The 72,089-nt window shown below is 43.0% G+C and overlaps 1 protein-coding gene across 1 annotated transcript; it reads left to right on the top strand.

Annotated features, from left to right (window-relative positions):
- Positions 1-12,703: 12,703 nt before the first annotated feature.
- Positions 12,704-68,685, top strand: scgn (secretagogin, EF-hand calcium binding protein). The gene is made up of 14 exons (XM_067997387.1): positions 12,704-12,789; positions 13,029-13,174; positions 13,902-13,952; positions 14,575-14,651; positions 17,345-17,415; positions 29,398-29,490; positions 34,223-34,312; positions 38,269-38,325; positions 46,560-46,637; positions 48,975-49,030; positions 57,335-57,380; positions 59,953-60,012; positions 63,448-63,516; positions 68,436-68,685. The coding sequence occupies exons 4-14, from the start codon at positions 14,579-14,581 to the stop codon at positions 68,562-68,564; spliced, it is 822 nt and encodes a 273-aa protein (XP_067853488.1). The 5' UTR covers positions 12,704-12,789; positions 13,029-13,174; positions 13,902-13,952; positions 14,575-14,578; the 3' UTR covers positions 68,565-68,685.
- Positions 68,686-72,089: the final 3,404 nt, after the last annotated feature.

Genomic DNA, 72,089 nt, shown 5'->3' with positions numbered 1-72,089 from the left:
TGAAAGGCACGGGAAAGTTTTAAGTGCTTTTAGTTTAATCCCTGCAGGGGTTGTAGAGCAAAGTATATAGTTACAGTTTAATATAGTATAGATTAAAAGAAAACAAATCTGAAACAAAACTAGCTATTTAACTTTGCACCATGAGCCCAGGACTAGAAGACACAAGTACAAAATTCACAAGCCTTGACTAGGGAAAGGGGGTAAGTGGAGTGAGGGCCCAGATCTCAAAATTTGAGTTCCCGAGAACAAGATTTAGTTGAGAAATTTGTAATAGGGCATTTAAATTTACAGTATTTTGAATTTTACTTCTGAGTAGACCACTTAAATATGAAGTTTAAAACATAACAGGAATATCATGCAAACATGTATATATTGCCAACATTAATTTCTAGTCTATGTTGCAATAGTCATCGATAGAGCTTCAGACTTGTTCAATACTTCTATTGGTGCATTTATCCATCATTCAAAATAGCAAAGTTTGCCTGAGGTCAGACCTAAACAACTGATGGAATTTACTGAACATACATTTTGAATGTTAAAATATAGATGCATACTGTTTGCTCCTGAGCTTTTGAAAGACGGAAAAACACCACACACAAAGTGTCAACCTTCGCTCAGTAATAGCACTCTCACCTCTGAGTCAGAAGGTTGTGCGTTCAAGCCCCACTCCAGGACTTGAGCAGATAGTCCAGGCTGATACTTACAGGTACTGAGGGAGCGTTGCGCTGCTGGAGGTGCTGTCTTTCGGATGAGAGGTTAAACTGAAGCCCCATCTGTCTTCAGGTGGACATAAACGATCCCATGGCACTATTCAAACGGTGTCTTGTCAACATGACTAAAACAGATTATCCATTCATTTATCTCTTTGGTGTTTGTGGGATCTCGCTGTGTGCAAATTATATTACAACAGTGACTACACTTCAAAAGTACTTCATTGGCTGTTGAACACTTTGGGATGTCCTGAGAATGTGAAAAGCACTATATAAATGCAAGTTATTTCTTTCACACCGTTGTGCCTTAGAGCTCAGGCTAAAATTACAAATCAGAGTTATCAAAATAAAAAATTACACAAAAGCAAAAAAGGAAAAATAGGAATAAAATATTTCCACCAATATTTAAAAATCACAATAACAAACTCTTACGAGTCCTTTACCTGAGTCAGATCATTGTTTTACCAAAAATGTGAAGTGAGGTAGAAAGTCACCAATGCCATGTCTGTGCAAATGTAAGTGGACACCCAACTCTACCTCACCACCACCTCTCTCAACCGCTCCATTGCCTCTGATTTGTCACGTTGCTTGTCCGTTATCCAGTATTGGATAAGCAAAAATTTCTTCCAATTAAATATTGGGAAGATGGAAACCATTGGCTTCAGTCCCCGCCACAAACTCCATTCCCGAGCCACCGACTCCATCCCTCTCCCTGGCCGCTATGAGATTGAATCGGACTGTTTGCAACCTTGACCCTGAGCTGAGCTTCCAACCCCATGTCCTCTCCATCACCAAGACTGCCTACTGCCACCTCCGTAACGCCGCCTGTCTCGCCTCTGCCTCAGCTCATCTGCTGCTGAAACCCTCATCCATGCTTTTGTTACCTCCAGACTCGACTTTTCCAGTGCTGTATCAAAAGCAAAATACTGCGGATGCTGGAAATCTGAAATAAAAACAGAAAATACTGGAAAAGCTCAGCAAGTGAGGCAGCATCTGTGAGGAAAGAAACCGAGTTAACGTTTCAGCTGGAAGACCTATCGTCAGAACTGTCCTTTTGGAAACATTTGAAGATCTGCTAATTTTGGGAAGTCATTTTGAATACTTTTAGAGAGCAAACATATAACGAGACCTTACATTTACATGATGCCTTTTGTGTAACACAATGACCCATGATGCTTTTTGGGGAATGATGGTGGAAGTAGGAAATTAGTTAGGGAGTTTACTGAAAGCACAGTGAAGAAAGTAAGTTATGAAGGTGGAGAGGCATGTTGTAATGTCTCAGGAGCCACTTTACTCTTGCACTTCTTGCGTACTGTTTCTCGTGGAAATGATAAATGGGGGGGCGAGAGGGGATTTTCAACTGCTGGCCACCCGCTTCCTGGAAAACGAGTGATCAGCGAAGGAAAAGCTGGTGGGGACCTTGGACATCTATTTGCCCACCCGATTTAATTTTCAGGCAGGCCTTTAAATGGGCGCCCAGCACTCCCACCAAAACAGGCAGGCGGCTGTTTAAATATGCAAGGGCCCGAGAATGGTTCTAGCCTCCCGATTACGGCCTTCGCTGGGCGCACTGCTGATATCGACCCGTTTTGGGCCCGACTTGAAAATCTCCCCCATCATTGTCTTACATAGTCAATAGCAATACAAATCGAACAGATTTGTGCTGCCTGTGAGGTGCTTTCTTGGGTATGACTTCGCAGATACTTTGCATTTGGCAGGTATATGCTTTGGTTTGATAATTATTCAAACTACTTTATTCTGTCATTTTGCAATTAAAAGGATAATTTAGCTTGAATTCATCAATAAAGTACTCATGGTGTTCCATTGACTAAACAGCTGCCTATTGGATCTATTCCCAAAGGGTGATGTGAGTAAGTGGAGAATTAGCCATTTCTTCAAATGTTCTGGTGCAATATGGCCACAAGATGGTGCTGTAGTCGTGTGAACTGTGTTGTCGTTACAGCTGACAACACTTGCACTAATTATGAAGTTCGCATGATCCTGAACGGTGTATGGGTGTGTGCATATACAATATATATTATTTCAGTTCTAGTTTATAGGTACAAAACTTAAATTGATTTATTATTACTAATAGGCAAGTACATAAATAGTAAATTTCAAATGAAGGCAATCAAATTGCTTATAGTTTTAAGTAGATCACAGTCACATTACGTTAGTAACTTGATTTCTATTCCATTCTTGAAAAAATGAACTTGCTTTTATGTAACACATTCCAAAGTGCTTTGCATCCAATGGATTATTATGTAGGCAAATGTAGCACACAGCAACATCTCACAAAACAGCAAATGAGATAAACGATGAGTTAATCTCTTTTTGGAAGTGTTGGTTGAGGAATGAATGTTGGCCAGGTCACTGGGCGTGCTCCTTGCTCTTTAAATGGTGCCATGGGATCTTTCATGTCCAGACAGGGCCTCCGTTTAATGTCTTATCTAAAAAATGTCACTTCCAACAGTGCAGCACTCCGTTAATACTGGATTGGAGTGTCAGCCTAGATTATGTACTCAAGTCCTGGAGTGGGCTTGATAACAATGGCCTTCTGACTCTGAGGCAAGAGTGCTACCAACTGAGGCTAGCTGATGCTTTATTTATGGAGTTTACAGAGAAGATTTGTTTATATGTACTGGATATTGTGCTTCAAGAAACATTTGGTCACTGACTTTATTTCTTCAAGAAGAGCTGAATTCAAATATGTTCTTGAAAGGATCCAACATAGTCTTTCTCCTTGACTTTCTTATTCAACCCGATTAGAATTGACAATCGAAGTTTGTCGAGCACAATGACAGTTGTGATAAGTGAGTATTGTGCCTTCTGTGCACCAGCAGCATTGTCCAGTACCTTTAGCTCACATCCCAGTCAGGCTGCTTGATGTAGGTACCTGTTCACCTGGATGCTTGCGTGACTGTCCAATGCTATGGGAGACAGCTGGATGCTGTAATAGCCTCCCCTAGTTCCATCTCTCTTGTCCTGTCATGTTTTGTTGTTCAGTTATCTGGTTCAGGTCCTGCAGGAAAGCAGTTCAGTATCGTAAATCAACAAGGTTATTATTATCATATCCATAATGTCCCAAAATATACTTTCCATGTTCATGAGGTTGATCCTGGGGGATCTTTTCCCTTGGGCATTATGTGAGCTTCCTGTGAGCGGGCAGTATAGAAAGTAACTGGCATTTTTGTTAACAGCAGATCGATGTGTAAATTATTCCTTTTAAGAAATCAAAATGGTTTATTACTTAGCAATGGGATTTAATGTTCTGGCAGTGGGAGAGATCACAATAGTGACACTTACTTTGATAGCATCATCTTCCAGTATTGACGTTTCTAGGCTGGTTTGATGCATATGTAAATGAAAACGAGAATTGTTATTTCCACTTTCCTCACTTTGCTCTTTTGATCCTCTGCAAATCGCCTGTATTTTTTGAGTCAAGAGGAGTGAAACCTTTCAGGTTATTAACTTCTGTGTCTGAACTACTGCTCCCTGATTAGCCAGCAAAAAACAGGCTTACAGTATTACTGATCCAGTGAGCAGTGTAGGTGTTCAGCCTTCTTGAAGTGGCATTCTCTCCATTCAGAGGGCACTTGCTCTTTTTGATCTATATTAATGACCTGGATTTGGGTATATAGGGAATAATTTTAAAGTTGCAGATAACACGAAACTCAGAAATGTAGTAGACAACGAGGAAGATAGTAACAGACTTCAGGAGGACATAGACAGAGTGGTGAAATGGGCAGACACATGGTAGATGAAATTTAACGTAAAGAAATATGAAGTGATTCATTTTGGTAGGAAGAATGAGGAGTGGAAATATAAACTAAATGGTACAATTTTAAAGTGGTGCTGGAACAGAGACCTGGGGGTGTATGTAAACAAGTCTTTGAATGTGGCAGAACAAGTTGAGAAGGCTGTTTAAAAAAACAAAAAAAAGGCTGCTGAAAAGCATACAGGATCCTGGGCTTTATTAATAGAGGCATAGAGTACAAAAGCAAGGAAGTTATGCTAAACCTTTATAAAATATTGGTTAGGCCCCAGCTGGAGTATTGTGGCTAATTCTGGGCACCAAACTTTAGGAAGGTTGTCAAGGTCTTAGCAAGGGCGCAGAGGAGATTTACTAGAATGGTACCAGCAATGAAAGACTTCAGTTACGTGGAGAGACTGAAGAAGCTGGGATTGTTCTCCTTAGAACGGAGAAGGTTAAGGGGAGATTTAATGGAGGTGCTCAAAATCATGAAGGGTTTTGATGGAGTAAGTAAGGAGAAACTGTTTTCAATGGCAGAAGGGTCGGTAACCAGAGGACACAGATTTAAGGTAATTGGCAAAAGAACCAGAGGTGACATGAGGAAAAAAGTTATGATGTGAGTTATGATGATCTGGAATGCACTGCCTGAAAGGGTGGTGGAAGCAGATTCAATAATAACTTTCAAAAGGGAATTGGATAAATATCTGAAGGGGAAAATTTTGCAGGGCTATAGGTTAGTGGGTCTAATTGGATAGCTTTTTCAAAGAGTCGGCGGCACAGGTGCAACGGGCTGAATGGCCTCCTCCTTTGCTGTATCATTCTATGATTCAATGAACATTGTTCCCATATTTTCCTGAACAGAGAAAAACAAATCCTTTTCAGTTTCAGAACATGCCATTGATTTAATCATAGGCCGGCACTCCAAAACGGAAGCCATCTGCCTGTCCCTTTCAAGTATTTTGCATTGGAACATCCAGAGGCCACTCTTGTGTTATTGCACAGGGCTTCCTCTCACATTGTATGTATTACCTGTTCTATTCTTACCACCGGTCTGACTCTGACATGCTGTGACACCTCATTGGAACCCACAAGTGAGTTTATAGCACAGGACATTGTATGATTTTATAACTGGGGGTAATGGCCTGCATTGGCATGGTGTCATCTATAATATTCGGGGGAGGAGTCCAAACTTTGATGGCCCATAAATTCAATCACGCCTGAAAACAGGTGTGTAGGGGACATGGTCCCAGGGATTGGTGCTGGGACCTCATGATATAATCGTAGAATGATTACAGCACAGAAGGAGGCCATTTGGACCATCGAGCCCGCACCGGCTCTTTGTAAGAGCAATGATAATGATTCAGACATGCAGCCAGCGCTACCCGCGATATTCATTGGCTGCACACCAGTGTTTGAGGGGGTAGGAAAGTGGGTTTCTCTGATGCTACTTAAAGGCAGCCAGCACCTCTTAAAGCGGAGGTACGCTCTGGCTGCATATCACAGGGAAACTTCCCAGATTGGAAAAATGGGCTGGAAGAGGTCCAGAAAGGGCACCCAGATTCTCCGATGCAACGTTGGAGACCCTGGTCCAAGCGGTGGACAAGAGGCGGGATATCCTGCTCACTCCAGGGGGAAGAAAGCAACACCGCCGCCGCCAGTGGGAAGAGGTTACTGAGGAGGTCAATGCCAGGAGCTTAGCTCCCAGGACATGGTTGCAATGCCGAAAGAAGTTCAATGACCTCACCAGAGTTGTCAAGGTAAGAATACTGCTCTCTTACTCTCTGCTCACACCTCTACCACCTCCCGTCTTACTACTCACAACTCACAATACTGCCCTCCCGCTTCCCTTCACTCTCCTGCAATCACTGCACCGCAGTTCACTCCACCTCCACTCATACTCGAACTCACCAACATGTCAACCTTCCCTTCCCCACACCTCACGTCTATACACACACCACAAAATATTCGACAATGACAGGCACATTCTCTAAACACCTCACAAGGATGTTACTAACACAGTCTCTTCTAGAGGAGGCCGAGCCTGCCTAAACACTCTCTTGTGGAAGAAAATGTGATGGCCATCACAACAACAGCAATTTGCATTTAAATAGTGCCTTTAACGTAGTAAAATATCCCACAGCATTTCACAGGAGGGTTATGAGGCAAAATTTGACACCAAGCCACATGAGATATTAGGACAGGTCACCAAAAACTTGATCAAAGAGGTAGGTTTTCAGGAGTGTCTTAAAGGAGGAGAGAGAGGTTTAGGGAGGGAATTCCAGAGCTTGGGGCCCAGGCAGCTGAAGGCACGGCCACATATGGTGGGGCAAAGGAAATCAGGGATGCACAAGAGACCAGAATTGGAGGTAAATGCAGAGATCGTAATGGGTTGTAGGGCTGGAGAAGGTTACAGAGATAGGGAGGGGCGAGGCCATGGAGGGATTTGAAAACAAGGATGCAAAGAATCATCTACTTGGCACTTTTGGTGGAAGATGGTTGCAAATGCTTCAGCCTTGTCTTTTGTACTCACCTGCTGGGCTCAGTGAAGGATATTGAAGTCCCCTAGCCAGAGTACGTTCTGTACCCTTGCTGCCCTTAGTTCTTCCTCCATATGATGTTCGATATAGAGTACTGCTTCATCAGCTAAGAGAGGGCGGTAGGTGGTAATCAGCAGGAGGTTTCCTTGCCCATGTTTGGCCTGAAGCCATAAGACTTCATGGGGGCCAGAGTCAATGTCGAGGACTCCTGGGGCCACTTCCCCCTGACTGTATACCACTGTGCTCTGGTGGGTCTGTCCTGCCAGTGGGACAGGACATACCCAGGGATGGTGATGAAGGAACCTGGGACGTTGGCTAATGGGTATGATTCTGTGAGCATGACTATGACGGTCTGTTGCTTGATTAGTCTGTGAGACAGCTCTTCCAATTTTGGCACCAGTCCCCAGATGTTAGTGAGGAGGATTTTTCAGGGTCGACTGGGCTGGGTGTGCCTTTGTCGTGTCCTGATCCGATGCCTAGGTCGCAGCCGAATGGTCTGTCCAGTTTTATTCTTGTTTTCTTTTCTAACAGTTTGACACAACTGAGTGGCTTGCTAGGCCACTTCAGAGGGCAGTTAAGAGTCAACCATGTTAGTGTGGGACTGGAATCATATATAGGCACAGGTCGGATAAGGATGGGAAATTTGCTTCCCTAAAGGACAGTAGTGAACCAGTTGTGTTTTTACAATGTTCCGGCAGCTTTCGTGGTCCTTTTTCTGATGCCAGTCCACAAATTACCAGATTTATTGAATTTCATGGCATTTGAGCCCTCTGCCTAAGGTGCCATAACCACTACACTACTGTACCCTTATAGTTTACCTCTTTCCAACATGGCCTATCCACCATGAACCATTCTGCTGCACCATGGTCGAACCAGGAGCACCATCTTATAGGGTGGAGATTTACCTTATACACTAGGTACATGAACTAGGTCTTGCCATACCCGGAGGATATTTGGTGGTTGGAATGGTGTGCACATTTTCGTAAGTGCTGCAGGTACCAAGCTGCTAAGACAGATACAGCTGAGGATCTGAGACAGAAGGCACTCACTCTCCTCCATCACCACCACCACCACCACCCCCCTCCCCACCCCCACCCGCACAGTGCTGTTCAAAAATTTTACACAGTGAGTGGAATTCTCTGCCTCAAACCATTGTTGAAGCAGAGTCCATTAATTGTTTTGAAAAGAATTAGATAGTAACTTGAAAAAGAGGGGAGCAAGTAGAAGAGTGGAATGATGGTGATGATGATGCTGGTACAAACTTGATGAGCTAAATAGACAATTGCTATACAATGGCATTACAAGTACAAATGTGGTAGAGTTTTCCAGGGCATAGGAGTATAACATGTGATGGAAAATCCTTTAGGTACAGTAGTGCCTGATATATATCTTAACCACAGCAAAACTTCACTATAATGAGCCATGTTTATAATGGGTCTAGCAATCCCAAGGCAAGACGTGATTTTTAAAAATAGAAATCAATCCTACTACAATGAACACTTAAGCAGGATCGACCGATGGAATTCAAGCTGAGGCTAATTGAAAGATAATCGATTATAGTGTGAATACCACATGAGGTATGTTCTTGCTGCCTGATAACATGGCTCACCATCTGCACACAAACTGCATTGAGGAAACGGGCACAAGTCAACTGCAGCCAGGTAACATGCATGAAGAATGAGAGTAAGAGATCTTCTTTGTCTCTGAAAACAAAACTTCGAATCATCCAGGATTTCGACCATAGGAGATAGGAGCAGGAGTAGGCCATTCGGCCCCTCGAGCCTGCTCCGCCATTTAGTGAGATCATGGCTGATCTGATTTTTACCTCAAGTCCACTTTCCCGCCCTTTCCCCATATCCTTTGACTCCCTTGCTGATCAAAAATTTGTCTAACTCAGCCTTGAATGTATTCAATGACTCAGCCTCCACAGCTTTTTGGGGTAAAGAATTCCAAAGATTCGCAACCCTCTGGGAGAAGAAATTCCTCCTCATTTCCATCTTAAACGGGCGACCCCTTATTCTGAGACTATGTCCCCTAGTTTTAGATTCCCCCATGAGGGGTAACATCCTCTCAACATCTACCCTATCGAGTCCCCTCAGAATCTTGTATGTTTCAATAAGATCGCCTCTCATTCTTCTAAACTCCAATGAGTATATACCCAACCTGTTCAATCTTTCCTCATAAGACAACCCTTCCATACCCGGAATCAACCTAGTGAACCTTCTTTGAACTGCCTCCAATGCCAGTATGTCCTTCCTTAAATAAGGGCACCAGAACTGTACGCAGTACTCCAGGTGTGGTCTCACCAGCACCCTGTACAGTTGTAGCATAACTTCCCTGCTTTTATACTCCATCCTCCTAGAAATAAAGGCCAATATTCCGATTTGGACCATAAACGAATATCGCAAGCCACAATCTGCAAAGAAATTGGCTTAGCAAAGAGCACTGCTGCAACTGTGTGGGCCAACAGAGGAAAAATCAAGTCTGCCATCATCAAAGATGAAACGCTGATCCAGAGAAAATGAATCCGTACATGAAGATCTTGATGAAGGAGTCTACCACTGGTTTAAAGTAGCCAGAGAGAGGAACATTCCAATATCGGGATATGTGTTACGAGCAAAGGCTGAAAAATTTGCCTGTTCTTTAGGCATCGAAAACTTCAAATGTTCAAATGCATGGCTGGATCACTTTAAGCAGCAGCATGACTTAAAGTTTAAGACAGTAGTTGACAAAAGGGGTGGGATTAACACGGAGGTGACTAGCACATGACTGACTGATGTTTTCCATCTCTTTTGCAGTACTACAGTCCAAGAGACATTTATAACGAAACTGGACTTTTTAATCAGCTCTTTCCCAATAAAACTCGCCCATGCTGGTGATGCCTGTGCTGGCACTACACAAAGCAAACAGAGAGTTGCTCTTCTACAAGGAAAAAGTATGGATGGAACTGATCATCTGACCCCCTTTTTCAATTGGTAAAGCTGAGAATCCCAGATATTTGATAAATGTAAAGACGCTGCCAGTAATGTACAGGAACAAAAAAGCCTGGATGACTGGAGACATCTGGCCTGAATGAATCAGATCGTTAGACAGAACAATGCAATCTAAGGCTGTAAAGTGCTGCTGTTCATTGGCAATGTCCCTGCGCATGCCTTTGAAGGGATTCCCATAGCACTGCATGATTTAGGTGAGGAATACAAGTTCACAAGGGGACAACAAACGCAGGTACATTGATACCCTAAGGTGTTTAATCTACATCCATCATCACCCCAGGACCCACGGTTGATATGTCCAGGTACATGTAAGGGGTCCATCAGAGAAAACCTGTCTTCACTGCCTCAGAAGACAGACATTCACTGAATTGTACCATCTGCTGCACAGTGACCTGCAGACAACATCTGGAACAGAGATGGCTCTTACCGTAGAAATGATAGTTACCACAGCATGAAGGTTTCATGCTATCAGATCCTTCCAAGCCATCCCATGGGACATCTACCACATTAATCAGTCTGAGGTGCGCACATGTATCAAGCAAGTGACAATTGCTAATGTAGAATTTCGACAGGGTTCTCCCGACATCCCACCCCATCTTCAGCAGAGACCCTGGAGAAACTGCAAAAACAGCCACTTTGAGCTGTTTGCACCATTTCTCCAGGGTTCCCAGCATTCTTCTGTCGAAGTTACAGTAGTAGATCAGGAGAACTCCCACAGAGATTGCAAGGGCAACACCTTAATTGCTTTCCTTGTGGAACATCAGCATCAGCTGGACAAGGTGCAGAACTTTCACCAGGTGGCAGAGTTCCCTCGATCGAACAGTCATAAAAAGCAACCATGTGGGCATCAGAGGTGCTCATTATCAACCTCATGGATTGCGGAACAGAAAGGGTTTGTACTCAGTTAACATCCAGTAATATCAATTAACATAAACATCATAATGCACATCAATCACCACTTTACAGGAAACAACCGTAATGCTTTTGTTATGCGGTAGTCCGCAGTGCCTGCATTATTTGAGGGGAAGACAAACACTGAGGGAATGGCTCTTGGGCTAATGTACACATCAATTGCTACTGACCCCTAACAGGAACACTTTGGATTGTAAGCCTGAATATTTTTTTGCTGTTTGTCAGTCACCACCTCCACATGAAAACAAAAAGTGCACTGTTCAGTGATGGCACAATAAAAGAGTAATTTTTGCATTCAATGCTGTAAATGATATCTACCAGAGGATGTGTGTGTGTGCCCAACTGAACTGTGCTATGCTTTAAGGGCCCCTCAAGAAATATGTGCAAATGTGAGGAGCATACTTATCTTTGGCTTTCTCATGAAACCAGCAAACCTTTTCCCCATTTGCAGCCAGCTAGGAGTGAGTTGGGTGACTACATTGACTCAATTGGTGACCTCCCTTCATCCAGCTGTACTTTAACTGGAGGGTGGCTTTCAGTGCCAAATAGGGCCACCTTTTGCAACAGGACCATCAATTTTTCAGCATTAAGGGGAGCAATGTTCACCAGTATTTCTCTCCCTTGTGCAATTGTAGCAATAAATCCACTATTCTGCCACCTCCATGACATCCCCTTTAATAACAAGCCACAGCCTTTTAACAGCTGTGTCTTGGTGGATTTTGTGACCGCCAGTATTATATTCTATATTATAGAACAAACTCTCTAATCAAAGACTTCACGTGCAACTAACTTACTTAAATTAGGGGGAAGGAGTCCCATCACAAAACTTGGCTTGGTTGGCCCGTCCTCTGAACTCTGGCACAAGCAAGCCTGTGTCACATGCCAGCACAACCTCATTCTTGCTGTTTTCACAAAATCGAAACTATAATATCAGCTTGGCCCAGATAGTCTCCCTATCCCCTTTGAATCATAAGGTGGGTTCAAGCCCCACTCCTGAGGAGTTATACATTGTCAGAGGTGCAGTCTTTTGGATATGACATACTTGTTCATGTGGATGTGAAAAGCCCCATGGTACCAGTTGAAGTACAGAGGAAATTCCCTTGGTGTCTTGGTCAACAATGCTCCCACAACCAACATCAACAAAAACAAAATGGTCATTCATCTCATTTCTTTTTTGTGGAATCTTGCTCTGTACAAATTCGCTGCCACATTTGCCAACATGATGATAATGACTGCATTTCAAAAAGAAATTAGTTGCGAAGCAATGTCCTGAAAATATGCAATATAAATGTGAGTTCGTTCTTTCTATAAAAACAGTGAAAATGACAGGTTGTCACTAAACTTGAAAAATTAACTGGCGCAGAGAAAACATTAGTAAACAATGCAGACTCATATTTAGAAACAGTAATGGAGCTCCCATGGTCCTCCTAATGGTAAATTGGAGCATACGCTGTTTTATAAAGACGAGCATTTTATTATGTTGTACGCAATGTATTATTCCGTTGTTAAGGTAGAGCATTGTCCGTTTAAGCCCACAAGGCCTAATTGCTGTGAGTCAGCGTGTTACTGACTGTATTTGCCCACTATCGTTGTGATTATAGTTGGTAAATGTGGTCGAAGCGCTGGTTACAGCAGAGAAAACCAGTTACGAGTTGAAGATGACCTAGATGTATTTCTGATGTCTTATGCTAAAAAAAATTACTTTAATTGCTTCTAATAGTGTCTTCCCTAGTGGTTTTCATTTGCAGTAAGTCTTCATCGATACACAAGTACAAGATGTGGCAGAGTTTACAAACAAGCGACGCACTCTGTGAATGGCTATTCTTGCTGTCAATCACAAACAAATCTGTGACTTCAGGACAAACGTCTTTACCCAAAGAGTGGTAAGAATGTGGAACTCACTACCAGAAGGAGTAGTTGAAGCAAATTAAATGCATTTAAGGGGAAGCTAGATAAGCACACAAAGGAGAAAGCAGTAGAAAGGCATACTGATAAGGGTAGATGAAGTAGGATGGGAGGAGGCTTGTATGTAGCATAAATGATGGCATAGAGTAGTTGTGCCAAATGGCCTGTTTCTGTGCTGTAGACTCAATGTAACTCAATGAAATGTAATGACTTACAGGCCCATACATTTGCTGTAGCCTGCATCTGGTGAGAGTAATAACATTGGGAACGTCTTAAACTCCAGGCTAAGGCTCCTCAATCGGTAAAGGCATCCAATGGAAAACATTGTTACAGATATTTCAAACAAAAAATGTCATTGTAAAGGTAAGTTTAGTCTCTTTATTGTAATTTATACAATCTTTTTATGTCTACTTTGTTAAAACCTTATTTCCAGCAGTAAATCTCCAGATTAATGGAGAATGCAAGGTGGCAGTTGAAAGCCTTTTCAAAGAATATTTTGAACAATTTGATTGGTTCACCTTTTTATTATTGATCACTGTTGCTAACTACTCATTAATTTTTTTTTCTTGAACTCCCATGATTAGTAATTTTTATTAATGTTTGCTACTTACTGATACTGTGCCTACCAGTTGATTTTGTGATTTGTTGCTGATTTATGGATATGACATTTGAACCAATTGAATGAAAGTCTGACACAAAATTGATTAGAAACAGCGTGACATCTGAAGTGTGACGGGCAAAATGCCCACTCTACATTTGGTAATTAAAAATGTTAGTATACCTTATGCTATAATGCAGAAAATACTGATGGTGCATTAACTTAAGTAATGACCAAGCAGTAGAACTAAAACAAAAAGGGATTTATTTCCCCTGGTCTTGAGGTTGATCATATTGTGCATTGCAGTCTTGAGAAGAAAAAACATGATATTATTAATATTTCCATACACTAAGAGTGCAGGCGTTACATAGAATAAGTTACATTTTCAATTATGATTTGTAAGACTTATCCGTATTGCTGAATGGCTAAGACAACTGATGTGTCTGATATGTGTGAAATGACCGGGTTAGGTCAGTGTTTTTTTGTTTCCAGATGTTCACGTCGTTTGAAAGATTAGGATCGAATCAGAGGGAGCAGGCTAAGGTAACTATTCTAGTTAGCAGGCGAGAGATCGTTTATGTTAAGGGCATGAACCAAGACTGCTAGTTACAGCACTGGTTTGTACTCTAGCTCAGAAAATGAAAGACAGTATAATAAGCACTTCATTAACCCCATAAACCCCGATTGTTTAAAACCCCTTATGATATTGTCCCGGAGATTTTTTTTTCCATATGCCCTTTAATGTTCTGGGTCAGTGCTATAGAAATGCTGACAGGCGGTATTTCACTATTTCTGTTAAAAGATCTCGCAAGGACATAACTTTAGCTGTCCGGCCCGTGTTATTATTCCAAACAGCCTTTCAATGCAGACTTGCCTGTGCGCCTAACAAGTGAGTGCATTGGAAACTGATAGGATGCTGAGGTGGGAGGAGCCGGAGATCGTCAGCATCCTGAGGGGGCAGAGCCCGGGCTCGTTGGGCAACGTTTGCCACTCGGGTGTTTGGCTCGGTGTGAGTGTGATCGTTGTGTTTCGGTCAGCTTTTCTTTTTCGGGGTGGGGGGAAAAGACCGCCGGCCACTCGGAAGCTTTGGATCTCTCCTGTTGTCTGCAGCAGAACCATCAGAAAACCTTGCCCCCAGTTTGAAACTTTTTCTCGCACTCCCCAGCACCATGGACAGCCCGGGCTTCGACAACCTGGACGCCGTCGGTTTCCTTCAAATTTGGCAACGCTTTGACGCTGATGGTAATGTATTTCTACTTTATCACATTCAGTGCAAAATAGGGAGACCTATGAGCCCCTTCTCTATGATGGAATGGTTATATGAGTTAGTGTAAGCGTCAGGTGAATGTATGAACGAGAAAAACCTTAAATTATTACTCTTAATGTGGCTGCACTGTTATAAATTAGAAATTAATTTTTCTTTTTATGTAATTCAAACTTGTTGCGATCAAGTTGAACCCTGGAATATTCAATTGATCGGAAAGGGCAAACAAATGAATTCTGACCAGCTTTTCACACAGCAAAGGGTTGAGATAGACCAGGACACCCTTTCTGTCACATTTCCATTTGCAGGTTTGGCTGTATTTGACTGTCGCTCTGGTTGTGCCCAGTTGTGGACATTTTATTGAGGTGGATCAGTGCTAAGACTGGGACCTGCCCCAATTTTTGTTCTCCCGAGGTGAACTCAACTAATTTACTCCACTAAAGCAAAGGAAAAAACCGCAGGTACTGGAAATCTGAAATAAAAACAGAAAATGCTGGAAATACTCAGCAGGTCAGACAGCATTTGTGGAGAGAGAAACAGAGTTAATGTTTCAGGATGATGACCTCAGATTCCCAGCAAAACAAAACTATCCCCATGGAACTTATTTCTTCATATCTCAACTCATTTTTTCTCCCCTTGCTCAGTCTCTTCCGACCCACATACGAGACTCTTCTGACGCCCTCCGCCACTTTAACAGTTTCCTGGCCCTAACCGTCTCCTTGTCACAATGGACGTCCAGTCCCTCTACACCTTCATACCCACTAGGACGGCTTGCGTCCCTCCCCTTCTTCCTTGAACGGAGGCTCAATCAGTCCCCATCCACAACACCCTCTTGCGCTTAGCAGAACTTGTTCTTAAATTAAACAACTTCTTTAAAAAAAGTTCTGACGAAAGGTCATTGACCTGAAACGTTAACTCTGTTTCTTTCTCCACAGATGCTGCCTGACCTGCTGAGTATTTCCAGCGTTTTCTATTTTTATTTTATATTTAATTTGCTCCACTGTTGTAGTTTGAGACTTTTCACACTGACCAAGTCCCCTCCTTATCCTGTGTTTTGACCAACAAACGTGTCCTTTCTTAAAAGGTACTCTAAAAATTGCTAGGGATGTTTGCAACAAAACTGCACCCAGATTTATTAGCAGTAAAAAGCAGTTTAACATTCATTATTTCAACACACTCAGCCCTTGAATAAGGGATGTAGGTTGCTGTTTTGGAGTTATTTATTTTAACCACTTATTGACTGTATCAAAATATGAGTTCTGTTTGGCACTTTCCGTTTTTATTTTGTTTAAAAAATATAGAGTTGGGGCAAAGTTAGGTGAAATCTTCAATTTTGCCATTTAAAAAAAAGTTGACCTTGAGATCTTCAATAAAGAGCTGGTATAAGGGTTAGGTGTTAGAATTTTTATCAGTTCTGTGATCCGTAAACACTGATTTTCATATTTTTTCAATGGGGATGTTACAAGCTGCAGGATGGGAGCACCATTGCTTTGGGTCATTAACTGTCATTGTACTTACTGCCTGAATTTTGGAATGAACTGACCTAAATTGTGCTATCAGAATGATAGTGCATGATTCCAGAAGAGAATTCAGTATCAGAACGATGGTGCATGATTCCAAAATAGAATTCAGTATCAGAACGATAGTGCGTGATTCCAGAAGAGAATTCAGTATCAGAATGATGGTGCATGATTCCAAAATAGAATTCAGTATCAGAACGATAGTGCGTGATTCCAGAATAGAATTCAGTATCAGAACGATGGCCCCTATTCTAGAACCAAATGTGTCAGCACCATTGTTGTGGAATTAGCCCGACATCTATGTTCTAAAGTAAAGTATAACCTATCACTTGCTCTGTTGTTTAGTAAGCGTGGACCCGGGCACAGTATTATTTAAACCTGCTCGACCTTTTGTGAAATAAAAGTTTTTTTTTAAATCTCTTCTCATCTGACAGAAGACTGGAAGTTTAACTATTATAGTCAGTAAAGAACCATTTTGTTTTCAATCTACACACTGCTCACTCCATTCAGAGCAACCTGTAACACGGTGGAACCTAGTTTTCCAAGCGCTCACTGAGGGCAGTACTTCTTCACCGTGACTTCTGTACATCCTTGTAGGAACAGCAGTGACCAAGCAGAATTACTACGCTGCTAAAGCAGGCCATCATTTTAAAATTGTAGCTCATAAATAGCTCTGGGGGTTAGGGTAGATTGCTGCTATTTCAGTTTGTTAACCAGGCTGCAGTTACCATTAAGGTAACCCAGCCAGCTTGCTTGGTAAGTGGTTTTCTATCCTGTGATGTAGGGAGTTGTAAGTCTGTTATGTGGACAAAAGAAAGGTTGAATGTAAAACATTTTTACACATGAATAATAAGCGATAACTTGCTAAAATCCACCTAATAGTAAAATGCCCAAAACTCTAGCTGACCACATTTGCCTTGGTACAAATTTGATCCTGGCCATGTATGGCCTTGATGCACACAATATTGTTTCCTAGTAAATTCAGGTCTCTTTACTGTACTTTATTACCCTAATTCATTCTGTAACAAAAATTCTTCAGTAAACAAGGTTTCCAGAAAGTGAGATAGGATGGCTATTTTAACTGATCCTATTCAGTGCCTCTGTAAATTACTTTATTGGAATGGTTACATTATTTGTTGAACTCTGTCTAGATAATGGCTACATTGAAGGCAAAGAACTGGATGATTTTTTCCGTCACCTTATGAAGAAACTTGGTACTGAAGTGAGTACACGTACTTCTTTCGCTTGATGTTGTTCTTGAGTAAAGCTCATTATGAGCATTTCCATGGCAACAAATTTAGTTCTCTCCTGGCAACCGATTGCCAAATCATAGAATCATAGAATGATACAGCACAGATGGAGGCCATTCGGCCCATCATGCCTGTGCCAGCTTTTTGGAAGAGCTCTCCAATTAGCCCCACACCCCTGTTGTTTTCCCATAGCCCTGCAAATTTTTCCATTTCAAATATTTATCCATTTCCCTTTTGAAAGTTGCTGTTGAATCTGCTTCTATTACCCTTTCAGGCAGGGGATTCCAGATCATAACAACTAACTGCATAAAATTTTTTACCTCATGTCGCCTCTGGTTCTTTTACTTTAAATCTGTGTCCTCTGGTTACCGACCCTTCTGTCACTGGAAATGGCTTCTTATTTACTCTATCAAAGCCCTTCATGATTTTGAACACCTCTATTAAATCTCCTCTTCAAAAAAAGATGGAAAGTACTTCCATAAAACAATGCATAGTGATAAAGTCAATTGAGCCAGAGAATAACACTTCCTCTTGCTCAACTCTTTGCATTTGCAAAGACAGAAAAGCATTATCTCATAGGGGATTGATTATACACTGTTTTCATTGCATTCGCTCTCCTTAAAAGCCCAGCAACCCAAACATTTCTGTGAGTATAATATCCCTTTTCTTTTTTCTTTTGCCCAGTTCGTTCGATACTTCAAACAATAATTGTGCAGATCTTGAGTGCAGTAGTTCTGTCACAATTATTTTCTTCAGTGACTTAACCCTTTGTACTGGGTATCTTTTGAGGCTTTTAAATGTATACAATTTTGATTGTGACTTCTGCAAAAAAAAATGATAAATGTTTAGCATTAAATATTAAAAAGTAGAATTGGATAGATGCATGGAACCATAAAATATTTTTTGGAAAGCAATAAACTGCAAATGTTGGAAATTCAAAACATAAATTGCTGGAAACATATAGCAGATCAGCCAACCTCTGGGGAGAGAACAGACAGGTCAACATTTTGGGCTGGACCCTTTCTCAGGAGTGAAAAATGAAAGACAGGCTAACACTTAGAATCAGCAAAAACCGACAAATAAATCAACAATACCGCAAACACAGAGCGGAAGTATCTGTTGAATGACCTGTGACCTCCTCGATACAAAGCTAGGGATCGTTAAATGATGTAATGGATCTCCTGAGTCAGACAATAGAAAGATGCATTACAGAAACAAAGAACATCTGAACAGCTAAAGTAGTGACCGGCACACCCAAAGAAAAAGACAAGAAAATGGGAGAAATTATTAAATATTTTGTTCTTTTTCTGAATAATTGTTTTAATAAAACATTGACTCCTGTTGCTGTTCATTCTGGTAGAGTAATGTTCAGTAGATATTAGGCTTGGCTCAGTCGTAGCACTCTTGCCTCTGAGTCAGAAGGCTGTGAGTTCAAGCTCCACTCTAGGGCATATTTTTAGCTGACACTCCAGTGCAGCACTGAAGGAGTGCTGCACTGTCAGAGGTGCCGACTTTCGGATGCAAAGTTAAACTAAGGTCCCATCTGCCTGCTCAGGTGGACGTAAAAGATCCCATGGCATTATTCAAAGAAGAGCAGATGAGTTCTTCTGGTGTCCTGGCCAATATTTGTCCCTCAATCAACACCACTAAAACAGATTAATGTGTCTTATTGCTGTCTGTAGGACCTTGCTGTGTGCAAATTGGCTACGCTTCCCTACATTACAACGGTGACTACCCTTCCAAAGTAGTTCACTGGCTGTGAAATGCTTTGGGGCATCCTATGGTCGTGAAAGGTGCTATATAAATGTAAGTTCTTTCTTTCTAGATTATAACCAGGTGAAGCCACTGTATTAGACAATTAGTTGAAAGTCCCAATAATTATTAACATCTCTTTTCAATACTTTGGGTGAAGAACAAAGATTATTATTGATTGCTTTATCTGATTAAAAACAAAACTTGGATGTAAATTCAGAAATGCCACGCAAATTCAGTGTCACCATTTAGCCAGAAGTGAACTTGCTTGCAAGAGGAATGGATCAGTACTTGTGTGGCTGCAAGTGTGAAATTTGCACTTTCACGAGTTTTTCCACAATGCAAGAAATCTGATCCGAACCAAGATGAGAATTACAAAGATTATACAGCACAGAAACAGGCCATTCAGCCCAACAGGTCGATGCCGATGTTTATGCTCCACGTGAGCTTCCTCCCACCCTTCTTCATCTAACCCCATAGAAGTTATCAGCACAGAGCGCAAAGCGGCACTATGTGGGGCAAATGTAATCCAGCCCCTAGAAGGTGAACATTATATAGAACTTTAAGGAATAAATACTGAAACTGTCAGTCATTCTGTTCTTGGAGCACATTGTCTGAAATTCAGAATATCAGTAAATTCAGTAAATTATGGAGCTTGAAGGATTGAAATGAGAACTGTATAAAATTAAAGTTTTGTTCTAAAATATTCAGAGAGTAGTGGTGAATGCTTGTTTTTCAGACTGGAGGGAGGTGTACAGTTTTGTTCCCCAGGGGTCGGTGCTGGGACCATTGCTTTTCTTGATATATATTAATGACTTGGACTTGGGTGTACAGGGCACAATTTCAAATTTGCAGATGACACAAAACTTGGAAGGGTAGTGAACAGTGAGGAGGATAGTGATAGACTTCAATAGAATATAGACAGGCTGGTGGCATGGGTGGACACGTGGCAGATGAAATTTAACACAGAAAAATGCGAACTGATACATTTCGGTAGGAAGAACGAGGAGAGGCAATCTAAACTAGAGAGCACAATTCTAAAAGAGGTACAGGAACAGAGAGATCTGGGGGTATACGTGCACAAATCGTTGAAGGTGGCAGGGCAAGTTGAGAAAGAGGTTAAAGAAGCATACGGGATCCTGGGCTTTATAAATAGAGGCATAGAGTACAAAAGCAAGAAAGTCACGATGAACCTTTATAAAACATTGGTTCGGCCACAACTGGAGTATTGTGTCCAATTCTGGGCACCGCACTTTAGGAAAGATGTGAAGGCCTTAGAAAGGGTGCAGAAGAGATTTACTGGAATGATTCCAGGAATGAGGGACTTTAGTTATGTGGATAGACTGGAGAAGCTGGGGTTGTTCTCCTTGGAACAGAGAAGGTTGCAAGGAGATTTGATAGAAATATTCAAAATCATGAAGGGTCCAGACAGAATAGATAGAGAGAAACTTCCCATTGGCGGAAGGGTCAAGAACCAGAGGACACAGATTTAAGGTGATTGGCAAAAGAACCAAAGGTGCTATGAGGAGAAACTTTTTTACGCAGCGAGTGGTTAGGATCTGGAATGCACCGCCCAGGGGGTGGTGGAGGCAGATTCAATCATGGCCTTCAAAAGGGAACTGGATAAGTACTTGAAAGTAAAAAAAATTGCAGGGCTACGGGGAAAGAACGGGGTAGTGGGACTAGCTGGATTGCTCTTGCATAGAGCCAGCGTGGACTCGATGGGCTGAATGGCTTCCTTCTGTGCTGTAACCTTTCTATGGTTCTGTGCACTATTTGTGCTGAATATCAGATTACCCTTTCTGTTGAATTTGTTATGTTATGAAATCATTAGGTCAAATTTTAGGCTTTTAGACCAAAAGCTTCTCTGTGCAAAAAAAAATCTAATTTAAAGAGCTGATTTATTGCTTCAGAAATGCTTTATTTTTCAGTACATGAAGCAAAAGCCTGGCACAGACTGGGGATTTTGTGGTAAGCGTGGAAGATTAAGTGTTTCAAGGAGATTTAGATTTAGTTTAATAGATAGAGTAGCTCCTTCAAGGTTTAATGCAGCATCACCATAGAGAATCAGAGTGACCTAAGCAGAGACGGAATGGATGGTACAGCAAGAGGGCGAGTGACATGAGACGTGAAGTGTGCTCATTAGTTTCGGCCACTAGTTTTGAACATTTTTGGTGAATTTATATGTTGCTCAAGGTGAGGGAGTTTTGCACTGGCTGATTTCAACCTTGGAAGTTTTTTTTTGCTTTTGGCACCCAGGGGTAATTCTTTTTGAATTTGTGTTGCCAGTGAGAGCTTCATTCATTAATTTTAACAGACGGAAAATGATGGGCAGTGCGCCTTAGATTCACTGATATTCGCTGCTGGCATGTGAAGTTCCCCCACTGCAGCGCAAACTTGGTGAATCAGCCCCACGATGTCAGTATCATCCAGGTCAAGTAGAACATGGACCAAATGCAGAGTAAAGGTCCCTCTATTCAGCCTTGCCAATGCGTGTTAAACCCCCAACTTCATTGTGGCATCTCTGAGTGAGATTGGCGATTCCATTTTGTAACAAATTATGCTTAGTTTTTGTGCTGTGGGCCCACACCTGCTTAACATTGAAATGAGGCTATCAACATTGATTTAATCTATGGTGTCAACATCTAATGCAGAGAGGAGACTTTCATCTGTCTATTTATATCTATTTCTTCCAATTTATTCCACTGGACAGAGTTGCCATTAATAAATAAGGAAATACAAGAACAAATCATGTTATTTCTACATGGATTGTTTAGATCTTCAGGTCGGAGAGGAATTTTCCAGAGTTTTTTTTTCCCCTTATTGAACATGGGTTTTTCCTCTGTTATTTTGCCTCTTTGTGTGTGTGTGTGTGTGTGTGTGTGTTGGGGGGGGTGGGGGTGGTAGGAAGTGTCTAGCCATTGTGGCGTGGGGCAGGCATGATGGATCAGCTGGTCTTTTCCTGCAGGTTGTTTTCATATGTTTTTATTGGTTAAGGCTAGTTTGGAACCCAGGTGCCAGAGGTGAGGTTATATTAACTCAAGGTACATTACCTGGTGGAAAATATATTCAGATGTGGTATGATCACTACTGCCTTCAAATTAACGATTCATCTGAAAAGTCCCTCTTTGTTATTTTAGTGGGGTGTTAACCTGCTTTTAAAAAAAAAATGGGTTAATGCCTTCACTAAGAAAGTGGAGAGTGGAATTTCAGACAAATAACACTAAGCATTTCGTCCACGAAATCCCACAACATAGAGCCAAGGCTTATATTTTTGGCTCATTTCACTAAACAAAAATACAAGGTGAAAGCAGCTGTATTAAAACACTGCCAAAAGCACTTGAATCCGTTTTTAACAAAGTAAATGTGTACAAACGTATGGCCCAGTGATGGTAGTACCTTTGTAGATATAAATACAATGTTTGCATGCATCCACCGATTGAAGAGCTTTAGCTGTCATATATTCAGCTTTAAATCTTCCTTCACATGCCACTTGCAAGCTAAGTTCCCTTTTACATGGCTGGTTTCTGTTAGGCAGATAGTTAAAAATTAAAGAGGAGACATGGCAGATGCTTTGCAACTGAACCAACACTGCTATTGTCAAATCTGGCTTGTGTCAATAGATTCACTGTGTTTCTTCCATGTGATTAACTTATCTGCTTCAGGCAAAATCAAATTAAATAGTGTTATCGTGTACAAGTGCATCCTCAGAGTTGACAGTCCATGTTTCCATGAAGACTTAGTGGATTTTTTTCCCAGTTTGCTCCTGTGCATCCCAGAAAGTGCCAACTTATGCTGAGGAGCAGTCTGCAGGTGATGGTAGCCTATTAGTACCTTGCCCAAGTGTGTGTGTGTGTGTGTGTGTGTGAGAGAGAGCCTGAACAGTGAGTACTGGCAGGCTATTTTTATCATGGGGGGCATCACAGGCGGATAGGGCTTCTGTTTAATATCCCATTCAAAAGACAGCACTCCCTTGAAGTTTCAGCATAGATTATATGCCTTCATTGTGTAATGCAAAAAGCAAATTTAGTTAAAGTTAATACATGTTATTTAAACAGCATTAGTCACCAACATAGGTAGATATAAAAGATCCATAGGACCTTTGGAAGAACTGGTATTTCTCCCAGTGTTCATCCCTCAACCAACACTACCAAAAACAAATTAACTGGTCATTACTCTCATTTACTGTTCGCGGGACTTGCTGTGCACAAATTGGCTGCCACGTTTGCCTACATAATAACAGTGACCACATTTCAAAAATAATTCATTGGTTTTGAAGCGCTTTGGGACATCCTGAAGACACACTATATAAATGTAAATTCTTTCTTTCTAAGCTAAATGATGACATGGAGAAGTTGCAAGAAACATAACAGATATTTTAACATTGTAAAGTTTTTGCTGTGGAAATTAGTTAATTCATGTTTCTTTTTGTATTGGCCATGCAATATTATTGCAGACTTGTTAAATTAGAACAATGATGAATAACCTTTTAAAATAACCAATAGGCACCATGCTGATTTCACAATACCTTCAATCTCACTAGGCACACCTACAAGAATTTTCTATAAAACATGACTAAAGTGATAATGGGGTAAATTCACTGATCTCAAACTCCCAGCAGGGAGCACAAGTAGGAGATAGAACTACAGCAATATAGGCCCGATTTTGTGACCTGCTCTCCCTTTGAGTGTGGCTCCCTGTTGGGAGTGCTGAATTTGCCCCAGTGACTATAACAGAAGGTATAACGTACTGTGCCAGCGGTGGTTTACAGAGTGAAAGACCCAGCAGTCCTTTGCTTTCTCTTGCAGGACCTGTGAGTCACTATTGAAATGAACCCTGACTATCTGCTGTTATGCTACATTGACCCCTGCATTTTCTTCGGTGAAATGAGCAATATCTTGTGGGAGAGGCTTGGAATGGTTTTGAAATGTTAGTGGATAACATCATAACTCACAGAGAAGGCCATTCTTTTTGTACCGATTCTAATCCACACCATGTTTTCAGAGAAGTCAAAGGTTCGGAGATTGGTGTCCGATCACTAGTGTTGTGATCCTAGTGCCAATTGTCTGCCAATTAAAAATGCATCACACAACTGTAGTGCTTTATCGGGAATTGCACCCAGATTCCTGATACCCGCTCCCATTACTCTGTGCCAAGAATGCCAATTTATGAAATCTGCCCCTTAATTTAAAAGCTAATTTCCAGCAGAGCAGCTCATGTGGGTGAGGTCCGAGAGCTGCTGTCTGCTGTGGAGTGTACGGCAGCAAGAGACAGTGCTTTTAGGAGAAACGGCAAGAAAATCCTGGTCAAAATCCTGGAACTCCCTTCCTAACAGCACTGTGGGAAAACCTTCACCACACGGACTGCAGTGGTTCAAGAAGGCGGCTCACCACCACCTTCTCAAGGGAAATTAGGGATGGGCAATAAATGCTGGCCTCGCCAGCGATGCCCACATCCCATGAACGAATAAAAAAAACCGTTATCTGAAAAGCACCATGACTCAGGTATAATATGGTTTAAAATTCTAATTGAATTAGCTGGAAATCCACTACTGCACTTTTATTCAGCATTTTAAATATAACCTGCCATGGCTAAAATGAGATTTTGCTGTTACATTAGCTGGCATTTAACTTCAACTGAGACCTATATAAGATCTATGAGAACCATCCACTAAAATATAATTACATTTTCATGTGGTTAGACTTGCTTCATAATTTTCAATTCTGGTTCTTTTTTTAAAAAATCATTATCAATTTCTTCCTCTCCACCTGCTTCTTAATCAGTTTAAGTGCATCAACTTCACTGGTATATTTTAATCATTTGAGATTGGCTTAGCTACTTTTGTCGATGTGTGTATGTATATCATCTATATATATATCTATATATATATATCTATATCTATAAAAAGTGTGTATATATATATATATATGTGTGTGTGTGTGCATGTGTATGTGTACATGTGTAGGTGCATACAAGCTTGTGTGCATACCTACATTGTGTGTACCTACACGCATGTGTGTGTATCTACATGCATGTATGCATATCCACATGTGTACGTGCGCATCTATATGTGTACATATATGTGTGTGTGCATATCTACGTGTATATGTGTGTACATGCCTATCTACGTGTTTGTGTGTACGTAAGTGTGTGTGTATATGTGTGCGTAGATGCATATGTGCATACAAGCTTGTTTGTATTTACACGCGTATGTGTGAGATTATACAACTGAGTGGCTTGCTAAACCATTTCAGAGGGCGATTAAGAATCAACCACATTGCTGAGAGTCTGGAGCCACATATAGGACCGACCGGGTAAGGACGACAGGTTTCCTTCCCTAAAGGGCATTAATGAACCAAATGGGTTTTTACGACAATCCAGTAGTTCCATGGCCACCGTTACTGATACTAGTTTTTTTTAATTCCAGATTTCATTTAATTAATTGAATTAAAAAACCCCAGCTTCCATGGCGGGATTTGAACTCATGACTCCGGATTATTCGTCCAGGCCTCTTGATTACTAGTCCAATAACATAACCATTATGCTATCGTACCCAAGTGCAGTTGTACAATCTTGCTACAAAAAGTCATAATAAGAATAAAACCGGACAGACCACCTGGCATCGGATCACTAGGCACCGGACACAACAAAGGCAAACCAAGCCCAGTGGACCCTGCAAAGTCCTCCTCACTAACATCTGGGGACTTGTGCCAAAATTGGGAGAGCTGTCCCATAGACTAGTCAAGCAACAGCCTGACATAGCTATACTCACAGAATCATACCTTTCAGCCAATGTCCCAGACTCTTCCATCACAATCCCTGGGTATGTCCTGTCCCACCGGCAGGACAGACCCATCAGAGGTGGTGGTACAGTGATATACAGTCAGGAGTGAGTGGCCCTTGGAGTCCTCAACATTGACTCCAGACCCTATGAAATCTCATGGCATCAGGTCAAACATGGGCAAGGAAACCTCCTGCTGATTACCACCTACTGCCCTCCCTCAGCTGATGAATCAGTCCTCCTCCATGTTGAACACCACTTGGAGGAAGCACTGAGGGTAGCAAGGGCACAGAATGTACTCTGGGTGGGGGACTTCAATGTCTATCACCAAGAGTGGTTCAATAGCACCACTACTGACCGAGCTGGCTGAGTCCTGAAGGACATAGATGCCAGACTGGGCCTGCGGCAGGTGGTGAGCGAACCAACACGAGGGAAAAACTTACTTGACCTCGTCCTCACCAATCTACCTGTCGCAGATGCATCTATCCATGACAGTATTGGTAGGAGTGACCACCGCACAGTCCTTGTGGAGACAAAGTCCCATCTTCACACTGAGAACACCATCCAACGTGTTGTGTGGCACTACCACCGTGCTAAATGGGATAGATTCAGAACAGATCTAGCAGCTCAAAACTGGGCATCCATGAGGCGCTGTGGGCCATCAGCAACAGTAGAATTGTATTCCAGCACAATCTGTAACCTCATGGCCTGGCATATTCCTCACTCTACCATTACCAACAATCCAGAGGATCAACCCTGGTTCAATGAGGAGTGTAGAAGAGCATGCCAGAAGCAGCACCAGGTGTATCTAAAAATGAGGTGCCAACCTGGTGAAGCTACAACACAGGACTACATGCATGCTAAACAGTGGAAGCAACGTGCTATAGATTGAGCTAAGCGATTCCACAACCAACGGATCAGATCAAATCTCTGCAGTTCTGCCACATCTAGTCGTGAATGGTGGTAGATAATTAAACATCTAACGGGAGGAGGAGGCTCTGTAAACATCCCCATCCTCAATGATGGCAGAGTCCAGCACGTGAGTGCAAAAGACAGGGCTGAAGCATTTGCAACCATCTTCAGCCAGAAGTGCCGAGTGGATGATCCATCTTGGCCTCCTCTCAATATCCCCACCATCACAAAAGCCAGTCTTCAGCCAATTCGATTCACTCCACGTGATATCAAGAAACAGCAGAGTGCACTGGATACAACAAACGCTATGGGCACCGACAACATCCTGGCTGTAGTGCTGAAGACTTGTCTTCCAGAACTAGCCGCGCCTCTAGCCAAACTGTTCCAGTACAGCTACAACACTGGCGTCTACCCGACAATGTGGAAAATTGCCCAGGTATATCCTGTCCACAAAAAGCAGAACAAATCCAATCCGGCCAATTACCGCCCCATCAGTCTACTCTCAATCATCAGCAAAGTGATGGAAGGAGTCGTCGACAGCGCTATCAAGCGGCACTTACTCACCAATAACCTGCTCACCGATGCTCAGTTTGGGTTCCGCCAGAACCACTTGGCTCCGGACCTCATTACAGCCTTGGTCCAAACATGGACAAAAGAGCTGAATTCCAGAGGTGAGGTGAGAGTGACTGCCCTTGACATCAAGGCAGCATTTGACCGAATGTGGCATCAAGGAGCCCTAGTAAAATTGAAGTCAATGGGAATCGGGGAAAACTCTCCAGTGGCTGGAGTCATACCTAGCACAAAGGAAGATGGTAGTGGTTGTTGTAGACCAATCATCTCAGCCTCAGGACATTGCTGCAGGAGTTCCTCAGGGCAGTATCCTAGGCCCAACCATCTTCAGCTGCTTCATCAATGACCTTCCCTCCATCATAAGGTCAGAAATGGGGATGTTCGCCGATGATTCCACAGTGTTCAGTTCCATTCGCAACCCCTCAGAAAATGAAGCAGTCCGAGCCCGCATGCAGCAAGACCTGGACAACTCACCAAGGCTTCTTCAACAGCACCTCCCAAACCCGCGACCTCTACCACCTAGAAGGTCAAGAGCAGCAGGTACATGGGAACAACACCACCTGCACGTTCCCCTCCAAGTCACACAACATCCCGACTTGGAAATATATCGCCGTTCCTTCATCGTCACTGGGTCAAAATCCTGCAATTAAGGATGGGCAATAAATGTTGGCCTTGCCAGTGACGCCCACATCCCATAAACAAATTTTTAAAAAATTAATAGTTTTTAAGCAAGGACAGAGCCAGGGAAAAGGGGGTGAGAGGGGAAAGAAAGAACAAAAGGGAAGGTCTGTAATAGGGTGAAGGGCAGGAGTGATTAAATGACAAAAGGGATGACGGTGCACACTTCCATCACCAAACTCCCAGTGTCCTCTCCAAACTCCCAGTGGTGACCCCATGCCCTGCTCATTTCACACTTCTCTAACATGTACAGCTTGGCTGAGTCATTCAGTGCACCAGTGGCCAAAAAAATGTCCGCCTCCGATGGCAAGTGTGGGCCTTTTCTCGTTAGAACAATGCAGATTACAGGACGATATGACAGAAGTGTTTAAATTTTTGAAAGGATAGGACAAGGGAGATAGAAGCAGTACTGGAGAGGTCAAAGACGAGGAGCCATAGACACGAGATTGAACATAAGAGATTTGGAACAGAGAGCAAGAGAAGCATCTTCACACAGAGAGTTGTGAGGCTATGGAATTAATTTCCAAGTTTAGTAGTTGAGGCAACATTCAAGATTAGTTTGGGGAAGGAAAAGGGAATGAAGGGATATGGGAATTTTGATTGTGAATATTTGCTCACGTGGAGGGTAAACGCTAACAGGAATGGATGGGCCGAATGGCCTGTTTCCATGTTGTAATTTCCATATATGTATTTCTATGAATATTGGTGTTGGGTATACCTGAGGAAAGCACTTCTTTTGGTGTCGTGCGTGGGCGCTGATAGCAGCAGCACTGTTTCACTTGCATTGCTGGTTTACAATAAGTCTGCACTTTAACTAAAAGTTCAGCAAGTTAAGAAATGTAGAGACAGTTTCACGTATCGCACTGCTCAGGTACCTACACAGATGGCACAGATGTTAGAATCACCAAAGAGAATAACCCTGTATAATAGAAAAACAGTGAAACTGCTGCCCAGTTCATGGCAAAAGTCACAGGAATTTCAGTCGCGCGTGACACCTAGAATTGTTTAGTTTGGAACATGTCACAACGTATCAGTGTGAAGGGAGCTGATGTTAATGTGTTACCATAAATAGTTATCTGAAGAATTGGACATACTCGATCGACTGGCACTGAAGTGCATGGTTCAAAGGGCCACAGCAGATGTAGCGAGGTCTGCACAGCCTTAATCGAATTAGCTGTCGGTTGGCAAATCGTGCGTGATTGAATCTTGGAAATGGACTGAATTCTAAAGACCGGGTGTTTCATCTCCTTGGCTTTCACAGGGTGACCTGAGTGCCGGGAAGGTCCAGAAAATGAAAGAGCGATTTATGTCTGCGTACGACGTCACTGCCGATGGAAGGCTGCAAATCCAGGAGGTAACCAAGGATTTCTAACTCCGGCTCTGTGTCTGTACCGTGCAAGTCATTCAGCTAACTTACGAGGACAGGTTGCATGGACTAAGCTTGTATTCCCTCAAGTATAGAAGATTAAGGGGTGATCTAATTGAGGTGTTTAAGATGATTAAAGGATTTGATAGAGTAGATAGAGAGAAACTATTTCCTCTGGTGGGGAGTCCAGAAGAAGGGGACATAACCTTAAAATTAGAGCTAGGCCGTTCGAGGGTGATGTCAGGAAGCACTTCTTCAGACAAAGGGTACTGGAAATCTGGAACTCTCTCCCCCAAAAAGCTGTTGAGGCTGGGGGTCAATTGAAAATTTCAAAACTGAGATTGATGGATTTTTATTAGGTAAAGGTATTAAGGGTTATGGAACCAAGGCGGGTAGATGGAGTTAAGATACAGATCGGCCATGATCTAATTGAATGGCGGCAGAACAGACTTGAGGGGCTGAATGGCCGACTTCTGTTCCTATGTTGCTAAAGAAGGAGTTTTACTATCACCAGTCCTTTTGGAAAATCAAATCATTGTAAGGAATTCTGAGCAACTTTCACGTTGTTTGATTTTGCTTTACCATTTGTGCGTGTGTTTTTTAAATGCTGAGTGTTTATGACATTATTAAAGAATTTTGTGGAAGGAATTACCTGAGGGAGCTGAATTAACATCAGTAATTCAGTCATTCACTTTGCGTGTTTCAAGACTTTGTCTTGAGTATGTTAATCTCATCGATTCAGCCAATTTCTGTTAAGACATTTAGAGAGCTCCTAAATATCATGCTCTTGGTAACAGATGCTGAATTTCTATTAGGTGCAGGATTGCCAAATTAGGGAATTCTAAAAGTCAACAGACTGGAATTAGTGAGGAGTATACCTTTCTGAACAGAGGGTGCTTTTTCAACTGAAAAAAAATGTCAACCCCATAAGAGAGCATTGTCATATGAAAAAGCTCTTTTAATAGGATATGTTAATAATAGGAACATAGGAACAGGAGTAGGCCATTCAGCCCCTTGAGCGTGTTCCGCCATTCAATTAGATCATAGCTGATCTGTATCTTAACTCAATTTATCTGCCTTGGTTCCATATCCCCTAATACCCTTGCCTAACAAAAATCTATCCATATCAGTTTTGAAATTTTCAATTGACCTACTGATAATTCAGCTTCTTATATTCACTCCCCCTGGTTTAGGTGCAGGGCAAGGAGGGAGGCTTAATGTGCTTTAATATCTCCCCTATGAGGTAGAAATTGAGAACTCAGCAGAGTATGTGATTGAACTTGTGTCCTTTCACTTTGAGGGCTGGCAGGGCTACCATGTTATGGAAACTTGTATTTGAAATGAGGCTAAATATTTCAATTCCAGGCTAAAGTGTATTCACAACAGTTAATTAAACAGCCCAGTCCTGACACTTAAAACAACTTAACTCCACCCCCTGCTCTTTACGTAAGAGGCACATGTTAACAGTACAGTATCATTTCCGCACCCCGCACCCCACCTTTTAAATCTTCAACAGGTTCATTTTTGATTCTAATGCCACAGCCCTGGCTCAGTTCAGTCTTGGTAATCACTCCTTTGCCCATTTCTCGGTGTAGCCCTTCAGTATTCTGCCATCTATAGCTGTAGCTGTATCTGCAGCTGTGCATGTAGCACAAACAAATATTTTTCCTTCAGGAAGGATGTGAAGGTTCTGGACCTTTCCGCCAATGGGAACAGTTTCTCTTTATTTACTTTATCTAAACCCTTCATGATTTTGAACACCTCCATCAAATCTCCTCTCAACTTTCTCTGCTCGAAGAACAACCCCAGCTTCTCCATTCTATCCACGTAACTGAAGTCCCTCATCCCTGGAACCATTCTAGTAAATCTTTTCTGCACCCCCTCTAAGGCCTTCACATCCTTCCTAAAGTGCGGTGCCCAGAATTGGATACAATACTCCAGTTGTGGCCGAACCAGTGTTTTATAAAGGTGCAACATAACTTCCTTGCTTTTGTACTCTATGCCTCTATTTATAAAGCTCAGGATCCTGTATGCTTTTTTAACCGCTCTCTCAACCTGTTCTGCCACCTTCAAAGATTTGTACACATATACCCCCAGGTCCCTCTGTTTCTGCACCCCCTTTTAAAATTGTACCAATTAATTAATATTGCCTCTCCTTCTTGGCAAAATGTATCACTTTGCACTTCTCTGCATTAAATTTCATCTGCCATGTGTTTGCACATTCCACCAGCCAGTCTATGTCCTCTTGAAGTCTATTACTGTCCTCCTCATTGTTTACTACACTTCCAAGTTTTGTGTCATCTGCATATTTTGAAATTGTGCCCTGTACACCCAATTCCAAGACATTAATATATATCAAGAAAAGCAGTGGTCCTGGTACCGACCTCTAGGAAACAACACTGTTTACCTTCCTGCAGCCCGAAAAACAACCGTTCACCACATCGCTGCAGGAGTTCCTCAGGGCAGTGTCCTAGGCCCAACCATCTTCAGCTGCTTCATCAAAGACCTTCCCTCCATCAGAAGGTCAGAAGTGGGGATGTTCACTGATGATTGCACAGTGTTCACTTCCATTCGCAACCCCTCAAATAATGAAGCAGTCCGTGCCCTCATGCAGCAAGACTTGGACACATCCAGGCTTGGGCTGATAAGTGGCAAGTAACATTTGTGCCAGATAAGTGCCAGGCAATGACCATCTCCAACAAGAGAGAGTCTAACCACCTCCCTTTGATATTCAACGGCATTACCATCGCCAAATCCCCCACCATCAACATCCTGGGGGTCACCATTGACCAGAAACTTAACTGGACCAGCCATATAAATACTGTGACTACAAGAGCAGGTCAGAGGCTGGGTATTCTGCGGCGAGTGACTCACCTCCTGACTCCCCAAAGCCTTTCCACCATCTACAAGGCACAAGTCAGGAGTATGATGGAATACTCTCCATTTGCCTGGATGAGTGCAGCTCCAACAACACTCAAGAAAGCTCGACACCATCCAAGAAAAAGTAGCCCGCTTGATTGGCACCCCATCCACCACCCTAAACATTCACTCCATTCACCACTGGCGCACCTTGGCTGCAGTGTGTACCATCCACAGGATACACTGCAGCAACTCGCCAAGGCTTCTTCAACAGTACCTCCCAAACCCATGACGTCTACCACCTAGAAGGACAAGGGCAGCAGGCACATGGGAACAACACCACCTGCACGTTCCCCTCCAAGTCACACACCCATCCCGACTTGGAAATATATCGCCGTTCCTTCATCGTCACTGGGTCAAAATCCTGGAACTCCCTACCTAACAGCACTGTGGGAGAACCTTCACCACATGGACTGCAGCTGTTCAAGAAGGCGGCTCACCACCACCTTCTCAAGGGCAATTCGGGATGGGCAATAAATGCTGGCCTTGCCAGCGATGCCCACATCCCATGAGTGAAAATAAAAAAAACTGTTTCCTGTCACTTGGCCAATTTCGTATCCATGTTGTCACTGCCCATTTTATTCAATGGTCAAATAACGACAAGGAGTGGGTAAGGGAGAGAGTATTTAACAAACCACTTAATTAAATTAGGTCTGGGTTTGCTATTGTAAACACCCATCTCAATTTGTGATACACATTTAAGAAAAGCAAGAGACACTGATAACTATTAGGACTGATCAGAATGAAGAGTTTCAAACTACAGGGAACACTCATTACGGTAAATTCAGTTATCCCACACTCCCAATGGGGAGCAATGCTCAACCGCAGCATAAGTGAGAGTTAGGACCAGAACAATGTCGATTCAATTCTCTGGCCTGTGCTCACTTCAGGTTAGCTCCCCGCTAGGAAGGCAGAAGCACCACCCTCTTCAGCAGTCTTTGGATGATTTAGGATTAAGGGACAGTTAAGTGAACACACTTCCCCTTTCAATTCATGCCTTCCACTGAATATTTGTTCTCATAGGTCGGGGTAGAAAGCACTTTTGGTCACCTATAGAAGATTTGATTATAGGGCCTCAATCAGAATGCGATGCTAAATTTCAATCCAACTCAGGTCAGGTCATCTCATCTCTCTGTTACAGTAGCAGATGAATAGGTTGTAGGTGAGTTACATCCTCACTTTAAACAGTTTAAATGTAGTGAGTCCCACTCCACTTCGCTGTGGTGTCATTTCAGGACCTGACTTTGAATTTGGGCTGCATTTATGCTATAACTGCACTAAACTACTTCTCACCAACGCTACAGATGTAGTGTAAAATGCACCTAAGAGAAAGGAATCATTTTGATATTCAAACAGTGCTGTTTGTGAATTCTCTGCTATTGTCTTTGTCATTGTAAATTATATCACTAATGCACAGTTCAGTGGTACCACCTGCACAATTCTGTTTAATGGTCAATGCTTTTAAGTGATGGAGTTGTGCAATAGAGTAAAAATTGAACAAGCATATTGGACAATTCTGGCCCATCTTAATCTCTGAGGTCACATGCTTGGTACCATTCATAGAATCATACAGCACAGTAGGAGGTCGTTTGGCCCATCGTGCCTGTGCCAGATTCAAATTAAATTTTTTAAGTTTTGCCTGTTTTCCTGAGGCCAATCACTGCATTTACTAGTGGATCCTGTGTTAAGTCATGTGAAACTGATCCTCTAGCCCCACCACAGATTCAAATTCCTAGTTTCTTTTGTGTCTAAAAATATATAAAGTACTTGTGGTCTGACCTTCACTCTTCTAATTCTGCAGCTGGCAAACATGATCCTGCCAGAAGATGAGAACTTTCTCTTGCTATTCCACCGTGAGACTCCACTGGACAATAGTGTGGAATTCATGCGGGTAGGTAACCAGCCTCTGGGCCTAGGCATGGAGGCTGATCTCTCTCTCTATATTATATATAAATATATATATATATAAATATATATAGTTTCATAATAAACCATGGGACAGAACACCTATGCGTAATTTATCCAGGTCTTCAGTCAGCAAGCGTTGCAAGACTCTTCAGTAATTTATTACACTAGAGCAGTGGTAGGACCATGGCTAGTCTAAGAGTTGGTTTTGTAAACCAGGCTGAGAAATGGCCTGTTTGTGAACCTACAAATTGGGAATCATCCAATTCAGCACCATTGTGGTGTTGGGCAGACCGGGAGTTGTGTAGCATTAGTTTGTTTTTATGCAGGTGGTTAGAATCTTTATTCCTGGATCCAGTGCTCCACTCAAGACTAATCATTAGACTGAATCACATTCTAATGCAAGTCACATGGAAATCTGTAAAATACCACAAGGCTAAAGTCTCCACAATTCTTGCCATTTATAAAAAACGCAATTGACTTGTTAACATACCCTGTTACTTTTGACATCCTTGAATAGGGAAAGTTTTGGGGAAAACAGATGTGATCATTTATTTAGCTCTAGCAGTGTGACAATGACATTAGATACTTGATAGAGATTAAATGAGTGCCACATGTATAGCAGTGCTTAAGTTGCTTACTTCACAATGTTTGATTAGAAGTCCAAGTTCTGCTTTTGTTTGACTTGTAATGAGTTTAGTCCCATCTCAGCTGACCTGCCAGATAAGATGCCAGAGGGTAGAATTTCCGATCAGTGAAGTTCATGTCCAAACACTTGATACCCTTGTGTTTTTTTTGTGTGCAGTACAGTTACACAGACATTAACCCACTTAAAATAAGCACTGCTGATCAAGGAGAGGAAGCAACCACAGTTTTCTGCTCCTGAGCGATATCCAGCAAGCCATGCTGGAATTGCACTTGGCTAGATGTTGGTGAGGACAGGATCAAGTTTAGTTCTGATGCCACCCACCTCACTGATAAAATATCCTGATTCTGATTCTTACTGTCAAGGTTTACAGTTGCATAATGGCCACTTGAGTGAGGTACTGGGGCCACCTGATGGCCTTGAAACCATAGCCTAGAAATTCGGGCGCAGGGTACAATTCCTGCACCTAAATGATGATGCCCGAGGTGCCCCCGATATTGGGCCATAGGCATCACAGTGGCCCTCAGGTATATGAGATTGGGTGGGTGATCAGGTCTCGGGCCGGGAGTTGGGTGATCAGTGGCCGGGGGAGCAGGGAGCGGCTCACGTTCTTTTAATGTGGGGTCGGGAGGAACTCTCCTGCATTTTGCAGCTCCACATTCAGGTCATTATGGGGGACTTCCTGCCAGTTAGTGCCACGTTGTGCTTTGTGAGTGAAGCACTGGGGCGTTTGAAAATCGAGACTGTGCCCTGCAAGAGGCGCAGGACCCTAATTTGAATAAATTATTTCCTCCTTTAACTGTACCCGACGTGCGCTCCTGCCACCAGTTCTTCTATCTTATCCAATATGGCAGGCAGCGTGTTTCCAGCCCACCATATTGGGGTCTTAGTAGGCTGCTTAGCGCCTGAAAAACGGGCGCTGCATGGCCGAATTTCATGGTCCCATATTTCACCAATTAGTCAACGCCTTTAGGAGAAACGACGGCACCAAATTATCAAAGGGGAACAATAAAATGTACCTGCAATGAATGCATGTTTTAATTTACTTATGCAATGCTGTTTTTGGGTTCCGTGGAAAGATCAATTCTCCCCAAAATGGCAGAGCCGTGATATTCATCATTTTTTTTGCATTTAAGGAAAGCAATAAATCTTCTCATGTGACACTGCGCACAGCATCAGTTTCCAGAAAGTTGCAATCTTTGAACAGCTAAAACAAAGGTCCAGAGCTCTTGCATTAAGGAGCTATTTTCCTAATGCAAGTAGACATGATGCAGTACATCAGAAGTATTCATTTGGAAATTTCTTTGGGGACGTGAGGGGTTATTACCATGTAGACTTAATGTGCTTGTATAAAATTCCTTTCTTTGCTGTTTTAACATGGCCGTTAACCATGATTAACAGCTACATTAAAATAGCAAAGAGAGAAATTTGCTACAAATGCATTGTGTTCATACAATGACAACACTCAAACTTCCAGGCTATACTGTAAATATTAACTTGCATCCCGATTTATCATAATTTCCAGCAACTCAGGAGCTATATCTAATATAACCAACATGATTGGGAGGGTCATGTGATGCTTTGCATGAGCGGGTAAATTTTATGAATGCAATCTCCTGGCACGGAGTCTCGTCCACTGGGAGCATATATCAGAAAAATCATGGGCGTGCTCTGCGCTGGGAGCATTCACAAGTAACATTAACCCACAAGTGTCTTGCAGCTTCACGAGTTTCTCTTTATCGGAGTAATATTTTCTCTGTTAAATAGCTTAAACCCTGAGTTCATGCTGGAGAATTTCACCTGGCCAAAGATTGTCGGAATTTAATGGTTTGTTGTGGGAAGGAATTCTTAATAGAATCATGCACAGCACAGAAGGAGGCCATTCAGCCCATCATGCCTGTGCTGGTTCTTTGCTAAGGCTGGGGGAAAAGATAGAGAGAAAAAAATTGTTAGCCTAAAAATTTGCCTAGTTTAGCAGAGGCGGTGGGTGAAGGTCAGGAGAATCCAATCCTAAAACAAATGCTGCCCTGTTTGATAAAATCCATGTTAAGGTTGGATGCTGCGGGACCGATTTTCCCAAGTGCGTATTACCAGTAGGGGAACTTTGGCCATTGGCCCAACAAATTGAGAAACTGCTCAGAGTATTGGCGAGGCTCCTGTTGGAATAACAAACTCACGAAACCGCCCCTTATTTTTATATACTTACAAGCATTGACGAGAAGATTGATTAAACCTTTTAAAAATTGGAACATTACTCCATTGCCAGGGATTGGCAGCCTGGATTGCAATAAAGGGGGACACAATTTGGAAAAGTGATTAAGAACCAATAAGAGACAAAAAATCTTGAACAAAATCTTTGAAGAAAAATGTTTTAGTTTTATTGGGTTGCCAGACAAAAAAGAACAAAAGGAGTCCTGGGGAGTTCTTACTCTGCCCCACAGTATTTTGGGAGCTGCAAGGGACAGATCCCACGACACTGTACGAAGAAGAGCAGGGGAGTTCTCCTCAGTGTCCTGGCCAATGTTTATCGCTCACCCAACATCACTAAAAAACAGATTGTCTGGTTATTATCTCATTGCTGTTTGTGGGACCTTGCTGTGTGCAAATTGGCTGCCGCATTTCCTACTTTACAACACTTCAAAAGTACTTAATTGGCTGTAAAGCGCTTTAGGAGGACCTGAGGTCATGAAAGGTGCTATATAAATGCAAGTATTTCTTTTCATTATATTACTACCCCATCAAGAGTAACTTGAACAGACACCTGGATTATGATGCTTAAGGCTCTTCTGGAGAAACCTATGAGAGCAAAGCCAAGTCACCAAATCCAGATGCTGGTTTCTGCCTTATTACAAACAATCCAAACCAACTGATATTATTTTCGGTAACGGACTGTCTAATCTTAATGCAGAGCTGCTTCATTCAAATTTCTGTTGATCCAAATTTTTTTTAGCACTGAAGTCCGACTTTGCTGTTCTAATTACGTTGCTTAACTCAAATTACTAAATTTTACTGCAAAAAAAGTGATTTCACCTCATTATGAGTTGGTCATACGCACTTACAGAAACATTTAGATTTCAGTCAAACTTAACTAATGAGTCTTGTAGCCACTGATGGTTACAGTGACAGTCTGTGATCAGAATGGCAATGGGAGGCCATTTAAGATATAATTGCCCTGTAACTGGAAGCCAGTATTGATGATATAAGTGCACTCTGCTATGTACGCATATAGTTAGAATTAGAAATCTGGCTGGTCCTGGAATTTCCTACACACTTAATATCTCTGTTGTCCTTTTCAGATCTGGCGTAAATATGACTCAGACAGCAGTGGATACATTTCAGCCACTGAACTCCAAGTAAGTCACATGTCAAGAGAAACCACACAGCTTATTCAAATAATAGTCATAATATCTGTGAAATTCTCCCACCTCACAACCAACAGGGTTATAAGGTCCCTTCCACACAGTCAGCTATTTTCCAGAGACACATTTCATAATGATAAACAAAAAGCTCTTGTCTCTGCCACCCACGTTACCTCTTTCCCCACATTAGATAACCTGCATTCCACACACCGTTCCGTAATGGAGAGGATGGGGACCCTATTACTCCCAACCCTCTACCAGTGTCAGCCATGGCTCTGTGGTAGCGCTCTCGCCTCTGGGTCAGAAGGTCATGAGTTTAAGTCTCACTACAGAGACTTGAGCACGAAATCTAGGCTGACACTCCCAGTGCAATACTGAGGGAGTGCTCTACTGTTGGAGGTGTCACCTTTCGGATGAGACGTTAACCCGAGTCCCCGTCTGCCCTCTCAGGTGGACGTAAAAGATCCCACGGCACTACTTCGAAGAAGAACGGGGGAGTTCTCCCCGGTGTCCTGGCCAATATTTATTCCCCAACCAACATCACCTAAAAAAAAAACGTATCCAGTCATTATCACGCTGTTTTTGGGACTTTGCTGTGTGCAAATTGGCTGCCGCGTTTCTTACATTACGACAGTGACTACACTTCAAAAGTACTTCATTGGCTGTAAAGTGCTTTGGGAAGTCCTGAGGTCGTGAAAGGCACTATATAAATGCAAGTTTTTCTTTCTTTAATGCAACTTTAGTGCCAGGCAATAAGAGACACATGAGAGCGTTAACTTTCTGGTTCTTTTTCCCTTCCCTAACTGTGACTGCCTACAGCTTGCCTCCCTGCTCTGAAACTACTGAGCAACTCATCTGTTGACAGTTGCTGATACAAACCAATTCCTTCCCTTTAGAAGAGCTAGTATTTAATACATCAGTTATTGATGTCCTCAATATGTTTAGACCGGGAAACCAGTCAGGCGGTCAAGAAACGTTTAAGTAGAATCGAATGTGATATATACGTAATTCTACACACTGCAGGAGTAGTCATTCATTTTTCAGAGCAGGCAGTTTTGCAATTTAATTCTGTAACTAGACTGCCTGTCCTCAGTTACAATCTAATGTTCTCGCATGCAACATTCTTTACTTTTACTTTTTAATATAATAAATATTAAATATGTAATAAATATCTTATAAGCATTTAAAAATAGAAAACTGACTCATACATGTTTGGCTTTAGAGTTTAAAATTAATTAGTTTCAACACTGATGTACTTCCAAATATTTGATTTGAAAATTATTTAATCTGCAGTTCCACTCCTCAAACTTCCATAAATTTGTACCTATTCATTTTTTTAATAGTAAAAACTGTTGGAAAGTTGGAAACTTAAGAGAGTTGAATCCTGCTGTTTTTATAAATCTATCCTCTTGGACTCCAGCATCAGTCAGTACGTAGGGCAGAAGGTCAGTGCTTAAGATTTAGGGGTCAGTGAGTAGGGTTTATGGTCAGTGCATAGGATTTATGGTCAGTGCATAGGGTTTATGTGTCAGTGCATAGGGTTTATGGGTCAGTGCGAAGGGTTTATGGTCAGTGCGAAGGGTTTATGGTCAGTGCATAGGGTTTATTGGTCAGTGCGAAGGGTTTATGGGTCAGTGCGAAGGGTTTATGGTCAGTGCATAGGGTTTATTGGTCAGTGCGAAGGGTTTATGGGTCAGTGCGAAGGGTTTATGGTCAGTGCGAAGGGTTTATGGTCAGTGCATAGGGTTTATTGGTCAGTGCGAAGGGTTTATGGGTCAGTGCGAAGGGTTTATGGTCAGTGCATAGGGTTTATTGGTCAGTGCGAAGGGTTTATGGGTCAGTGCGAAGGGTTTATGGGTCAGTGCGAAGGGTTTATGGGTCAGTGAATAGGGTTTATGGGTCAGTGCAAAGTGTTTATGGTCAGTGCGTAGGTTTAATGGTCAGTGCGAAGATTTCATGGGTCAAGATTTCATAAACCCTTCGCACTGACCAATAAACCCTATGCACTGACCCATAAACCCTTCGCACTGACCCATAAACCCTTCGCACTGACCCATAAACCCTTCGCACTGACCCATAAACCCTTCGCACTGACCATAAACCCTTCGCACTGACACATAAACCCTCTGCACTGACACATAAACCCTCTGCACTGACCATAAACCCTATGCACTGACCCATAAACCCTTCACATTGACCATAAACCCTTCGCACTGACCATAAACCCTAATGCACTGACCATAAACCCTTCGTACTGACCCATAAACCATTCACATTGACCAGTGGATAGGAAGGACCTATTTCCCTTAGCACAGAGGTCAATAACCAGGGGGCATAGATTTAAAGTGATTGTTAGAAGGATGAGAGGGGAGTTGAGGAAATGTTTTTTCATCCAGAGGGTGGTGGGGGTCTGGAACTCACTGCCTGAGAGGGTGGTAGAGGCAGAAACTCTCAGCTCATTTAAAAAGTACCTGGAAGTGCACCTGAATTGCCGTGACCTACAAGGCTACGGACCATGTGCTGGAAAGGGGGATTAGGCTGGGTGGCTCATTTTCAGCTGGCGCGGACATGGCGGGCCGAATGGCCTCCTTCTGTGTCATAAATTTTCTAAGCTTCTATGATAAATCCTTCGCACTGACCCATGAAATCTTCGCACTGACCATTAAACCTACGCACTGACCATAAACACTTTGCACTGACCCATAAACCCTATTCACTGACCCATAAACCCTACGCACTGACCCATAAACCCTAATGCACTGACCCATAAACCCTACGCACTGACCCATAAACCCTAATGCACTGACCCATAAACCCAACGCACTGACCCATAAACCCTTCACACTGACCCATAAACCCTTCACACTGACCATAAACCCTTCACACTGACCCATAAACCCTTCACACTGACCCATAAACCCTTCACATTGACCATAAACCCTTCGCACTGACCCAAAAGCTCACGCACTGGACCAGCCATATAAATACTGTGGCTACAAGAGCAGGTCAGAGGCTGGGTATTCTGCGGCAAGTGACTCACCTCCTGACTCCCCATCACACTTGTGCCTTGTAGATGGTGGAAAGGCACAAGTCAGGAGTGTGATGGAATACTCTCCACTTGCCTGGATGAGTGCAGCTCCAACAACGCTCAAGAAGCTCGACACCGTCCAGGACAAAGCAGCCCGCTTGATTGGCACCCCATCCACCACCCTAAACATTCACTCCCTTCACCACTGGCGCACTGTGGCTGCAATGTCTACAATCCACAGGATGCACTGCAGCAACTCGCCAAGGCTTCTTTGACAGCATCTCCCAAACCTGCGACCTCTACCACCTAGAAGGACAAGGGCAGCAAGCACATGGGAACAACACCAACTGCACGTTCCCCTCCAAGTCACACACCATCCCGACTTGGAAATATATCGCCGTTCCTTCATCGTCGCTGGGTCAAAATCCTGGAACTCCCTTCCTAACAGCACTGTGGGAGAACCTTCACCACACGGACTGTAGCGGTCCAAGGCGGCGGCTCACCGCCACCTTCTCAAGGGCAATTAGGGATGGGCAATAAATGCTGGCCTCGCCAGCGATGCCCACATCCCATGAACGAATAAAAAAAACCCTACATACTGACCATAAACCCTTCGCACTGACCCATAAACCCTTCGCACTGACCCATAAACCCTTCGCACTGACCCATAAACCCTTCGCACTGACACATAAACCCTTCGCACTGACCCATAAACCCTTCGCACTGACACATAAACCCTTCGCACTGACCCATAAACCCTTCGCAATGACCCATAAACCCTACTCACTGATCCAAAGGTCTGGTCAGGTGGGCAGGATAATGGCAAATGGAATTCAATCCGGAGAAGTGTGAAGTAATGCATTTGGGGAGGACAAACAAGGCAAGGGAGTACACAATAAATGGGAGGATATCGAGAGGTGTGGAGGAAGTGAGGGACCTTGGAGTGCATGTCCACAGATCCCTGAAGGTAGCAGGACAGGTAGATAAGGTAGCGAAGGAGGCATATGGAATACTTTCCTTTATTTGCCAAAGCATAGAATATAAGAGCAGGGAGGTTATGCTGGAATTGCATAGAACACTGGTTAGGCCACAGCTAATGTGTACAGTTCTGGTCACCACATTACAGGAAGGATGTAATTGTACTAGAGAGGGTACAGAGGAGATTTACGAGGATGTTGCCAGGACTGGAGAATATTAGCTATGAGGAAAGATTGGATAGGCTGGGGTTGTTCTCTTTAGAACAGAGGAGGCTGAGGGGAGATTTAATTGAGGTAAATAAAATTATTAGAGGCCTAGATAGAGTGGATAGAAAGGACCTATTTCCCTTAGCACAGAGGTCAATAACCAGGGGGCATAGATTTAAAGTGATTGTTAGAAGGATGAGAGGGGAGTTGAGGAAATGTTTTTTCACCCAGAGGATGGTGGGGGTCTGGAACTCACTGCCTGAGAGGGTGGTAGATGCAGAAACCCTCAGCTCATTTAAAAAGTACCTGGAAGTGCACCTGAATTGCCGTGACCTACAAGGCTACAGACCATGTGCTGGAAAGGGGGATTAGGCTGGGTGGCTCATTTTCAGCTGGCGCGGACATGGCGGGCCGAATGGCCTCCTTCTGTGCCGTAAATTTTCTAAGATTCTATGATAAATCCTTCGCACTGACCCATGAAATCTTCGCACTGACCATTAAACCTTCGCACTGACCATAAACACTTTGCACTGACCCATAAACCCTATTCACTGACCCATAAACCCTAATGCACTGACCCATAAACCCAACGCACTGACCATAAACCCTATTCACTGACCCATAAACCCAACGCACTGACCATAAACCCTAATGCACTGACCATAAACCCTAATGCACTGACCATAAACCCTTCACACTGACCCATAAACCCTTCACATTGACCATAAACCCTTCGCACTGACCCATAAACCCTTCACACTGACCCATAAACCCTTCGCACTGACCATAAACCCTAATGCACTGACCATAAACCCTTCGCACTGACCATAAACCCTTCGCACTGACCATAAACCCTTCGCACTGACCATAAACCCTTCGCACTGACACATAAACCCTTCACACTGACCCATAAACCCTTCGCACTGACACATAAACCCTTCACACTGACCCATAAACCCTTCGCACTGACCATAAACCCTTCGCACTGACCATAAACCCTTCGCACTGACCATAAACCCTTCGCACTGACCATAAACCCTTCGCACTGACCCATAAACCTTTCACATTGACCATAAACCCTTCGCATTGACCCATAAACCCTTCGCACTGACCCATAAACCCTTCGCACTGACCCATAAACCCTTCACATTGACCATAAACCCTTCGCACTGACCATAAACCCTTCGCACTGACCATAAACTTCCTCCACACCTCTCGATATCCTCCCATTTATTGTGTACTTCCTTGCCTTGTTTGTCCTCCCCAAATGCATTACCTCACACTTCTCCGGATTGAATTCCATTTGCCATTTTTCTGCCCACCTGACCAGTGAGTAGGGTTCATGGGTCATTGCGAAGGGTTTATGAGTCAGTGCGAAGGGTTTATGGGTCAGTGCGAAGGGTTTATGAGTCAGTGCGAAGGGTTTATGTGTCATTGCGAAGGGTTTATGTGTCAGTGCGAAGGGTTTATGTGTCAGTGCGAAGGATTTATGGGTCAGTGCGAAGGGTTTATGTGTCAGTGCGAAGGGTTTATGTGTCAGTGCGAAGGGTTTATGGGTCAGTGCGAAGGGTTTATGTGTCAGTGCGAAGGGTTTATGGGTCATTGCGAAGGGTTTATGTGTCTGTGCGAAGGGTTTATGGGTCAGTGCGAAGGGTTTATGTGTCTGTGCGAAGGGTTTATGGGTCAGTGCGAAGGGTTTATGGGTCAGTGCGAAGGGTTTATGGGTCAGTGCGAAGGGTTTATGTGTCAGTGCGAAGGGTTTATGTGTCTGTGCGAAGGGTTTATGGGTCAGTGCGAAGGGTTTATGGGTCAGTGCGAAGGGTTTATGGGTCAGTGCGAAGGGTTTATGTGTCAGTGCGAAGGGTTTATGGGTCAGTGCGAAGGGTTTATGTGTCAGTGCGAAGGGTTTATGTGTCAGTGCGAAGGGTTTATGGGTCAGTGCGAAGGGTTTATGGGTCAGTGCGAAGGGTTTATGGGTCAGTGCGAAGGGTTTATGGGTCAGTGCGAATGGTTTATGTGTCAGTGCGAAGAGTTTATGTGTCAGTGCGAAGGGTTTATGTGTCTGTGCGAAGGGTTTATGGGTCAGTGCGAAGGGTTTATGGGTCAGTGCGAAGGGTTTATGGGTCAGTGCGAAGGGTTTATGGGTCAGTGCGAAGGGTTTATGTGTCAGTGCGAAGGGTTTATGGGTCAGTGCGAAGGGTTTATGTGTCAGTGCGAAGGGTTTATGTGTCAGTGCGAAGGGTTTATGGGTCAGTGCGAAGGGTTTATGGGTCAGTGCGAAGGGTTTATGGGTCAGTGCGAATGGTTTATGTGTCAGTGCGAAGGGTTTATGTCTCAGTGCGAAGGGTTTATGTGTCAGTGCGAAGGGTTTATGGGTCAGTGCGAAGGGTTTATGGGTCAGTGCGAAGGGTTTATGGGTCAGTGCGAAGGGTCTATGGGTCAGTGCGAAGGGTCTATGGGTCAGTGCGAAGGGTCTATGGGTCAGTATGTAGGGGTTTTATTTATTCGTTCATGGGATGTGGGCATCGCTGGTGAGGTCAGCATTTATTGCCCATCCCTAATTGCCCTTGAGAAGGTGGCGGTGAGCCGCCGCCTTGGACCGCTACAGTCCGTGTGGTGAAGGTTCTCCCACAGTGCTGTTAGGAAGGGATTTCCAGGATTTTGACCCAGCGACGATGAAGGAACGGCGATATATTTCCAAGTCGGGATGGTGTGTGACTTGGAGGGGAACGTGCAGTTGGTGTTGTTCCCATGTGCTTGCTGCCCTTGTCCTTCTAGGTGGTAGAGGTCGCGGGTTTGAGAGATGCTGTCAAAGAAGCCTTGGCGAGTTGCTGCAGTGCATCCTGTGGATTGTAGACATTGCAGCCACAGTGCACCAGTGGTGAAGGGAGTGAATGTTTAGGGTGGTGGATGGGGTGCCAATCAAGCGGGCTGCTTTGTCCTGGATGGTGTCGAGCTTCTTGAGCATTGTTGGAGCTGCACTCATCCAGGCAAGTGGAGAGTATTCCATCACACTCCTGACTTGTGCCTTGTAGTTGGTGGAAAGGCTTTGGGCAGTCAGGAGGTGAGTCACTTGCTGCAGAATACCCAGCCTCTGACCTGCTCTTGTAGCCACAGTATTTATACGGCTGGTCCAGTGCGTGAGCTTTTGGGTCAGTGCGAACGGTTTATGTGTCAGTGCGTAGGGTTTATGGTCAATGTGAAGGGTTTATGGGTCAGTGCGAAGGGTTTATGGGTCAGTGCGAAGGGTTTATGGGTCAGTGCGAAGGGTTTATGGGTCAGTGCGAAGGGTTTATGGGTCAGTGCGAAGGGTTTATGGGTCAGTGCGAAGGGTTTATGGGTCAGTGTGAAGGGTTTATGGGTCAGTGTGAAAGGTTTATGGGTCAGTGCGACGGGTTTATGGGTCAGTGTGACGGGATTATGGTCAGTGCGTAGGGTTTATGGGTCAGTGCGAAGGGTTTTTGGGTCAGTGCGAAGGGTTTATGGGTCAGTGTGAAGGGTTTATGGGTCAGTGTGAAAGGTTTATGGGTCAGTGTGAAAGGTTTATAGTCAGTGTGAAGGGTTTATGGGATCTTATATAGGATCTCAGGGAACAAGGCAATCTAATCCAACAGTTTATACAGGGATGATAATGGAATTCCAACCTATAAAGGGATTGATCATGTACTTTTGATTCGCTGCTTATTAAACAGCTGAGTGTAATCTTTTTTTGGCCCCCATTATGTCAAACAGGACTTAATTAAATCTGAGCATTATTTGCTAATTCAGCAACAAACTGCACTGACAATTTGACAAACACTGTTACAAGACAGATGATGCAGTGGCTTTAAGTGATGTTACCTGACAACCTCCTACAGGAAGTAGGAATTAAAACAAAATTTAGCATCTGCCAGAGTAGAAATTGCTTTCCTTTGCTCCATTGGTTATTAAAAGCCAATATTTCAGAGAACAAAGAGGTACATTAACTGGGAGTTAGACAATTAACTCTTTTTTTTGACCCCCGTTGTGATAAACAGAACTTCCTGAGAGACCTGTTCCTTCAACACAAGAAAATTATTCCAGATGACAAGCTGGATGAGTACACTGACGCTATGGTGAGCATCTCTGTAATCTGTTACAACCTGCACCTATTCCACACAAAACCATTTGTTTTTTAAATCTGTGTTTGCTTAAATGTGAGCAATACAATTCACAGTCCACTTATTCCATAGTTGCAGCCTATGTCTCAACCCAAACATTTTATCTGCAGCCAATTTTCAGGATGTCTTGACTGTTCTACTTGGTGTAGTTCTAACACGTTTGGACATTATTGTTTATTTTCTTTTTGTGTAGAGGGTATATTGGGATGGATTTGAAGATCGCTCCTATAGATTTGCACTTCAGCTGGTAATGAATGTTGGCACAAATCTTTACCGTGAAAGAGCTGTCTGCCTGCAACTAGGAGTGGTGTTGGGCTGGGGGTGGGGATGGGGGTACCCACTAAATCTATGGGTTTTGTTTCCTCAAAGTTTTTTTGCGCCAGTTTTAAATAGATAGATTTTCACTTTCGGCGCGGGTGGACAATGAGGGAGTAGCAGATTGGCTGCCCATTATGCAACCTGCCCCGTTTCCCTTTGTTTTGACGTCAGTGGAAAGGGAAACCAGGCAGAATGTATAAAGGACTGGCTATCATCAGCCTCCTGCCCCGCTAAAATTAAAAATTACCCCCTAATTCTCTCCAATTTTAGTCCCTCTTAATGGTGCCCTACACTACAACAGAGAGGGGAGACAAGGAGGTTCCTCTGCCAGTTCAATTCTTGAGCAGACTGTTGAGAGATTCTGAGTTACACAACCTCCAAATTTCCCCCCTCACTTTGGGGATGTCCCTGGCCTGTGCTCTAAGCCTCCAGTGATGATGCAGTAACAATGAGGGATTCGGTGCACAAGAAATCACAGTTTTATGGTTTGTTTATTAAACAGAATTTTTTTAACCCCCTTCCTCACTGAGGCCAGTTGTAGCAGCACAACTGCGATCCTGGCTGGGATCAGCTAACTCAGCACACACTGTGGAGCTGACCCCGGGACCACATGGTCTGTAAGCTCGGACCTACACTGGGCAGTGAATTAATCAATTGAGCTATTAATGGAGCCTGTATATTTTGTGTGATACACAGCTTACATGCTTACATTGGAATGAAACATTGATCGTTGGGCAAGCAATAATAAAACATTCCATTATAACTATTAAGATAGATAAACAGTCACATTTGGGCCATTTACGAAATACCTTTAATCATGGGTATTGCTGTTGATATTTCTATTAAAGTATTTGCAAAAAGTATATGATGGGATTAGTTAAAAAATTTAAATCTGAGAATAATTTGCTAATTCAGCAATAAACTGCACTGACAATTTGATAAACACATTGACAAGACAGCTGCCTTTTTTAAGTGATGTTTCCTGACAACCTCCTACAGGAGAATGTATTAGTTCCATTTGCAGCTGGACCATTTTCCTACGGACTATATTTGTAGTACGAAAAGTAAATGCATCAGTGGATAACAAGCCCTTGTGTAGATACTCTATTGAAGAAGGGGAAACAAATATTAACAAATTATGAAAACCTGATGATACATTTCAGGGATGATGTTTACGCCATCACCTACAGATGTTTTCGAAATACTTTTGAAGGCCCCAAATCATGCTAGGGACATAAATCAATTGGTGCCAGCAACCCTCTAGTAGCTCACCCTAGTGGCCATTTTCCAAGTGTCAGCCTAGACAGTGAGTGCTGACAGGATATTCGCCCTTGGGTGGCAATACACCAAGCCCGATGTGTCCTCACCTCATATGCATGCTTTCCAGTAGAGATCGCTGGATAGTTATAGCGATAGGAGCAGGAACACTGATTAGTTTTTCCCAGCGTAGCCCAGAAGCACTGAAGCCCCCCACCCCTGACTGCTCCAGCTGAGATCAGTGAACTCAGCACACCATACAATGCATGTAACCAATGAGACGTTGAGAAAAAAACAATATGTAATAATATGAATCAATATGATCTGCATTACAACTATTTATATCATCTGTTATTTAGTGCTTTTAGGATTCTCAGAAATAAAATTTAGGCTCTAAGCTCTGAAATTCCCTCCCTAAACCTCTCTGCCTCTCTCTCCTCCTTTAAGACGCCCCTTAAAACCTACCTCTTTGACAAGCTTCTGGTCACCTGTCCTAATACCTCCTTATGTGGCTTTTGTGAAGTGCCTTGGGACATTTTACTACGTTAAAGGCACTACATAAATGCAAGTTATTGCTGTAAGCCTAATGCTCCTTTTTGACCTATTTATCTTGTTTTAGAGAGATAGTAAAGTAATGTAACAGTATACACTTTTTACATATGGAACTACATCTTATGGCTTGGTCACTTACTAAAATTCACTACTGCTTTATTTCAGATGAAAATCTTTGATAAAAACAGAGATGGCCGCCTGGACCTCAATGACTTGGCACGGTTTGTTACTTACTGTACTTGGTACAAAATCTGTTCCAGAGAATTGTTTTCTCTTGAATGAATATTTTAGAGCCTTAAGAATTGGTTGTGGAAAGTTTCCTCTTTATGCAGGTCCTAAGTGTCCGATGCAAAATAAACTTGGATAGTCTCAATCTGTTTCCAATAGACAAGTCCACAGAACAAAACTGCCTATAATGCGGTGCAAATTGGGCCTATTCTTTTGTATATGAAGTTGAACCATGCTCAAAAGGTTAGGATAACCATAACTGAGATCGAAAATGGAATCATGCTCATTTTGTTTAAGAAGGCACCAAATGAAGTTCCTTCCCCCATTTCCCCACATTACAGACCGACTGACTTGTTCCTTCAATGTTTGCAGATGTGCAATATTGGAGAAGGTGACGTGGAATATTACAACAAAACTTCATTAAGTAATCAGTGCCATTTTGAGTAGTTCATATATTTATTCATTATGATTACATTTCCTAAAGTAAATAATCTCCATAAGGTTATTTTTGGATTCTAATTCTTGAATCTCAGAAATATTATGGGTAGTCACTTGTGTAATTTAAACTAGTTTTTAAACTAGCTGGCAATCTAAATTAACAATACAGCTTCTAGAAATGAATGGAATTTTCGTGTGAATTTATGAAGAAAAGGACATCCGGTCCAGTCACAATGTGCGAAAGCATTATAAACTTAAAGACACCCAAATATCACGAAAATCCATGATTGAAGTCTTTAGGAACAGAGGAACAGGAGCAGGCCATTCAGTCCCTCAAGCCTGTTTCGCCATTTTATTAGATCATGGCTGATCTGTATCTTATCTCTATTTCCCCGCCTTTGCTCCATATCCATTGATACCCTTACCAACAAAAATCTATCAATCTCAGTCTTGAAAGTTTTAATAGTCCCAGAGTCCACAGCCTTTTGGGGGTAGGAGAATCCCAGATTTCCACTACCCTTTGCATGAAAAAGTGCTTCCTGATTTCACTCCTAGATGGTCTAGCTCTAATTTTAAGATTGTGGCTTCTTGTTCTGGATTCCCTCACCAGAGGAAATAGTGGCCCCGCTACTAACGGGGGGACAGGTAGGGTGCGGGCGATGAACCCGGCAAGGCCGGGGAAGTGGAGGCCCAGCCAATCTTAACGACAGGGCCTCATTTAAATAAATATATGCAGATTCCCGCTCAACACCCAGCCAGATTGACAGCCTGGCCGGCGGGCGGGAGTAGGGATCTAGCATCAGGAGGCCGCAGCCAGGGACCCCTGGGAACAATTCCTGAATCTAGAGAGCTTTGGATAATTATGATTAACACATCTGCAGTTTCCCCACCTGTCTTTTAATACCCTAGAGTGAAAACCATCAGGTCCTGGAGATTTGTCTATCTTAAGTCCCATTATTTTCTCCATTACTTTTGTCTTTCTTGTATTAAATCCAATAGTATCCTCCCCTTGACTTATTTTTAGGTTCCCTTGTACGGCTTGAATTTTGACCTCTTCCCCCACTATGAAAACGGATATAAAGTATTCATTTTAGCTCATCTGCCACTTCCTTATTGTTCATTATAGTTGCACCTGTATCTGTCTTTAATGGGCCTATATTCCTCTTACCACTCTCTTTCTTCTAATATATTTATACATATTTTTACTGTTAGCTTTGATATCCTTTGCAATTTTTTCATACTTTTTTTTGCACCTCATGCTACTTTCTTTGTATCCCTTTGTTGCTTTTTGTAGCTTTCCCAGTCTGCTGGATTTCCACTTTTCCTTGCATTTGTATAAGCCATTTATGTTAGCTTAATACTGTCTCTTACTTCATTTGTTGATCATGGTTGCTTAAATACCAAGTTTGGTGGAGCTTTTGCATTTTAGGGGTATGGACTGGTTTTATATTGAACCAAAAGCTTCTTTGAATACTTCCCACTGTTTGTCTGTAGGTTTACCCATCAACAGTTTAGCCCAGTTTACTGTGGACAAATTATTTCTCATTCCTTTGAAGTTGCCTTTGGTTTGCATCTCTCTCTCTCAAACTTAACATTAAATTCAATCACTCTTTTCAAGATGTTCCCTCACCATCAGAATGTTAACTAAGTCTGGTTCATTACTCTTTTTTTATTTGTTCATGGGATGTGGGCGCCGCTGGCAAGGCCGGCATTTATTGCCCATCCCTAATTGCCCTTGAGAAGGTGGTGATGAGCAGCCTTCTTGAACTGCTGCAGTCCATGTGGTGACGGTTCTCCCACAGTGCTGTTAGGAAGGGAGTTCCAGGATTTTGACCCAGCAACGATGAAGGAACGGCGATATATTTCCAAGTCGGGATGGTGTGTGACTTGAAGGGGACCATGGAGGTGGTGTTGTTCCCATGTACCTGCTGCTCTTGTCCTTCTAGGTGGGAGAGGTCGTGGGTTTGGGAGGTGCTGTTGAAGAAGCCTTGGCGAGTTGCTGCAGTGCTTCCTGTGGATGGTACACATTGCAGCCACTGTGCGCTGGTGGTGAAGGGAGTGAATGTTTAGGGTGGTGGATGGGGTGCCAATCAAGCGGGCTGCTTTATCTTGCATGGTGTCGAGCTTCTTGAGTGTTGTTGGAGCTGCACTCATCCAAGCAAGTGGAGAGTATTCCATCACACTCCTGACTTGTGCCTTGTAGATGGTGGAAAGGCTTTGGGGAGTCAGGAGGTGAGTCACTTGCCGCAGAATACCCAGCCTCTGACCTGCTCTCGTAGCCACAGTATTTATATGGCTGGTCCAGTTAAGTTTCTGGTCAATGGTGACCCCCAGGATGTTGATGGTGGGGGATTCGGCGATGGTAATGCTGTTGAATGTCAAGGGGAGGTGGTTAGACTCTCTCTTGTTGGAGATGGTCATTGCCTGGTACTTATCTGGTGCGAATGTTACTTACCACTTATCAGCCCAAGCCTGGATGTTGTCCAGGTCTTGCTGCATTTTGTGGACAGGACATACCTGGGCAATTTTCCACATTGTCGGGTAGATGCCAGTGTTGTAGCTGTACTGGAACAGCTTGGCTAGAGGCGCAGCTATTTCTGGAGCACAACTCATCACTAAATCTAGTATGGCCTTACCCCTTATCGGTTCTAAAACATATTGGCCCCGATTTTAAAGGGAGGAGTGTGGGTATGACGCACTCGAGCTCCGAAGTGGGTGGTAAACTCGGGGAGCCTGAGGACAGGGAGACCAGGCCGATCTTAACTGCTGGACCTGATTTTCATAACTTTTTCCGGAGTCCCGCCCGAACCCGGCTAGATCCACTACCTGGCTGGTGGGCCCAAAAGCACTTATGTTCATGTTTTCCATGATCTTTTACGCTGGTTCAAGATTCACTGCCTGAATCAGGCCCCATTCACAAAAATTGCCATGCCCCCAGCTCGACATTGCGTGATTCTGCCGATTGCGCTGGTTCGAAAGGCTCTTCAAACTGTGCACACAGGCACTAGTAGGCACAGTTTAAACGTAAAATATTTAATTTACTAAGAAACTGAACACCAATGAAACTATTAAATGGTTCAGTATAGTTTTTTTAAGTCATTTTCAGTGATTTTAAATCAGGTTACTCCGGGGGCGGACTAGACACCCTTATTAAAAATGCTTATTTTTGGCAAAAAACCCATTTACAACTATATTAATAAAACTGCTTGTAGAGGCAATTTCCTCCATCTCTTCCGCCCTTCCTCCTTTCCTGGCTCAGAAAACTGAACAGTGCAGAGAAACCCAAAAAAAGGGGAAAAAATACCACACCAAACTTGGAAAAATAGGCATTTGATTAAATGAAAGTCATTGATGCCATTTTGAATCCCTAATCCAGCAGTCAGTTTTTTTGACATCAGTTCTTGAGATACATCAAGGGATACTTTTTAGTGGAAAGATTGATAGATTTCTGTGAACCAAGGGCATTAAGAGATATGGGGCTAAGGCGGGTATGTGAAGTTAGGTCACAGGTCCACCATGATCTCATTGAATGGTGGAACAGGCTCGAGGGGCTAAATGCCACTGCCACTTGCTGCCTCATGATATGCGGCACCTTCTCCTGCAAGAAAGCGGGACGTGTGTCTGGGTGATGTGCCTGTCATGGTTGAATAGTTGCCAGTGTGTGTGGCCTGTGAGTTGTGGGTGGACGGCTTGCAACAGTGGTATTGTGTAAGGGTGAGAGGAAGCATCTGATTGGAAGAGTTGAGTATTTGTAAGACCTCATAAAAAAGGTTCTGAGTCCGGTGGTAACTTCAGGTGAACTTTATTACAGTACATCAGTCATGGTGGCAGTCATCAACGAACGAACAAAGAAAGGTTTTTAATACAGTATTCCCTATACAGTTCACATACCATTGGCTCACCGACATCAGGTGATCTGAGTTGTAATGCTGTGATTGGTCCCCTGGGTTTTACAGCAGCTGAGTCATTCACTGTCGCGTCCTGATTGGACGAAGGGCAGACTTTTGCCGAAGCAAGAGGGTTCTGCACATACACAGCTTGACTGACGGTGGTTTCTCCCACTGCTGCCCCCTGGTGCCACATTGCATAATAGCCCTTATCTTTATTATTACCCATCTCTATCGGTCCCAGTGACAGCTAATAATTCTCTATCAGTATTGATTGAAAGAGTTTATTGGTATGTGGGTGATGGAGGGTATAGTGCGTGATGTATTTGGTAGGAGACGCCACTTGACAGTTGACCTCACTCACCTTGACCACTCATGTCAAAGCATTGAACTTCTTCCTGCACTGCATCCATGTTCATGATGCTGTGTACCTGGCATTGACTTTGTCCTCTGCTGCCTCCCACTGTCTTTTGGGTATATGTCTGGAGGGCCTCTTGATTCCTCCCCCCCCCCCCCCCCCCACCACACACCTTGCCAGCGGATATAGACATAGGATGTCCCTCCTTCTGTCCACCTCTTGCACCAAGGCCCCTAGTGCTTCAGCAGAGAACCTTGGTGCACGCACTCTCGCAGGCCTGGGACAAACTCAGATCGGCAGATTTGTGAGGTCTGGCATGCAGATTGGAGGATGTGGGATTTAGTAGTGCGCAACCTTTATTCAATGTTTTAACATAACTCATCAGTTTGTAAACATAGGGACTGGAGCTGCATCTGTATTTTGTATGTGCGATGTCTGATCTCCGTTCAGACTCCATGCAGACAGCAGACTGTTATTTTCAGCAAATAACAGGTACTAGCTACCTTTAAGAGAATTTTAAGAGACAGCCTGCCTTTGAGAGATTGGGGCTTCTTCCTGCTGGTGGAAAGTGCGAACTGCATTGAATCCTCGTGTCAACGCTGACTCGGAACGCTGCTTGAAGGTAAGTCCTCAGGCCTGACGAAAGCCTCGTCCTGCCTGCGCAGGGGCCATCGGGCCCGGGGTAATAGCGGATCGTGCTACCCCTGCCCAATAATAGGCCCAATCCAATTTTTCCCTCACGGTGCTGTTCCTTGAACCTGTGTTGAGCTTCAATGGAATAGTGCAGAAGGCCAAAGACAGAAAGGTCAAAGTGGGAGCGGAAAGGGGAATTGAAATTCCAAATAATAGAAAGCTCAAGATTGCACTTGCAGAGAGAGCAGAGGTGTTCAGCAAAGCGGTCAGCTCATCTGCGTATAGTCTCCCCAAGGTAGAGAAGACCGCATCATAAGCAGCAAATACAGTGTACCAGGTTGGAGGAAGTACACGAAAATTGCTATCACCCAGAAGGAGTGTTTGGAGCCCTGGACATGGTGAATGGGCAGATGCTGCATCTCCTGCGCTGGCACTGGAAAGTGCCAGGGGGAGGACAGTATGTGGTAGGGCTGGTGGAAGACTAAGCCAGGGTGTCATAAAGGGAACTTTCATTTATATAGCGCCTTTCACAACCTCAGGACATCCCAAAGTGCTTCCCTGCCAATTAAGTATTTTGATCAGAGTAGATCATCAGAATATCATCAGAGTAGATATGCCAGAGAATGCCTGATGTGGCTCCCAGCTGGATCCCTGGTCTGTGTTGAATCAGCCGATCCCAGGCAGGCCGACAGTGGAGGGGGTGCTCAGCATCCACAGGCTAGGGAGGCAAGAAGACTTCTTCTCCTGATCACGACTCAGTGATCCCCTGCTAGCTAGGTTCACGTGTAGCACAGGGTGGGATTCAACTGTGATGCCCTCACAGACGAACACTGACTACCACTGTCCAGGTTCACACATGAAGAACAGTCACTTGAGTGAGATACCAGGTGCTGGGCAGTGCCTGTGGAACCATATCCCAGAATAAGTTGCAGCCTTCAAGAAGGCAAATTTAACAGCTAATCAATCTTCTGAGGTGGTGCTCAGACAAAAACATTTTTTAAAAAGTGTCTCTTTCCTCCAGTAACTGTTTCTCTGCTTGCCTTCCATTCTCTCATTCTGTTTTCCCCCTCTTGTTTGTTTATCTCCTTTTTCTGTCTTTTCTCTTTCTTTCTCTCTCTCTCACGCCCCCCGCCCACCCCCACCTGATATGGATCTCATACAAAGGGAACAAGAAAGTCTTTGTTTGCTTAAGACTCTTCTTCCCAATTCTTCCCTCTCCCTTTTTCTGCTTTTAAAAAAAGGCTAGCATTCCTGCTTAAATAAATCTCAATGACCTTACGGTAACTTGGTTAGATTTACTATAGTAATAGTTGTGAACTTCGCAGTGAAGTTTTGGCAGCAAATATGCACACACACGCACAAATGTTACTTTACCTGATCCCATGGTGCTAGCATATTAATTTTTCAAACATTATTAAAAGCCATTGATGTGGCATAGCAACAAATATTACAGCCCAAATGCACTTCGTCATTATTAGATTATGAGGACAGGTTGCATAAACTTGGCTTGTATTCCCTTAAATATAGAAGATTGACGGGTGATCTAATCGAGGTGTTTAAAATGTTAAAAGGATTTGATAGGGTAGATGCAGAGAAACTTGTTTCCTCTGGTCGGTGAATCAAGAACGAAGGGACGTAATCTTAAAATTAGAGACAGGCCATTTTGGAGTGAAATCAGGAGGCACTTTTTCACACAACGGGTGGTAGAAATCTGGAATTCTCTTCCGTTAAAAGGCCGTGGATGCTGGGCCAATTGGAGCTTTAAAGACTGAGATGGATCGACTTTTATTAGGTAAGGGCATCATGGGTTTCAGAGGAGTTTTTTTTATATAGAGCTGTAGAGGCAATTTCCTTCATCTTTTCTACCCCCCCCCCCCCCACTTTCCTGGCTTGGAAAACCCAAAAAAGGGGGAAAAATACCACACAAAACTTGGAAAAATAGGCAATTGATTAAATGAAAGTCACTGATGCCATTTTGAATCCCTAATCCAGCGGTCAGTTTTTTTTATATATATCAGTTCTCGAGCTATAGGCAAGGCTGCATTTATTACCCATCCCTAGCATCGCTGAACAACTGCGAGGCTTGCTAGGCCACCTCAGAGGATGTTGAATCAACCGTGTAATGTGGAACTGGAGTCACATGTAGTCTTGACCAGGTAAGGGTGGCAGCTTCTCTTTCCAGAAGGACAGTAGTGAACCAGTTGGGTTTTTACAACATTCCAGCAGCTTTCCTGGTCATTTTCTGGTGCCAGCCCACAAATTACCAGATTTATTGAATTTAGTAGGATTTGAACTCTCGACGTAAGGTGCCATAACCACTACACTACTGTACCCTTGTAGTTTACTTCTTTCCAACATGGCCTATCCAACGTGAACCATTTTGCTGCACATGGTCGAACCATCTTAGAGGGTGAAGATTTACCTTATACACTAGATACATGAAAATCATGAACCGGGCTTAATAAAAACTTTTACGATTTCGATACACCGAAGGTACAAAGGACCATTGAACCCTTTGAATAGATTCCAGCCTTGCAGTGCACCGACACCTGCTCACTTTCCTGTATGCAGCTGTTTTTGGGATTAGTAAAACCACCTAGCTCACTCACTAAAAGCGCATACTATGATTCAGGGTCAGAGCTCGTTTTCTGTCCATTAAAATTAGTAGACGGGAAATTACTACAGGTGAGCTGACCGCTGCGCCCAAATTTCCAATATGCGATCCCAACACCAAGCTCTGTACTGGGAATGCAGACTCGTTACAACATGTAGGGGTAGGTTTTGAGAATAGGAGCTGGATTTTCCCTCATGACAGGTTCATCGCTGGAAGAGGATGGGGACGGGACTTCTGCCTACCATCTTGACCGCGCCATGACCCCAATCTATTTGAGGTCCTTAGTTATGCATGTTGTTGCTAAATGTTCTTTATGTATTATTCTATGATTTGGATTAACCATTGATTTATTTTTGGGCTTTTGAAGGATTCTGTCACTGGAGGAAAATTTCCTTTTACAGTTCAAAATAAATGTAAGTTCAACTTTACTTTTAAAGCATGTCTCAGATAACAAAGTATGTAAACCTTTTCTATAACCACTCTGCAGCCTGACTATAAGGGGTAGAGTATGTTTCATCCGAGTGCTTTCATTGCCTGAGTAGGGCCTGTCTGCACTGGATAGCTTGGAGCTGGGGCACTGGTTTAATGGTAGTGCATGGAGTTCCATGCCACTGAAAGTCACATTGTCACTTGGTAAAGTGTTTTTCCAGATACTGTGCCAAACATGTAAACGAAGGAATGGTTTCACATGTGGAGCATAAACGCCGGCCTAGGCCAGTTGGGCCGAATGGCCTGTTTCTGTGCTGTAGACTCGATGCTTCTCCTAGTTTGGAGCTTTTGAGGTCAGTGTGCCAGAAAACTATCGAAAGCTGACCAGCAGCCTTAAAAAAAAAAGCTGAAACAGCCCCAAAAAGCCGATGAGTCAAAACAAGTTTGAATGTGGGCTTTTGATGTAGTTACACTGAGAGTGCAGTGAGGCATGAGCCACGGGTAATCCCAACATTCCGTCGCAAAAATTGCGGAGATTTTCCTTCATTACTTGTGAAGACACTGCAGCTATTGTGGATATGTATTGGTACTCTAAATCTATTATATTTTTAAGTTGTTTACATAATTGTCACAAGTGACATGGAGGCAGACTCCACCATACTGATTAATACAAGCTCTCATCCCAGTGCACTCTCAGCAAAACTACTTGATTTCACGTCATAAGCAAGGACTTTAGGTTTTGTTTTTCACACAGAAGTGGGTTGAATTGTACAATATGATCCACAAAAAAAACTGGTGAGACTCTAGGAATCCCACATAATAAAGCAGAATTTAACCTATTTTGTAAAGCAGTAGCTCCAGCCATAGAACTGTTTTGGATTATTAGTTGAGAAGTCAGCTTTTGAGAGTTTTCTAGATTGACATGTATGGATTCTGTACAGTACCTGCAAAACATACAGCCCTTACAACATCAGGGATGCTCTCTCCGCATGGGCAGCTTCCCCTCTCACAAATGATTGAGCTGAGGTGGATGAGGGTCACCTCCCAGGAGGGATTGAGTATGATTATCAGTTGAAATGAGGATTCAAACTCGTGTCCTGGTCTAGGATCCAACTTGATCAAAATACTTTGGTGGGAGCAAAAACAACAACAGATGCTGGAGGAAAGCTTCAGCACCTAAAGCTAACATTCACCTGTGCTACTGTACAATATGGATACATAGCCCATTCTCCTTATTGCTCATTAGTGCAGCTCGTTTCAAATGTTTCTTTTTATTCGTTCTTGACGCGGGCGTCGCTGGCAAGGCCAGCATTTATTGCCCATTCCTAGTTGCCTTGAGTGGTTTGATACAACTGAGCGTTTTCCTAGGCCACACCAGAGAGCAGTCAACCGTGTTGGTGTTGGACTGGAGTCATATGTAGGCCAGACCGGGTAAGGACGGCAGGTTTCCTTCCCTAAAGAACATTAGTGAACCCGTTAGGTTTTTACGACAGTCTGACAGCTGCATGGTCACTTTCACTGATATCAGCTTTTTATTTTTTAAACTGAATTCAAATTCTCAAACTGCCTTGGTGAGATTTGAGCTCACATTCTCTGGATTATTAGTCCAGTAACATAACCACAACACTACCGTACCGAAATGTATAAACATATAAGGGAAATCCCAGGTCATATAGGTCCCATCAGTGATTCCTTAAATGCATTGTTTGTCTTAACATATTAATCTGGTAACACGATTCAGGAGTGAATGCCAATTTTTTTCTTGCCAGCAGAAGGAGCTTTGCAAAAATGTAATCTCGCATGTTCTTCCCTGTGTGACCCACTTTAAATTTATTTTTCTTCCTCATGGTATGTACAACTGCCCGACTCAGGGTGCATCATTCTGGCAACCTTCTCCCAAGCATTTCCCAACGTCGCTCTTGAATTGGCTGCAAAGGCCGGGAATTTCCTCTGAGCTTGTTTCCACCGCCGGAACTTTGCCGGAAGTGCGGCAGAAACCCTGTAACACGTGCATAAACTCCAACCCACATCCAGCAAAGTGATGGCAGCGGAATGGGAGAAGCTCCGAGGAAATTCCAGGCCAAAGAGGTAGCCCTGGTAGACTAGGTAACCTCATTCTGCATATAGACATGTTGCACCTGAACCTGGGAGAGCATGAGTTTGAGTAGCACAAAATTCATTAAAAGATTTTTTTTTTAATTTTCACTTTTAAGTTTGACAAGTTTTGATTCTGAATCATTCCTGCTCATCCCTTCATTTCTTCACCTTCCCAAATAAATTGTTCCTTGTACAGTACCAGTTCATCCGATGTCCCAGCTATCGCATTTTTCTTCCTTTTGGGAAAGTGCTTTTACCTAAATCTTTTTTTATTAAACAAATCCAGAATTGTCATGAATGAAACTCCAGAGCTGTTGTTTTTCAGCTAAAAATCTGTTTAATTTTCAAAAATAGTATTTTTATGTTGATAAGTCAAAATTTTGGCAAATCATGCAACACTCTCACTTTTTCAAAAAAAATACTAGTGTTTGTCATTAATTTTTTGCCTCTTGTATGTAGGACTGTAGCCTGGAGGACAGACGCCGAGACTTTGAGAAGATTTTCTCACATTATGATGTGGTGGGTTTTATCTTCTTAACTAAGTATTTTACTCTGAAATGTCTGTGCTTTGGGTATGTGCGTGCACATAGACAGATTTCTAGCAAAATAGAAAATCCAGTGTATTTTAGTATACATTCTGTTACAAAAGAATGAACTAATTCTAACCAACACCTAAGAACAGATTATCTGGTCATTATCACATTGCTGTTTGTGGGACCTTGCTGTGCACAAATTGGCTGCCGCGTTTTCTACATTACAGCATTGACTACAGTTCAAAAGTACTCAATTGGCAGTAAAGCACTTTGGGAAGTCCTGAGGTCGTGAAAGGCGCTATAAAAATGCAAGTTCTTTATTTTTATTTTTCTTTCAGGTAAGTTTTGGAGACCTCAGTTGCCATTTCAAGTTATGATATTGAGGTCCATACGGGAGTAATTTATAGCTTTATACATATAACAAGATGGCCCACTCTGTTGCCTTCAAAGTCCTGGCATAGAGCTTCACCTGCCTGGAGCAGCTATGAGAAGGTGGGGTGCCTCCACCCCTCTGAATTTCCATCCAATAATTTTAATGAATGGAAAATTGTTGAGGATCCGCACCTGAATTCCGGGAAAATAAGATGTACGCTGGGACACTGAAGATGGGAATCTAAGCAAATGTGCTCAAAGGGTTTAATTAATTAATACACAGTACACATTTACCATCAATTTCAATGTTATTTATACTGAAATTTTATTTATATTAATGTTATTTATATTGAAGTGCCTTGGGATATTTTACTATGTTAAAGGCATTATATAAACGCAAGTTGTTGTTGAAATGCCTTTTAAACTTATTCTATGATCAGTTTTTATATAACTGACTAATTTCATGTCTCGTAAGGCATAAGGATTCTTGCTGTGCATAGCAACAGCACATTATGACTGAATTGTAAAATATGTTGTGCATCATCCTGTGTCTGCAGCAGCAAGCACCCATACACAAAGTTGTACATCGATACACAATGACAACGCCAACACTTCTCTTATCTAGTTGTTTAAAAGCTGATCATACAATACAATCTATGAATGATAAAAATTGGGCGGGGCTCTAATCTGGGCATGCCAACTTCCATGTCCAGTTTTCCCATCAGCGTGGCTCCACACTGGGAGTAGACGTTTGCAAAATTTACTCTGAAGCAACAGCAGGCAAGTCAGTGAAAAAGCCATTACATTTGAGCCCATTTGACCCAGCGGTGGGCAGTGGGTAGATGTCAGAAATTTGATGCTCCACAATGGCCCCTGGCTCAGGCACGCTGAGGCCAAGTGACTTTTCCCATTGTCGCTCATGTTGAAAGCAGCTAATTCAGCAGAGGTATGGAAGCAAACCTGGGATATCTCACCTGTATGGTCCAGTACCACAACTTACAGTGCTATCACCCACTGCGCTGGCGGCCAATGCTAATTAAATCTTAATAGTGAGATAAGCACTATTGACTGCGATTTAAAAATTAAGTATGTTGACTAGGCCTGACTACATAGATAAGCATTACCAGGTGTTAATAGATACCTATTGACTAAAGTACAACACACACCAATTGACTGAAATAAATCATCACTTGACAGAAGATCAAGTAAGAATAAAGAATTGTATGCCTTGAAGAAGCAATGATGTGGAGATGCCGGTGATGGACTGGGGTTGACAATTGTAAACAATTTTACAACACCAAGTTATAGTCCAGCAATTTTATTTTAAATTCACAAGCTTTCGGAGGCTTCCCCCTTCGTTCACCTGACGAAGGGGGAAGCCTCCGAAAGCTTGTGAATTTAAAATAAAATTGCTGGACTATAACTTGGTGTTGTAAAATTGTTTACAATTGAAGAAGCAAATCTATTTACTAGATATTGAATCAGATTAAAACCATGACTAATTATATAGACCACCTTAAATTAATTCTGTTAATTGATTAACTATCCTTCGCTCTCTCAGTCATATTCTAAAGCTATCCATAGCTTCTTAAAGGTAAATCTCTGAATGGGGGTTTGATCAAATTAAAAGGAGATAAATGAGATCACTGAGCAATGCTGTATAGTTTCATCTAAAAGGATCTTCAGTAAGAATTCTGCCCTCAGTCGAGGGCTGATATAGTGAAGGATGTGATGTACCCAAATCATTAACCAGGTGCCAGGTGTTGCAAAACGGAGTTTTGCCTATGCTGATTTTTTTTTTTAACTTGTATTTTCATATTGAAAAGAGGGTAAAACAGCATCACACCAGGTACTTCGCAAAGAAAAACATATCAATTGAGTCCTAGACAAATTGGCTGCATCACTCTTCAGTAGTGCAATTGTTAAACTGAGGCCAATAGTAGCTTCAGGTGTCAAATGGCCAGAATCGTAACATTCAATGACACTCATCTTAGACCATTATCAGAGATTGCCTTCGTTCAATATTGATGAATGGCCTTATCGTTTAGTTAAATGCTGAGAGGGTTATCACCTTTGTTTCAGGATCTGCAGGGGGTATTCACAAGTCACCTGGTCAGAGTTCAAAGGATAGGCCACAGCCTAGGGCAGTGTCTTCGATTGACAGCTGTTTCTGAGTCCTTTGAGGAGAAGATTGATGCTTTTTCTGATCTGCCCTCTTCAATAACAATCAAATTTAAGTGGGAAAAGTTTTATATCATGAAAATATGGAATATATATAAAGAAAATTTATATAGTGTCTTTCACATCCCCAGACATCCCAAAGTACTTCACAGTCAATGAATTATTTTCGAAGTGGAGTCACTGTTGTTACTTAGGAAAACACAGTAGGTAAACACCTTGTGCACAGCAAGATCCCACAAACAGCAATAAGATGAATGGCCACTTAATCTGTTTTTGGTGGTGTTGGTTACATGAATTAAGCCTAGTACGTAATGGTGATGAGAAATGTATATGAATGTGGATTATTCGTAATGCAAAATAATGGGCAATGAATGATTACATTGGTTGGTCCTGCTCAACCAATCAGGGCTGAGTTTGGGAATCAGAGGCTCTGCCCCACTTCTCGCACCTGTTGAGAGTAGGTCCTGGATAGACTGTTGGATGGAGGCCCACACATGTACACGATATTCCTTATACGGTCAAGAGAGAATTGAATACAGATGAATTGTCCTGCTGTAAATGCGGACCCTCTTGGCCAACTGTAGAACGGGATTGAGAGCCAGAGCTCAAGCTCTTATTATTTGTACTGCCAACAATAAGTGAGGTTCCTGTTTTTCAAAATGTAGAGTAATAAACAGCTGGACAGGGTGCTGGAGACTATTTAAAAACAATTGCATGCTGTAAAGGGAAGACAGTAGAGTTTGTATTCTGGAAAGATGAGATCAAATGGACTGCTAGGCCTTCCTTATCTGAACTGATCTTGTGATATATGGAATAATGAATTTTCACCAAACCTTGTGTTGATTCCCGACTGTTTGCTCTGCTACAGAGTAAAACAGGAGCTCTGGAAGGTCCTGAAGTAGATGGATTTGTAAAGGACATGATGGAATTGGTGAAGGTGAGTTTACACAAAAGTGAATTCATATTTCAATTTTTTTTAAAATCTGTTTAATATATAATTGCTCAGAGCAATCAGAATTTCAAATGTATTTGCATTTTGTCTAACATTAAATATCAATATTAGCAGCACCAATATTAATAGGAAAGCAGGATTTGTTTCTTGGATTCTTCTTCAGTCATTTATCCTTTAGATACATTAAGAAAGGTCTCTTAGCAGAGATTATGCGAGAGGCATCAAAAAATGGTTATTATTCAAAAAATGTTTTTATTCATTCTTGGGATGTGGGCATCACTAGCAAGGCCAGCATTTATTGCCCATCCCTTGAGAAGGTGGTGGTGAGCTGCCTTCTTGAACCGCTGCAGTCCGAATGGTGAAGGTATTCCCACATTGCTGTTAGGGAGGGAGTGCCGAAGTGCCGAGTGGATAATCCATCTCAGCCTCCTCCCGATATCCCCACCATCACGGAAGCCAGTCTTCGGCCAATTCGATTCACTCCACGTGATATCAAGAAACGGCTGAGTGCACTGGATACAGCAAAGGCTATGGGCCCTGACAACATCCCAGCTGTAGTGCTGAAGACTTGTGTTCCAGAACTAGCTGCGCCTCTAGCCAAACTGTTCCAGTACAGCTACAACACTGGCATCCACCCGACAATGTGGAAAATTGCCCAGGTATGTCCTGTCCACAAAAAGCAGGACAAATCCAATCCGGCCAATTACCGCCCCATCAGTCTACTCTCAATCATCAGCAAAGTGATGGAAGGTGTCGTCGACAGTGCTATCAAGCGGCACTTACTCACCAATAACCTGCTCACCGATGCTCAGTTTGGGTTCCGCCAGGACCACTCGGCTCCAGACCTCATTACAGCCTTGGTCCAAACATGGACAAAAGAGCTGAATTCCAGAGGTGAGGTGAGAGTGACTGCCCTTGACATCAAGGCAGCATTTGACCGAGTGTGGCACCAAGGAGCCCTAGTAAAATTGAAGTCAATGGGAATCAGGGGGAAAACTCTCCAGTGGCTGGAGTCATACCTAGCACAAAGGAAGATGGTAGTGGTTGTTGGAGGCCAATCATCTCAGCCCCAGGGCATTGCTGCAGGAGTTCCTCAGGGCAGTGTCCTTGGCCCAACCATCTTCAGCTGCTTCATCAATGACCTTCCCTCCATCATAAGGTCAGAAATGGGGATGTTCGCTGATGACTGCACAGTGTTCAGTTCCATTCGCAACCCCTCAGATAATGAAGCAGTCCGAGCCTGCATGCAGCAAGACCTGGACAACATCCAGGCTTGGGCTGATAAGTGGCAAGTAACATTCGCGCCAGATAAGTGCCAGGCAATGACCATCTCCAACAAGAGAGAGTCTAACCACCTCCCCTTGACATTCAACGGCATTACCATCGCCGAATCCCTCAGCATCAACATCCTGGGGGTCACCATTGACCAGAAACTTAACTGGACCAGCCATATAAATACTGTGGCTACGAGAGCAGGTCAGAGGCTGGGTATTCTGCGGCGAGTGACTCACCTCCTGACTCCCCAAAGCCTTTCCACCATCTACAAGGCACAAGTCAGGAGTGTGATGGAATACTCTCCACTTGCCTGGATGAGTGCAGCTCCAACAACACTCAAGAAGCTCGACACCATCCAAGATAAAGCAGCCCGCTTGATTGGCACCCCATCCACCACCCTAAACATTCACTCCCTTCACCACCGGCGCACTGTGGCTGCAGTGTGCACCATCCACAGGATGCACTGCAGCAACTCACCAAGGCTTCTTCGACAGCACTTCCCAAACCCGCGACCTCTACCACCTAGAAGGACAAGGGCAGCAGGCGCATGGGAACAACACCACCTGCACGTTCCCCTCCAAGTCACACACCATCCCGACTTGGAAATATATCGCCGTTCCCTCATTGTCGCTGGGTCAAAATCCTGGAACTCCCTTCCTAACAGCACTGTGGGAGAACCGTCACCACACGGACTGCAGCGGTTCAAGAAGGCGGCTCACCACCACCTTCTCGAGGGCAATTAGGGATGGGCAATAAATGCCGGCCTTGCCAGCGACGCCCACATCCCGTGAACGAATAAAAAAAAAACTTCCTGTCACTGTGGGAATAGGCAGCTGTTGTCAGTGCAGAACACTGTACAGATGCTTCCTATTTTGTTCAAAATAGTACGATTACATTTTAAAGCACTGAACTAATTCCAAAATAAGACATTTTGTTTTTATCTTGCAACTTGTGACAACCAATAGCTGTGCAAAGTTTCTTCACTGTCAGAATGCTCCGTTAAGACATAAGATCTGTGCTGCCTCTTTGTGACTAGAACCCCACACATATACATTAGCACAACTAGATAGTTAGTATGTCTACTTGAAGCCAATTGTTTGTCTACCGGGTGTGAACTAAATAGTTAGGAATTGGTGCTAATCCTGGCTGAATGGTATTGTGCTAATTTGAACAATTACATTTCTTGGGTCACCATTTGCATAATTATTCAGAGCTCTAGATGCAGGGAGCCCACTAGTGAAAAGTGTAAAGGGATGTGGTGAGTTAAAGGGAAGCATCAGAATAGAGGGACAAAAATTCAAAAGGCATCTCAACCCATTGTCAGTTTTTGCCGAGATTGAAGGAAGAGAGAGTTAAGAAGTGACGAGCAAAAATGAAGGAGAAGGAAACCCAATATGCAAACATGAGTCTGCAGGCAAGTGATAGAGACTCAATGGCTTGTTTGACTTCAACTCCCTAGGCCCTAACCTCTGGAATTCCACCTCCCCCCGCCCCCCGCAAACCTCGCTACCTCTCTCTCCCCTCCTTTAAGATGCTCCTTAAAACCTAACTCTTTTGGTCACCTGTTCTAATGTCTCCTTAAGTAGCTCGGTGTCAGATTTTGTCTGATTACGCTCCTGTGAAGCACCTTGGGACATTTTACTACGTTAAAGGCATTTTATAAATGCAAGTTGTTGTTGTTCATGGCTGCTGAATTACATGTGGTGCCATATAAGATGGCTGTGAGGAGAGTTGGCCCCTGTGCTATTTCATGACCACATCCCCATAATTCTGCATTGCAGCTGGCTAAAACAGTGTACTGGCAGTGCCACTGCATGTTGCATAGTGGCTGCAGGTGTCCTGCCAGCAGATGGCACAGCTCTGCATCTGGCTATCTGTGGAACTGGACTCTGAAAACAGTTCCCCCAATGGTTACCAGGTAAGTGCAGCAATGCTTACAAATATGGTTGATGGCATTTTGGTTGTAGTCAAACAGATTTTGGTGGATGGTGATCACCCAACCGTGCCTTCTTTCATGAAGTATTTGTGCTAGCAGGTCTGCTGTCCCAGCTTCCCGTGGGAACAGCTGTCTCTACATGTTCTAATTGTCTGCCAAAGCGAGGTCTGTCTTCGGATGTGGATGTGTAGATACCAGCACAGAGCACTTCTCATGCAGCCTGATTTACCTAACATCCCTCTACCAAGCATGTCAGATAGGGAATTCCCTTCGAGATACCCATTGATGCCGGTAATGGTGCTGGGAGCAAAAACAGAATTGTACCAATTGGCACAAAGACTCACAAGAACCTTAATGCCAGCAGGGAGAAAAAGGGACAAAGGTGGAGCAGAAATGGCGTTCAAACTGTTGAATGAATCTTGCTTCAAGTCCCTTTAAACTTATTGCCATATACAGCTCAGTGCCTAGCAACCCTGGACAGCCATTATATGTGGGTGAGATTTGCACCTGGCACTGATCTGAAAATGGTCTGGAAGGCGCAATTATGTAGAAACATAGACAATAGGAGCCGGAGTAGGCCATTCAGCCCTTCGAGACTGCCCCGCCATTCAGTATGATCATGGCTGATCCTCCATCTCAATACCATATTCCTGCTCTCTCCCCATACCCCCTGATGCCTTTTGTGTCTAGAAATCTATCTATTTCCTTCTTAAATATATTCAGTGACTTGGCCTCCTCAGCCTTCTGTGGTAGAGAATTCCACAGGTTCACCACCCTCTGAGTGAAGAAATTACTCCTCATCTCAGTCCTAAATGTCCTACCCCGTATCCTGAGTCTGTGACCCCTCATTCTAGACCCCCCAGCCAGGGGAAACATCCTCCCTGTCTGTCTAGCCCTGTCAGAATTTTATATGTTTCAATGAGATCCCCACTCATTCTTCTAAACTCGAGTGAATATAGGCCGAGTCGACCCAATCTCTCCTCACACGACAGTCCAGCCATCCCAGGGATCAGTCTGGTGAATCTTCGTTGCACTCCCTCTATGGCAAGTATGTCCTTTCTTAGGTAAGGAGAGCAAAACTGCACACATTACTCCAGGTGTGCTCTCACCAAGGCCCTGTATAACTGCAGTTAGACATCCTTGCTCCTGTACTCAAATCCTCTTGCAGTGAAGGCCAACATACCATTTGCCTTCCTAACTGCTTGCTGCACCTGCATGTTTGCTTTCAGTGACTGGTGTACAAGGACACCCAACATTTGCACATCAACATTTCCCAATCTATCACCATTTAAATAATACTCTGCCTTTCTGTTTTTCCTTCCGAAGTGGATAACTTCACATTTATCCATGTTATACTGCATCTGCCATGTATTTGTCCACTCACTCAACTTGTCTAAATTGCCTTGAAGCCTCTTTGCATCCTCCTCACAACTCACAATCCCACCTAGTTTTGTGCTGTCGGCATTCATTATAATAATGTTATGAAGCTCCCGCCTGTTTTGTGTGGGAGCTTCCTAAGCACAGCTTGATGGAAATGTATGTCCCATGCAAAAGGGGTGGAGATCTGCAGCTACGAGCACACATGGGGCATTAAAGACATGAAAATCAGCCCCATTGTATCTTGCTGAGTTCAAAATCACGCCACAACAATGTATCATTACTGCCTTGGTAACTTCATTTTTCTTGTCTTCAGTCGAGTATCAGTGGAGTTGACCTCGACAAGTTCCGCGAAAGTCTACTGCGCCACTGTGATGAGAACCAGGACGGTAAAATCCAGAAGTCTGAGCTTGCCCTGTGTCTTGGCCTGAAAATAAACCAATGAGTCAACCTTGCAATGGACCATTCTACACTGTTAATCACATATCAGAATCCAACCTTTACTGTCGTGCATTTAATAGCAAACTTACACTAGTAGCGTTACCCAGGCTCTTTGACGCACCACAGTGCTACTTGTTTGTAAAGGGGAGGGAGGGGGGCGGGGAATCTAAATATGCAATCAGTCAATTCAAAACTTGTATTTAAAAGCAATGACTGTTAATGGGCCAATGGCTTTTTAATTTGCATGCCGAAGTTCGACATCGCGTTTTCGTTTCAACATTGATGTAAGCTAAAAGATTGCGGCAGACTTTAATTGGAACGTTGTTATGCACAGATGCATTTTCACAGCATAGATGTAAGGCACTGTCTATGCATTTTGACAAAATGGTCATGTGCTATTGAATTCAGCTGTATTGATACTTGTATGACTACGAATTAAAAAAAATGTGTATTCTTGGTGCTTCACTTCAAAACAAAATCGAATTCTTTGTGAAGTTTGAAACGTATTTTAGGAAAAAATTAAGGACGTGAGTGTCGGGCAGCGTTGTCCCATAAATAATCCTGCTGCTACAGTAGCAATGTGCACCCAGTAGTAAATTAATTAAGGCACCTTTGATGAACTAGCAAAAAACACTGTACTCTTATTCAATCAGCCGGCACGCCTGTAATATCTGTTCAAGTGTCACTCGTTCGATCCGACGAAAAGCAGTCGCAGTATATCAAGAATTAACTGGGAAATAATGTTTTGCTGTCGCCAAGTAAGCACAGCAACTATTGTACTTTTTGCATACTGCATTACTGTGTTTGTTTTGACTGTCCCACTATGTTAGCCACAGATATTTGCTGTGAAGTGTGTAGCTGTGGTGCTGGGGAAAAATAAAACACGTGGTAGTGCTGGCCAAATGGAATTGAAGAACGGCAATATTTTAATTGCTTTTTTATCCTTATTTGTAGAGAGGGGATGATTCCACATGCTTTTGTTTCTTGCCTGATTCATAGAATGCTAAAATCGTACAGCGCAGAAGGAGACCGTTCAGCCTATCGTGCCTGTGCTGGCTCTTTGAAAGAGCTATTCAATTAGTCCCACTCCCCCACTCATTCCCAATAGCCCTGCAAATTTTTCTTTTTCAAGTATATATCCAATTCACATTTGAAAGTTATTATTGAATCTGCTTCCACCACCCTTTCAGGCAGTGCATTCCAGATCATAACTCGTTGCATTAATGAATTTCTCCTCATCTCCACTCTGGTTCTTTTGCCAATCACCTTAAATCTTTGACCTCTGGTTACCGATCTTCCTGCCAGAGGATTTCTTGTCTGATTCAATGTTTTTAATGGCGAGTGCCAATTTGTTCTCCATTTTAAGTGTGTATTTGGCAATTTACTGTGATGCCACTAAATTCCAAAAGATAATGCCCCAAATCTTTGACTCGTTGGGGCAACTTTAAACCTCGTGACAGTGGATACATATTACTGGAAGTTATAATGAGCCATTTGCATTCTCATGCAACAATGTATGTCATTAATAATTGCACATGAACATCTTAAATAAATTTCACAGTTGCATAAACAGGGACACTTTTATGGGCCTGCACCCAAAGGTGACCCTGACATTTTCAGTGTTCTTAATGATCCAGAAATAAAAACAAAGATTAAGTGATTCCAACATAAAATTAACTCATTGCTGCCAGTTACGGATACTGGAACCTCATAGGTTCATAATAGTTGCTGCTGTACAGTGAGCACTAACTTAATCTACACGTAGGGAAGGGATCGGGTGGTGGTTAAACAATGCCCTAACAGAATGCTGAGATATGGATCTAAACCTACAATATTTTCACACACACACACACTTCTGCTCACACACACAAAATTCCTGGGCTTGGGCATCACCACCACGTTGAGGTGCCAAATGAGGGGAGGGGGAATCACCCTGGCTCTCTCAGCTAGTTTCAGGGTGGCTTAGAAAACGACTTGTGCGGGGTCCCTTAGGGAAGAGCGACCATAACATGATAGAATTCCTTATTAAGATGGAGAGTGAAGTAGTTGACTCCGAAACTAGGGTCCTGAATCTAAATAAAGGAAATTACGAAAGTATGAGGTTCGAGTTGGCTATGATAGATTGGGGAACTTTACTAAAAGGGATGACGGTGGATAGGCAATGGCTAATATTTAAAGAACGTATGCAGGAATTACAACAATTATTCATTCCTGTCTGGCGCAAAAATAAAACAGGAAAGGTGGGTCAACCGTGGCTTACAAAAGAAATTAGGGATAGTATTAGATCCAAAGAGAAGACATATAAATTTGCCAGAAAAAGTGGCAAGCCTGAGGATTGGGAGCAGTTTAGAATTCAGCAAAGGAGAACAAAGAGATGGATAAAGTGGGGTAAAATAGAGTATGAGAGTAAACTAGCAGGGAACATAAAAACTGACTGTAAAAGCTTCTATAAATATGTCAAGAGAAAAAGATTAAAGAAGACAAATGTAGGTCCCTTACAGTCAGAAATGGGGGAAATTATAATGGGGAACAAAGAAATGGCAGAACAATTAAACACGTACTTTGGTTTTGTCTTCACAAACGAGGACACAAATAACCTCCTAGAAATGTTAGGGAATCAAGGTTCTAGTGAGAGGGAGGAACTGAAGGAAATCAGTATTAGTAAAAAAAATAGTGCCAGGGAAATTAATGGGGCTAAAGGCTGACAAATCCCCAGGGCCTGATAATCTACATCCCAGAGTACTAAAGGAAGTGGCCCTGGAAATATTGGATGCATTGGTGGTCATCTTCCAAAATTCTATAGACTCTGGAACAGTTCCTACAGATTGGAGGGTGGCAAATGTAACCCCACTATTTAAAAAAGGAGGGAGAGAAAAAACAGGGAATTACAGACCAGTTAGCCTAACATCAGTAATGAGGAAAATGCTAGAGTCTATTATAAAGGATGTGATAACAGAACACTTGGAAGGCATTAACGGGATTGGACAAAGTTAGCATGGGTTTATGAAAGGGAAATTATGCTTAACAAATCTACTGGAGTTTTTTGAGGATGTAACTAGTAGAATAGATAGGGGAGAACCAGTGGATGTGGTGTACTTGGATTTTCAGAAGGCTTTTGATAAGGTCCCACACAAGAGGTTAGTGTGCAAAATTAAAGCACATGGGATTGGGGGGAATATACTGGCATGGATTGAGAATTGGTTGACAGACAGGAAACAGAGAGTAGGAATAAACGGGTCTTTTTCCGGGTGGCAGGCAGTGACTAGTGGGGTACCGCAGGGATCAGTGCTTGGGCCCCAGCTATTCACAATATATATCAATGACTTGGATGAGGGCACTAAATGTAACATTTCCAAGTTTGCAGATGACACAAAGCTGGGATGGAATGTGAGCTGTGAGGAGGATGCAAAGAGGCTCCAATGTGATTTAGACAAGTTGGGTGAGTGGGCAAGAACATGGCAGATGCAGTATAACGTGGATAAATGTGAGGTTATCCACTTTGGTTGTAAAAACAGAAAAACAGATTATC

The sequence above is a fragment of the Heptranchias perlo genome, chromosome 2 (genome assembly GCF_035084215.1).
Source record: "Heptranchias perlo isolate sHepPer1 chromosome 2, sHepPer1.hap1, whole genome shotgun sequence".
Classification (NCBI taxonomy): domain Eukaryota; kingdom Metazoa; phylum Chordata; class Chondrichthyes; order Hexanchiformes; family Hexanchidae; genus Heptranchias; species Heptranchias perlo.
The sequence above is the reverse complement of the archived record's forward strand: the minus strand, read 5'-3'. Positions and strand labels throughout refer to the sequence as shown.

Coding starts and splice junctions, on each gene's coding strand:
- scgn (XM_067997387.1), top strand. CDS start 14,579: ATGGACAGCCCGGGCTTCGACAACCTGGACGCCGTCGGTTTCCTTCAA. Junction 46,638..48,974: donor ATGAGTACACTGACGCTATG/GTGAGCATCTCT, acceptor GCTTTATTTCAG/ATGAAAATCTTTGATAAAAA. Junction 49,031..57,334: donor GACCTCAATGACTTGGCACG/GTTTGTTACTTA, acceptor GGGCTTTTGAAG/GATTCTGTCACTGGAGGAAA.